This window comes from Takifugu rubripes, chromosome 4, assembly GCF_901000725.2.
Source record: "Takifugu rubripes chromosome 4, fTakRub1.2, whole genome shotgun sequence".
NCBI classification, from domain to species: domain Eukaryota; kingdom Metazoa; phylum Chordata; class Actinopteri; order Tetraodontiformes; family Tetraodontidae; genus Takifugu; species Takifugu rubripes.
In genome coordinates, this window is record NC_042288.1 from 5,556,420 (window position 1) to 5,617,367 (window position 60,948).

Sequence of the window (60,948 nt, forward strand, 5' to 3'; positions counted from 1 at the left end):
CACATTAAAGGACATGGACCTGTTTCTTTTCTTTCTGAAGCATGTTCTGTTTGGGCTTTCTCTCTAAGTAGATCCTTCCAGCACCCTCACCCGGCAATAAATGATTAGCAGCGGCAAAAAAGTGTTTGCTTTTTTATAAACAGGGTTCCTGCAGCATCTTAGCCGGAAACACTTCAGGGCCATACATCAACAGCATGGAACATGGAACCCTAAATATGATTTAAAGGAAGCTCACAAATAACATTTCTGTTTTCTTCTGTTCCATGGATGGATGGATGGATGGATGGATGGATGGATGGATGGATGGATGGATGGATGGATGGATGGATGGATGGATGGATGGATGGAGTTCATCATACTTCATATCCAACCCACAGACTTGGGCTCAGAGAGGCCGTCCTGATAAACCCCAAAGATGCTGAGATATTTTATTGATGTGTGCACAAGCATAATGATGCGCTTGATAAACTCTGTCTTTCTGCTTCATGAATGTTAAATGTCAAAAGTCTTTTCATGCACGCATTTGAAATGCCGAAGGAGAAATGGAGAAACGTGAGACGATGCTCTGTTATCATCTCCATCTGTTGTCTGCAGCAACTGAGCTTCAATATCGTGTTGATGGAGCTAAACGTTGCTGAGCAATGGCGCAACAGTGTCCCTCTTCCAGGCAATCCTGAGTTTATCATCATGGGAAATGATTTTAAATTAAATATACTGATTCAGAAATTGCTGCACCGATATTTGCTGCATTTGGACTCATTTGGCTTGAAGCCTTTCCTCCTCTAAAAACTGCTGACCTGAGCTTGTCGTTCCCTCCAAAGTCTTATTACCTGTAAAAGAGAAAAGAGAAAGGAGGAATCCATCATTGCAACTTGTTTGTCTTTTTCACTTTGTTCAGTTCTAAAGTTTAAAAGTTTTGGTCCACTGAGGTTTTCTCATTGGTGATTGTTCTTCTGCAGGAGAACTTATACTTGTGAAATAGTTTGTCCGGATTTACGGTGGCTGTTGGGGGGAGGATTAAGGAAGCCGCAGCAGATATCGACTGCTTCTCAGCCTAAATTCCCAGAGGAACAGGAGTCTGTCTGCAGCTGTCAAAGGCTTCACCACATGAGGCTTCACGCTGCTGCACCCCTCCCTCCACTGTGAGTGGGCAGACAGGACTCTCCAAAAGCATCTCCAAGCTGCATATAATTAAGCTTTTAATTAGAGAGTGGTGATGGCTTTCACAGAGGCGGGGGCTAGGCTAACGGTCAAGGAAGGGTACTCGTGTCACCAAACTAATAGCTTGTTAGGAAACTAGAGAAGGTGCTTTCATCTTGTTCAGAAGAGCAGAAAAGTCAGTTGGCCCCATTCTGGAAGAGCTGTTTGTTTCTAGGATGCACGTGTCTCAGCCTGGATCGATCAGTTTAAGAGGAAAACCTCTTGATTATATTATAGGATAATAATAAGAAGCAATGACAGATGTTGGGGAATTTAATGTATTTGCCTCTGTTTGCTCTCCATGGTGAAATCGCTGTCTGGTTTGCTGTAATCCAAGCACGCCGGCCTCTGTCTGGTGTCTACATTTGAATGTATGTTAGAATGTATGAAAGATTTTCTTAATTCCATGGTTTCTTTGATTCGACTTTGACGTGGAGGAAATTATCCAATCCGCAATCTGTTCACATCAAAATAGTTTCAGGGCGGGCACTCTGTAAACAGGGCAATGATTGTTTTCTTTAATATTTGAGCTGCTCCATTTTGTGAGACAGACAGCAGCGTAGCCATGGAAACTAACAGGAGTCTGAGTCATGTTTAGCAACCACAGGGAGGAGGTGGATTGCGGGTGAAGAGGGTCAAGTTGTTACCATCATGCACTGACATTTACAGAATGTTCCTGAGGTCCAAAAACAGTTGATACTTTATTTAATGACAAGAGACTTTAAACATCTGCAGTAGCTTTAAAATAAAAATATCCTGTCAGTTACTGCATGAGATGGATCGATGGACATTTTGATTTGGCCTTTTAGTTCATGAACTGACAGAGGTTTGACTTTTTTGTCCCCCGAGGGACACAAAACCCACTCAGGCATTGAGGAACCTCCAGAAATGCGACACTCGTGCTGAAAACCCATCTTTCCAGTTCAGTCCTGCAGAAACTGTGACACGATCCAACCCATCAGTGTATTTCCAGTCATGAACACAGGAATCACTGGTTTTTGTGCAGGAAGAGCCGAGCTTTTGTACTTTTCTTCAGTCCAGCCTTGAATCCAGTTTCAACTATCACTCCATTTATCATTTGAGAGAATAAGAGTATTCAGACCAGTGGTTGGTACTGGTTTTGTTAATGATCTGTAATTTGCATTAAATAGGAAGTGATTTGGTTTACGTTTGAACTCCACCCATCTACTTCCTGTCTTTGCTATGTTTCCCTCCATTTTATTGAAGTGCTTGATGTTTGTTCTGTTTTGATTGGTTAGGTATTTAAGCTAGTCTGCCTGAGCCATTACGTTGCCTGTAAGGATCATGTGCTTCACCAGGGCCTTTGTAAGCATACTACCTTTGTTTTTATCTTGGGATTTTTGAGTTCTGTTGAACTCCTGCTGACCCTTACACACTCCACACCTCACTACACTACAGCAGTTTACACAACAACTCACTAGCTTAGTAACCAATGTAGCTACTGTTTAAACCTGTCCTGCGCACTCATGCACTTTATCATCTGTATCTGTATACACGTAATTTATAATTTGCACATCTCCTCTATCTTATGTAAATAGCTAAATAGCTCCTGCACTTATAGTCCAAGGCATTTAATGTAAACACCATCTGTAAAATATGTTTATAGCACAACCCGGTAAACGATTGTAAAATAACCGCCATACTGTATTTATTAAGTTATTATCCTCACTTGCTGCTTCTTTTGCACTTCTGGTTAGATGCTAAACTGCATTTTGTTGCTCTGTACCTGTACATGTGCAATAACAATAAAGTTGAATCTAATCTAATCTAAATTATAATCGGAAGGATTTGTCTGCACTCTTGTGTTTTTCTGTTACATCTTGTTTTTTGCCACTTGATGGATGTTGTTGAAGACTTGCTAAAGCCATTAAATATTTGAGCTTTACTGCTTTGCCTGCATGTGGGTCTTTCTTCTCTGGAACCCTAACGGGTTTAAACTTTACACCTCCTTTTACATGTTAACTTCTATCACCTGTATACTCTCAGGTTTCTCTGGCATCTTAAATTATTCAGGTTCCTTTTCTGAAGACCTTTGCTTCATATCATTCACTTGGTCGGTCAGAAGATACTTGGCTGAATTCAGCAGCTCATTTATATTTGCATGCAAAATATCAGCTCATATATGGGGCAGTTTTGGAGGAAACATTCAGTCCCATGGCCAAGACATAAATTTATCTCTGTGGACTGTTTCCAGAAGCAGAAGGATGGGAATCTGGCTGATGCCCAGCTAATTCTTTATCTTAGAATCAACCTTTTGAGTCCAGTTAGCAGAGGGAAGACTGCCTGAAACGACTGTAATGGAGCTTTGTTGAGGATCCAGCCTGATAAATAAGAAGGAAAACTTCCTTCTCACTCTTGTTTGTTTGAGATAACAAGGCACAGTGGCGCTTTTACAGTTTTTGACCTTTTTAGAATGTAAGTACTTGTGACTCATCCAAACAGAGGTCAATCAAATTTCAATTTTGATGGTTTTCCATTTCAATTTGTCAAGACCCAGTTACTTGCTTCGTCTTTGTTTTAACCCTTCATCGTTTTCCTTTTGGAGCCACTGTCTCTTATTCAGACATTTTTCTGCTTTTTAAAATATTTATCACATATGGAAAGAGGCAAATAATCCAAACTGATATCAAGACTATGTACAACACACTTTTAATCTTGTCCCCCCACAGACTGGCTGACATGTCTTCTAATGAATGGCCCAATTAGCAAAACGATCACGTGGTAAAATAGCCTCATTAAAATTAGGAGCGCCACTTCTAATTTTAATAATGTAAATAATGTAAAAAAGAAATTAGGAACAGAGAAAATGAATAGATTAATGCATCAATTCTACGCGCTTACATTTGCGTGTGTGAGAGAGAATGAGGCAGAGAGAGAGAAAGAGAGAGACAGCAGAGTTTTGGTGCCCCCCTGTGTAGAACAATATAGTGTGGCATCACATTAAGCTGCTGTTGATTTCCATTCAATTCCATTTCGGTGAAATGAATTTAAAAAAATGTTTAAAAGACATTTGTTCCGGTTTTTCTACAGTGTTGCCGTGTGACATCAGAATAAAGATAATTTAAACCAGCTCAGACAAACACTGTACACACAGTACACGGGTAATGGGGGACCAAAGTAGGACAATTACTTTCATTCTAAAAAATTGAGATTGAATTTAGAAGATTTACAATCTTTGAAGTATCTGAAGAGCAGTTTATTAGGTCCGACAAAGGTCAGTGTTTTGTGCAGCAGAGGTGTCGCGCGCATGTGCGTGTGAACGTGTTCCAGGCTCAATGTTGAAGCTCCGCGTTGCATCTTCTCTCTGGCTGCAGCCACAGAGCGGCGGCGTCGGCGGCGGCGACAGCGCGCCTGCGCAGTGCATCCAGGGGCTCGGCGGCGTTCGGTGCTGAAGTGGGGCGGATGGCAGAAAAACAGCGGCCATGGATATTACACCGCGGGATTCCCGTTTACCATGTCGTTAAGGACGGATCGGGTCAGCCCAGCTCCCCTCTTGTCTCCGGAGGACACTGACAGCCCGGCACACCGGGGTAAGAGGCGAATTATTGGGGGAAAGACTGCTGACGGGCTCGTTAGCCGCCGTTAGCACGGGGCTAGCTGCGGCTCAGCTGCTCCGCTCGCTGCCGATAGCGGATTTTTTTAGTTGTCTGCTACAGTTAGCGCTGCAGTGAGGGCGCTGTTTGATTTCCGTTAATATAGCTCGCTGTCAGGGTCTCGGTGGTGCGTTTCACTTCCTCTATTACTGTGCGAAGTGTGAGCTGGGAGGGGAACTGCTCTGCCCGGGTCGGGGGACCTGCAGCGGCTGGGCTCGGTTGGTTCGCACAGCTGCAGGAGAGAACAGGCAGCGCAGCACAGCTTAGCCGGCAGAGCTAATGCTCCAGGTCCGAGCAGCCTCCATCCTACAGCTTCAGTGCTGCAGCCATTAATGAACTTTTGAAGGTGGCTCGGGCGCATTTATTTGACGTTTGTGTCCTTTGCTCGCATGCATTGGGAATGAAGCTTCGTGTGCACGTCCCAGGCTGCGGGTTTCCCATGGGTGTGTGCGTGTGCGTGTGTGAGTCAGAGCAGCTCAGGTAACGTTGCTTCGATTTCCTGAGAGACTTCCTGATTTCCACATTCAGCTGCTGGTCTCCCTTCGGAGCGACCGTCCAGAGCTGCTGCTCTGCGGCGGCTGTTTTGCCCGCAGAATGGTGTCAATATTCAGTATTTAAAGAATAACAGTGAACCTTTACCTTCCTCAGGTGTACACAGCAGCACATCACCTGACATTTACATGAACTCCGCGGGTTTAACACGGTAAACCATAATAGTTGATGACCTTTGACATTTCATGAAATGAACATTCACAACATTTGAAGAATTTTCATGTCTTTGTGCAATTTAAAAATGCACTTCTTTCACCAATGCAATTTTTTCCACATTAATATTCACGTTGCGATAATGACGCCCCATTTCTTGATGAAGTGTCACAACGGTCGCAGAGGTCAGTTCACAACTGTGGCCTAACTGGTGATAACTGGTGCTGAGGGAGATGTTCCAAAGTGGCCTAATGTAGCATGATATCACATTTATTAAAGAAGTGCTAATAAATCAATGACGCTGCATAACCTTCTGTCACTTCACTAACCAGAGTAATCTGGTTTAAGGAGTGCTTGACATCAGCCTTCACATTTCCAAAAACTTACTGGGAACCTGTCGGAGAACTGGGATCTTTCCTTATTAGCAGTCTAACCTTTACTGGGTGAGAATAAAAGCCTCTTACACACACAGAGTGTGAAGAAATGAGGATGTGGAAGATTTGGTCCTCTGATTAACTGCAGCTAGTCAACAGGTTTCCATTTGTAGGCATTCATGTAAAAAAAAAGTGCCATCTGTTTGAGCACGATAAATCCATTTAAAATTGTAATAATTATATCATGATGACGATGTTTAAAAGGACATTCGTCAAATCAATTATTTCCTCTATGATGTCTCCAGGCTGCCATAGGCTCCTCCCTACCGTGAGAACATTCTCACAACATACCTGAGTAAAAGTAGCATCCGGTGAAGAAAGCGATCAGTTCATTTCTAAAAATAAAAAGGATCATAAAAAGCACGTCAGTTGTGTGGAATCGGTGGGAACGGCTCCGTCTGCAGCGTCTATGTGAAGGTGGCGTCCACTACACAGCAGCAGGACAAACTTATTTCAGCTGCCTGATGTTGGATATCACCTCAGAACTAAAGGAGGAAGAAACCAAAACTGTTGAGCTCCAGAACAATAATTGTTTTTTTGTTTTTTGTTTTTTAAAAAAAAATAAAAGTGGAATCCTGTCATCCAGTTACACCTTTCCATCCACGACAGCCTTTTCGTTGCAGACAACTACATAAAGTCAGTCTGGAGACGATAGACGTACAAGAGAAACTTTTGTTTCTCAACAGATACAGATGCTGCTCACGAGGGCAGAGAGGTTGACAGCAGAGCGGTATTAAGACAGTGTCCCGTGTCATGTATGATGATAGTAGCTAAGTGTGGGCTCTTAGTCGTCGTTTGTGCTGCATTTCACACAAAACAAGAAGAGTTTCTACAGAGATAATTGCTGCTCTTCTTCCTGCCGTCTAGTGCACTCTTTACTGCTCATTGGCAATATGTCATTGGTAATATGTTAAAAATAAATGCAACGTTAATGACCAGCATCAAGAATTGTGTCATGATAGTTTGAGTGCTAAATTGTTTAACCTTTGACCCCACCTGTTAGCCTTTTAGCACAGAGTTAGCTCTGATTGACCCATGAAACTTAGTGTTGCACTCTACTGGACATTTACCTGAAATCATCTAAAACTTTGTCAAACCAAGTTTGCTTTTATTGGCTAAAGTTGGATTTAGAGGCTGCAAACAAACCATCCGTCCACTCAACAAACAGCTGTTTGATTTATGGTTGCGCGTGAGCCTTTCAGCTCCCTTTAAAATGGGTACAAAAATTGACCTCATGACAATTCAAGCTTGCAGGACACGCAGATTAAGTTGGATCCTTCCTCCTGGACGTGGCCCCGTGCGACCCAGTGTGCCCCAGTGTGTCTCAGGGTGTCGGATTTGGTAGCATCTGTTGGTGGTGTGACAGGTGACAGGAAGTGTTTAACTGTAATCCAACATCTAACATTTTATAGCAAGATATCGCAAGTTAGCTGCCGATCTGCATTCAATGTATCACTGAGCAACAAACCCAGCAGCTCACAGGGTTTAATGCTAACTGTGACACATGCTAACACCTGAGCACGTGAGCTCTGTGCCGAGCCTGGAAGAATCTAAAATCTCTGGCTCTGATTGACATGAAGGATGATGGGTCCCTGAGCTGTTTAGTCCATTTGTAAATGTGGAACAGGGCGACGAGGATGTGACGCCTGTCATTGACAGCCCAGTTCCAGGTTAGCGGGTGAATCCATAGTAGCTTCTTCTACGATTGAACAAGATAGTTGTTGGCTGCGTCGCATAACATTGCACAGGTTGTGCTTCAGCTCTTGTGTGCATCTGTGTTGATGAAAGTGTGATATTTCCACGCTCTTGTGGGCAAACCGATGCCATCCTGGTTGTAAAAAGCCTCCTTTTGTCTTTCAGATGCCGTACTTTAACCTGCTCCCTGCACACCTGAGCCCATAAATGACCCTTTTTTCTGGATCCCAGGAGTGTGAAGTAGGGAAATAGCAGACTTTCACAGTAGGTTTTTGTGTCCCTTTTTTGGTGCTCGCCGCCCAGGGATGGTGAGACCATCGATCTCTCCTCCTCGTGGTGAAAAGAAGTTCCTCGCTCTGCCTTCCATCCCCAGTGTCGAAGAGAGAGACAGTCGACCAGCCTTCGAACGTCCAGCAACCAATTACCTCATGCCATGGCTGCTCCGTCTGACCTGTTTTTAGGAACTCATTAATTAATGGTAAGCGTGACTCCGGCCCTGAGGGTTGTAAACAAAATTTTACATGAACTAGAATGCAGGAAGGAAGATATTCAAAACTGGCACAGAGAATAAAAATGTTTACCACCCTTAGTCTGACTGATTAGTTCTATACGTAGGAAGAGGTGGGTCATGTTAATCTACGTATTAAAGGTCCATCATGTCGAGATTTCTTGTGTTTGCAGGGTGAAGTTGATTTTGCTGCCTTCAGTTACAGAAGAAACAAAAGCTTTAGACTTTCGGTGTTTGTTTGGTCAGTGATCGCTTTCTTCTGGCGCAGCGCCGCCAAATGTAAACAGGTCGTCCAGCCACACCTCAACGTGCACACCTGGGCGCAAATATAGAGTATTTGTTTTAAGGCTTGTCAGAGGTCTGGTGCAGGTCTGGTGCCAACTCAAAAGCTGAATCCAAGTCTTATTTCTGATATTTTTCGTCTTCCAGCCATTTCAGGATTTCTGGTGCTTGTAAGCGCAGCACTAGTTTCACTGGAGCTGCAGTGGAAACGGTGACACCTGGTGGTGGACGATATGCAAAAGCCTCACTTCGCACAGCTAAGATCTTTAAACAAAGACACATCTGTCAAAGGTGTTTAGAGGCAGCGAGTGTGATGGAGAATCTGATGAAGGTGGATCAGAGAGATCTAAAAACCATCCATCCATCCATCCATTCTCTGCCGCTTATCCGGGGTCGGGTCGCGGGGGCAGCAGCCTAAGGAGAGAATCCCAGACTTCCCTCTCCCCAGCTACTTCCTCTAGCTCATCCGGAGGGATCCCCAGGCGTTCCCAGGCCAGTCGAGAGACATAGTCTCTCCAACGTGTCCTGGGTCTCCCCGGGGGTCTCTTACCGGAGGGACATGCCCTGAACACCTCACCAGGGAGGCGTCCAGGGGGCATCCTGACTAGATGCCCAAGCCACCCCATCTGGCTCCTCTCAACGCGGAGGAGCAGCGACTCTACTCCGAGCTCCTCCCGGATGGCAGAGCTTCTCACCCTATCTCTAAGGGAGAGCCCAGCCACCCTACGGAGGAAGCTCATTTCAGCCGCTTGTACCCGGGATCTTGTTCTTTCGGTCATGACCCAAAGCTCATGACCATAGGTGAGGGTAGGAACGAAGATCGACCGGTAAATCGAGAGCTTCGCCTTTCGGCTCAGCTCTCTCTTCACCACAACGGACCGGTGCAGAGCCCGCATTACTGTGGACGCCGCACCGATCCGCCTGTCGATCTCCCGCTCCATTCTTCCCCCACTCGTGAACAAGACCCCGAGGTACTTAAACTCCTCCACTTGGGGCAGGATCTCCTCCTTTACCCGGAGAAGGCACTCCACCTTTTTCCGGTTGAGAACCATGGCCTCGGATTTGGAGGTGCTGATTCTCATCCCAGCCGCTTCACAGGCGGCGGCGAACCGATCCAGTGATAGTTGGAGGTCACGGGCCGATGAAGCCAACAGGACCACATCATCCGCAAAAAGCAGAGACGCGATCCTGAGGTCACCAAACCGGATCCCCTCAACACCATGACTGCACCTAGAAATTCTGTCCATAAAAATTATGAACAGAATCGGTGACAAAGGGCAGCCCTGGCGGAGGCCAACCCTCACCGGAAACGAGTTCGACTTACTGCCAGCAATTCGGACCAAACTCTGGCACCGATCGTACAGGGAGCGGACAGCCCGTATCAACGGGCCCGACACCCCATACTCTCGGAGGACCCCCCACAGGACCCCCCGGGGGACACGGTCGAATGCTTTCTCCAAGTCCACAAAACACATGTGGACTGGTTGGGCAAACTCCCATGTACCCTCGAAGACCCTGCTGAGGGTGTAGAGCTGGTCCACTGTTCCACGCCCAGGACGAAAACCACATTGCTCCTCCTGAATCCGAGGTTCGACTATCCGGCGGACCCTCCTCTCCAGTACCCCTGAATAGACCTTGCCAGGGAGGCTGAGGAGTGTGATCCCCCTATAGTTGGAACACACCCTCCGGTCCCCCTTCTTAAAAAGAGGGACTACCACCCCGGTCTGCCAATCCAGCGGCACTGCCCCCGATGTCCACGCGATGTTGCAGAGTCGAGTCAACCACGACAGCCCTACAACATCCAGAGCCTTAAGGGACTCTGGGCGGATCTCATCCACCCCCGGGGCCTTGCCACCGAGGAGTTTTTTAACTACCTCGGCAACTTCAGCCCCGGAGATACGAGAGCCCATCTCCAGGTCCCCGGGCCCTACTTCCTCACTGGAAGGCGTGTTGGTGGGATTGAGGAGGTCCTCGAAGTATTCCTTCCACCGATCCACAACATCCCGAGTTGAGGTCAGCAGCACACCATCACCACTATACACAGTGTTGACAGTGCACTGCTTCCCCCTCCTCAGACGCCGGATGGTGGTCCAGAACCTTTTCGAGGCCGTCCGAAAGTCGTTCTCCATGGCCTCACCGAACTCTTCCCATGCCCGAGTCTTTGCCTCGGCAACCGCCGTAGCTGCACTCCGCTTGGCACGCCGGTACCCATCTGCTGCCTCAGGAGTCCCACAGGCCAGTAAGGCCCGATACGACTCCTTCTTCAGCTTGACGGCATCCCTCACCGCTGGTGTCCACCAGCGGGTTCGGGCATTGCCGCCACGACAGGCACCAACCACCTTGCGGCCACAGCACCGGTCAGCTGCCTCGACAATGGAGGCACGGAACATGGTCCACTCGGACTCAATGTCTAAAAACACCAAAGCTATTTTTAAAATGGGCAAATGTTCCTGTCTACCAGTTGGATAAATATATATGTTGCGTCTTTGTTGCAAATTAAAAATTTGGCTTTGTTCCTAAGAGAAAGAGGGAATCCTTTTGGAGTCCTGCTGGAGTTGTCTCATTTTGAAACCTCCTGCTGCCTACTTGAAGACTGTTTAATTCTTTTCTGTTCTCTGCATGTGCTCGTCACGCAGCCCTGGAGTGTGAGCGGAGTGGAGATGAGAAAAAGGCAGGCGGCACACATCGAGCCCCCCCCCCAGGCCCCTGGACAGCCTCGGCCCAACACTTGCTGTCTCTGCTGGTGTGGCTGCTGCAAGTGTCTCTGGTAAAGACAAAATAAACTCTGTATGTTATGCTGAGTCTGCCGTGCACCAGGAGCTCAAATGTGCTCAGCTCTTTATATTCCAGTGTTTAAAAAGTTGTTTCTCCATCACTGGGTTTAGGAAAACGCTGTTCACAGTCTGTTTTTTTGCTAGGTTTGCTGCTAAAATGGATTTCTTACCGATTCCCACCATATTTAATCTATTGCTAAGCAGTCATTGGCCAGCTGCTTGTATGATAAAACATCTTCAGCCCCAGTTTCTGCCCATTGAGGAGAAAAAAAATCACATGATTTCAAAAGCAAAAAGCCCAATATTTGAAGTAGCCCCTGAGCAAGGCAGCAGGCTGCACGAGCTGTGTGGCTCCTTTAATTGCCTGGTCATGGCTGCTCTCTTGCCAGGAGAGCGCGCTGAATGAAACATTGTTTTGGGCAGCGAGCGCAGAATGCGCCGCTTCTTTCACACCACTTCATGTGGAGTGGCAGCAGCTTGTGGACGGAGAGTCATCAGTTTTCAGGGCCCTGAGCTCCAGGACACGTCTGGAGTCGCGTGTTCGCGGCTGTTTGTGGGTTTTCTACACTGTCGGTGTGGACTTGAGCTCCATGACCGCTTTGGTAGGTTTCTCATCCTCGATCACAGAGCCTTTATCAGGACGGGGTGCATTCTATTTCGGTGCACATCACATGCGAAACAGCTGTGGAGACAAGCCCTTCTATTTTTCCGTATTGTGAGCAAGCCGGGGGCTCTTCTGCTGGCTTATCCCATTACTGCTACACAATGGAGACTTTGACGAGAGTGTAAGAGGAAGGAAAGATCCTCCACGGTGGGACAGAAATAGAGCGTCGAGTGTGTGTGGAGAGGCCAGCCTGTGTGTGTCCTCCACAGTGTTTACTAAAGCTTTATTGTTCACCAGCTTTAAATGTACATTCTTAGAGTTTACAGGGACCACAGTTAATGAGGTTGTGTGTTAATGAGTTGTAGTTAAAATATGAAGATGCTCAGTTCTCTTCACATTATTATTGCTGTGCAGCGGTTCTTCCTGCCTGTCTAGGGCAGTTTTTCTCAATAGGATCCATATTGGAGCTGTTAATGTTCAACATAATCAAGCCATATATCTAAATATTAGCTAAACTTGCTAGCGATGGTTGTGGCGTCAGTGATTTATTTACAGCTCCTGCCTGTAACTAATGTGCTCTTATTGTGTAATAAATTATTATTCCTCTTAATATTTTAGTTTTAATGCTGGTCTTGAAAAAAAATCCATGTCAATAGATTTTGAGTCTTTGCTGTAAATCAAATGTCAATAAAATGGGCACTGAATTCAGGCTTTTGTGACGGTTGATCCAGGAATGAGGACAGGATGGAGCGCAGTGAACGGCAGACCTGCACCAAGATGGACAGCATTGAGGCGGCAGAAGAACAGTAAGTCCGATTTTATGTGTGTGTGTCTGTGTGTCTTCGACACTTTTACATTATCTCGCCTCTCGACCTCTTAGACGCCCAAGTCTGGAGGAGGTGCTGTCGTGGTCGAGGAGCTTTGAGCTGATGCTGCGCTCTTTAGAGGGCCGAGAGGTGTTCCGGGAGTTCCTGCGCTCTGAATACAGCGAGGACAACCTGCTCTTCTGGTTGGCCTGCGAAGATCTGAAAAAAGAGACCGACTCCGCCTTGGTGGATGAGAAAGCCAGGATCATATATGAAGACTATGTGTCCATACTATCACCCAAAGAGGTACCTTCAAAAAAATTTTTACTTGCACATCGTTTAGCATCAGGAGAGTTGGGAGATTGGATCTGCGCTTCTGGATCAGTCTGGCAGAGTAGCTTGACTCTGACATGTGACCATCCTACACCTGTAACATCTGTATAGTATTGTGACCACAAAAATACTGTTAAAATAAAAAATAAAATCTCTCAAAAGCTCAAAGACCCTACTGGAAACGACACATTAACATTTAACACGTTAACATTTACAGGTTAGTTACGGTATATTCAGCACTCGCTGCGGCTGCTCCACCAAGAGGCCACAAAATGTTTTGTCCCTTCCAGGTTGCTTTCGATTGTTTAAGGCTTAACTCAGTCATATCTGTGTTTCTTTCCTGACCCAGGTGAGCCTGGACTCGCGGGTCAGAGAAGGAATAAACCAGACCCTGGCCGAGCCCAGCAACCTGATGTACGAGGAGGCCCAGTTCCAGATTTACACCCTGATGCACCGTGACTCCTTCCCCCGTTTCCTCAACTCCTCCCTTTACAGAGACCTCCTGGCCAACAGGAGACGCGCCTGCCTCGACCCCTAGACCCACACACACACCAACACCGCCACCCCACCTCCCCCTGCCCCTCATCGCCATCAGATGCCAACAAGACTACTTTAAATTCAAATACTACTATGGTGCCAGAAGTAGGGTTTGGAAAAATCTCTCCCTCTTTCTTGATTGGAAAAAAGACTGAGTGACTTCCAAGATAGTCGGTTGTTTTTCTATTTATATTTTTAAAGCAATTTCTATCCACTCCTCCACTGGAGCCAGGTCGACCTTTGCCGGTTGGCTGTTGGTCTAAGACCAATCACGATGCTGGCCAGTGATTGTTTTGCTAACACTTGGACTCCTCCGACAGCGGGAGAGAAACAGAGAGACAAAAAAAGACAAGCCAACTGTTCCTGTACTGTAATATTTCCACCTCGTTCATTCTGCCCTCACTGTCATGCTCTTCAGTCTCTCCTGTTTTATATTCTGTCCAGTTTCTCCCCTTTGTTGTTTTATTTAATTGCCATTGAAACATGAAATCCGTGGTAGTTGGTGGAAGATGCCCGTACGCACTGACTTTGCATGTAACTATCCTTCTACAGTAGCCGACAACGTTAGCCGCGGACTGCAACCTTTTGTGTTTTTACTACCAAGATGTGTGACAGGAATCTGTCTCTTCTGTGTTCAGAGAAGGGAAAAAACTCTACCTGTGCCGATCTAAAGCTTAGCGCAGTTTTGGTCCCGATGATGGCGTCTGCAGCAACGGCACCGAGTTTATCCATCCGTCCGTGTGTCCATCCATCTGTCTGCCTGTCCCGTCCAAGCGCTTTCCTTCTTTAGGATACTTTACTGGGAGAAGTAAGGGCTAGAATTGTGGTTGGGCAGCTACATGTTTAATTATTACATCATGAACTGTAAAGAGAAAAATCACAATGCCTTTACCTGTAAAAGGCGGCGCGAGTGCTGCTCGAATTTCTCTCGTGCGCGACTACGACGTGTCCAAGATTCCCGCTGCCCGCGTTTTATCGTCTTCAGTGCCGCCATCTCAGCCGGACAAGCACAGGGGCCCGAGGCGGGGGAGGGAAGTGGCGCCGGAGGGCGTCAAATCAAACCTGCGGATTTCGACATTCCTGCCAGTTAACCTGGTGTCGGTGGGAGAGAACGTGCCATTGCGGGAGGCGGGGCTTCGCTGGTCCCTGACCTCCATCTGTCAGGTTTTAGACCGGAGAGGGTCGTGACCTTCCTTTGATGATCACAATCGGACCGTAGAGTTGTCACCCAGGTGCCAAACACGACGCCACCGAATCTGTGAAGTTATACTGGCAGCATATGAAGCTGTGTGGGAGGGGAGCTTAGTTATCTCCTGCCCAGGTGTTTCCCACCGGAGCTGGCTGGGAGAAGGGTCAGCAGCGAGGCGTCGCTCTGTTAAACCTGCCCACCGCGAGCATGTGTGTGCTCGCCGTGCTCACCCAGGGCCGACCTTCGCGCAGTCGTTGGGTTTTTTCCTGATCTGACTTTAACAGCATGCGATGATAAACGTGTGTATGTGTATGAAGCCGTTACACACTCAGAGAAAACCCAGAAAAAATAAAAATGAAAGATTTGCCAAATGACCCTCTAATATTTTTGAATATATGAGGGCATTTAGTTTTTTTTAGTGTAAACATTTGAAGGAGACCTTTGTTCCTGGCCTGTGGATGTGCAGTAAGTAGAACGTGCATGAGTGCAGTGCAGTATATACTTCTTAAAAATAACAATAATAAGTGGGCCTCCAGTTTTATTGATTATATCACATGATGGGATAGAACACATGTTGATTGGGAGGCAAGCTCAGCCTGTAAGAGTCTGAGGAACCTCATTGATTAATGCAGTTCACATCATGTAACTACCTGAAGTTTGTGCCAATGTTGGTCTAAATTAAATGTAGTTGTAGACATTCTGGGATGTCTAGCAGACTATTTAAGTGCAATTGGATGTGGTTTATGTCGTGATGTGACCAGCAATGTTGGCTTGGTTTTGAATCGGTCGTGGTTTAAATCGCACCCGGAATATTTTCATGCATCCGTGATATTTTTTCCTTGGAACTTCATACAGCACCGATATTTGTCATCCGAACCCGGTGAAGCTGCCAGCTTGAAACCAAACTCTTATTGTTTTTTTAGGGCCGGTAACGAAGGCCGATGTGCCGCCAGTGTCGCCGTAGTGAAACTACACTGTACATTTGACCTTTGGCAATACGGCACTCACACGGACGTCTCAGGAGCCCTGAAGACTGGATGGATGACGCCATGCATGCATGCATTTGCTGAGTTCCACAGCCTAATTTTACCCTTCTCTCCAGTCTGTGGATCAGCTTTCATATTCAGGAAATGTGAATTTTAGATTTTTAGTAGAAGAAATGTGCAGTGAAAGCCCTCCTCTGTGCAGCACGGCTGCGTCTCCTCACGCTGAGTTCATGCAGACGTTCACACCAGAATGTTTCACCAAGAACCCCACAACCACGTCACGGTGCAACTAAAACGTTAAAAGTTTACATTTGTAAATGGAGGCGTGTTTTATCTGGTTTAGTACTGTAAGAGTGGGTGGCTCACTAGAGGCTGGCAGGAGACCCGGGTAACAGTGTTTTACAGGGAGGCGGCAGAAACCAGAACATCCTGCTCCCCGTCCTTTTAATTTATGGTTTCTTTGACACGGTGGAGAACACGCTTCACTTTTCTTTATTAAGTGCATTTGCAATGTGGATTTTTACCAGCAACCGTCTCCTGATCCTCAGTTTTAAAATTGGCGGAGGTCCCAGGTGCGCGGGTTTCTGAAACTAGCTGAGCATTTATAAAGGGTGGAGGTGTTGAGACGAGGCGGAGGAGCTCTGGCCTTACAGACGCGTTCACTTTCCCCCGTATCTTTGTCTACATTCACACAGATGCCGGGGGAAAACCCCTCAACGCATGTCTCTGTGGGGTGTCTCACTACCTCTCATGTGGGTTAATTTATTTCACATCTAGTCGTTCTTAGATCTACTTGAAGCCTAACACTGTAATCAAAAACGTGCACAGGAAAAAGACTGTACCAGACGGTTGAAGAGAGCTTGGCCTGGTCCACATTCTTTTTTGTTTCTATGTTTGTTTGTCTTTGTGTCGAGCTGAATTAGAGTTTTGCATCTCTGTAATGAATTCAGGAATCCACTGTTTTTAAGGGCTAATCCCATTTTTGCCTATGCAAAGCTGTTACTGTGGGTTAGTGGAGGGAGGGCGAGGAGCCGCACCTTTCACCTGTCCTCGATGGTCCATGGTTTACATCGCCCTTTGCTGATACTCTTCAGTCCTCTTCAGCAAAAATGTATGCCTATTTTTGTTTCTATATAAGTATTATATACCTATATACATCTATATAAAACACGTAATATACAGAGAAAATATTATATGCCTTTGTGATGGTAAAAAGAATCCTTGCTGAAACAAATAAATGTGTTGTCTGACACGTGGCTGTGTGCTGGCGTCTTGGTGAGGTGAAAATTCAAACCTACAGAACAACCATATCCAGAAGCCGACCGCAGTAGTTCTCAACTCAAAAACTCAATTATACTTAAAATTCCTGAAAGACTTTGTCAAGTTCAAGTTTGTTGGTCCATCCTTTTCTTTTTTTTTTGTCCTAAGTGGGTGAGGTGGTAACCTTTTGATGTGGGACGCGTGAAGGTCACTTGCTCTGTCCAGCTGTCCAGGCTGGCCGAAGTTTAGTCTCCATCCAAAACCTCCAAACCCGATCTGTTCTGACCGCCACTTCTCTTTGTAGCCGCATCCAGTCAGATTATCACTGTGTGATTTTGTTATTCTGGTTTTCTCCCACGATGCATCAGAGACGGGCGGCTTTACTGACCGACGGTGTGTGATATCTGCTGTTCTGTGCTTGTTGATACTTCTGTAACACGCGGCGGAGACCTGAACCCACTCGTCTGTTCCTCCTCCTCAAACGCTGTCGGCTTTGCGGTGTCTCTCCAGAGATGTTTGTATAAACTGAGTAATGGGATGAACGGAGCAGATGGAGCTGCTACACTTGGGTTTCAGCAGTTTTAGGCAATCACTCTCTTCTTTATTGATTTCGATGCCTAAGCCTCTCGGTTTTCTGCCATGCCTTTGTAGATAGATTACAGAGTTTTACTGTCACTTTAGGCGATTTAGAAAAAGTGACTCTTTTCTATTGAGCATGCTTTTTGCTAAATAAAATAAATAATTCAGTTATTTGCTATAAACAATACTGTATGAGTATGTATTCTAGTACTGCAGTATGCAGACAATAAAAGATATCAGACACTCATTTTTACTGAGAGAATCATATTTGTTCTCCTGGTTTCATCGTGTTGACAGTGATGTTTCATTGTGTCACCTGGATGTTGTTGGTTCTAACCTGTGTATGCATGATCAAACCCGTCTCAATTAGGGTGTTTTGATGCAAAAGGCTCCAAAACAAGTGCAACCTCTCAGATCTGAAGGGACATAGGGTCCAAGGAGGCGCCATCCCTGAGTGCGCTCGCCTTTTTTAACGAGTCAGTCATTAATCCCTGATTCATTTGTAGCGTAGTGCAGAGATGACATCACTGCCTTGACCGATCAGAGCAGAACTGACCTCTGTTCCATCTCCTCTCGTCCTCAGCAAGGAAATTGAACACTGAGCATTTTTTCTCAGCCAAAGAGTAAATTTAGAAGAAATTACACCCAATGTTCTGCTCTAACTGCATTTTTCAAACCTGCTGGGTGTAAAAAATACCATCTGCATAATTTAAAATCCACTTTTACTGTCGGGCTTGTTGGGAAAAAAAACACTGTTGACACTTGATCGGGAGGCAAAACCGGTGCTGAGATCCTGCCCAACCAATCAGGGCGAACATAACTGAAATAAAACCTGGCAAAAACTGGCTAGTTTGAGTTAAACACTGGGAGGGCTCATTCCTTTACCACAGCCTAGCACCAGAGAGCAACACAGGTGCTCTAGCCTGAGGAGTTGAGACTGAATGAACTGATGTTGCAGTCGGGAGTCAAAGAAAATGCACCAGTTTTATCTCCTTTGTCCTTAAGTTGCTGTTGCAGGTGCGTTTACAGGACTGTTCTGCTGAGTCGGCATCATTGAGCTTTGTAGAACATTCTGGATCTCCAGGTTCTGTCTTTGTCACTTCCTGGTAACTGTCAATTAAATAGTGCTGCTAGAGAAAGATATCTAAATGTACCACAATAAATACTTCATTGATTTTTCTCCCGACTCCATTTTTGTTCTTTGCTGACGACGATGAACACGGAGGCACATTTTATTTTGCTAACGCAGTAACGGGTTGCCTTCGGGGTGAATGTCACATAGGGAATTTAACCCTCAACAGCTACTGACCTGTTGGGAAAATACGTTTTTCATCAGCCTTAAAGGGATTTCTGTGTGGAGGCTCCAAACTCATTAAAGCAAAACCCAAAGAGCAGACTGGTGATAGAAAGATGCAGCTTTATTGAAAACATCTTTTTTTCATCCACCGACTCCGAGATCATTTTCAGACTTACATTCAAACGATTGCGTGAGACGACATGAGGAGAGGAGAAGAGGCAGACTGGTGTTTGAGGGTGATCGCTCTGTATGGGTGCATCCATGGATGTGTGTGTGTTTATGTGTCTGAGGTGTCCCTGTGCTCAGGAGTCTCTGCAGCTGCTGATCCAGAGTCCTGATCCTGGGTTTTCTCTAAACTCTGACTGCAGGGTCGATCGCCAGATTCTTTCATGGCTTCTTTCACCGTGGCGGCGGCATCGGAATAGGTGGCGTCGATGTTCTCATACAGCTCTGACGTCCACTGAGGGGCAGGAGAGAGGAGGTGTGACTCCAAACTTAACGTTGTTGCTTCACAAAGAACTTGAATCCCAGCAGCTGATAAATGATGAGTTCTGTTTGCTGCCTACCTGTGTGGCCCTGCTGCTGGACCGGTGCGAAGGTCCCACGGCGATGTTGACGCTGGACGAGGACTGTGTATCGGTGGTGTTTCCCCCCTCGGCTGCAGATAGCCCTGAGATCACCAGGCCACTGGAGAAGCTACGTTTCCCAAACAGCAAGCTAAGCGTGGATGAAGACGAGGACACCTGGGCAACGATAAGTCTCACATAAGAGCAAATCCCAACGTTTATGGGCTCAAGATGCAGAACAATATATGAGGATATGAGCTTTGAGACGAGGGTCCTGGTGGAGGTGCAGACCTGGCTGGAGCGCTGCTGCTGTTGCTGCGCCGTTTGGAGCTGTGAGCTGATCCCACTGGCTCCTGAGAGTCGGGGAACCTGATCAGAGAGAGAACGTCCCACTCATTGAGTATCGATCTCTTACAGTGGTAAAGCAGCACTGCTTGTGACTACCTGGGAGAAGATGGAGGCTATGGACGTGTTAAAGGACAGCTGACTGTTTGACAGACGCTGGACGAGTCCATGAGAGGCACCTGAGTCCAGTATGGGTCCTGACTGGCTGGTGACTGGGGGACGTTGACTCTGAGGCTGGACCGAGCGACTCCGGTACTCTCTCCTGGCTGCAATTAAAAGATTGGGTGTGGACGGAGCTTCATCTATAAAGTTCTGTAATATTGGTTAGTAGCACTTAATCTAACATAACTCAGCCTTAAACATGAGTTTTTAACCCTGACGGCATCAGATTCTCTATTCCCCCCCCTTGTACCTGTGTTGTGGTGTCTGCGTCTGTGTGGCGACGCTCGTGTCCTGTGCTGGTAGAGGCTCAGGCTGTTGGACATGACAGAAGACGGACGGTTGTGGCTCAATGAGGAGGAGCCGCCCGCACCGCAGTCCACGTCCTCCATGTTCACGCCACTGTTACAGCTGGTCAGGTTGTCCTTGCGCACTCTGTGCACGCACGCACACACACACAAAATCCTATTTATTTATTAATGGCCGTGTCAGTGCAAAGAACACAAGCTAACAAATTCACATGCAAGACACACACGCTCTCTCTCATAAACACACACTCACGGGAGCTGTTACATAACGTTTCTAGCATAAGTGAGATTCTGGAGGTTTTCTCCTTCTAAATTTGTTAAGTGTGTTCTGGCCATTAAGGCAGGGGCAGTTCATTGACTGCAGAATAAGATCTAATATGATCTGAATCACATGAAAATGCCAGCGAAATGTACAGATGTGAATCATGTTAAGATGATGCCTGATAGGATGTGTAATGTAGACAGAAGCAAGGACTGTCTGCAGGCTCCAACGTCCCTCCTGCATTTGTCTGATGCTGCATTAGTTTGACAGGTGGAGCCTCTCCCCAAGGTCAATATCTGTAAATCCTCTCGCTCGGAAGGCAATTGGATTTACAAATATTTCAGGCAGGAAATAAAAGTCCTGATTTTCAGCCAGCAGAAAAGACCAACTATTCTCAACTGACCGTAGCCATTTAGAGCACAGCCAGGAACGAATGACATCCAGACTTAAGGCCCCTCCTCCAATACTGCGTAGTGTGCGGTGCGTTCCCGCATACGACGTTGTCAGAGGTGACACGTACCTGAAAAACCATCAAATGACCATCAGGATGCAAATAGACAAAACTGGAATTATGAAGGACGCCACACATACATGGGGTAACCCAGTGGCTGGTCGCAGGATGAGTTGACCATGTTCCTCAGCGCTTGCTTTGAGTTCTGAATGCTTCCACGTTCCGGGTTTCGGTTCCGCAGGAACACCAGCTCCTGCTGCTGGCCTGCCCACAGGCCTCGCACACACTCCTTATTAATCTACACATCAGATTATCAGGTCTATTATCATTTTACAGCAGGAAAACAAAGAATTGTTGCCACTTTGAGGTGAAAAACTAGCGGAAGATTAGTTTAGATTAGCATAATACTAATAACATTAAGCAATAATGAATCATTTAAGCATTCTTCTGACCTTGATGACCTTGAAGCTGAGGTGACGTTTGTAGAGCATTATGATCTTATACTCGTCCGTGCCGTCGTCGATCACGTGCCTCAGCGTTAGCAGCGTGTCACGGCTGGACAGTACCGCCTTCCGCCAGGCGGGGTCGCTCTCGTGGCAGATCACCAGGCTGCTGCGGTAGTTGGTGATGGCCTCGTACAAGATAGACGCCTCCTCAGTCTCCTCCAGACAGGTAAAGTGGTCCTGTGAGGCCAGGGGCAAATCCTTAATGGAGCACATAAAGACAACTGTGGTCTCTAGATTTAAGACTAATATACGTCACCTGGTGCAGCTTGAGGCTCATTCTGACAGCAGGAGCCACCACCTTCTGCAGCAGGTCCAGGTCAGCGAAAACCCACTCGTCTTTGGTGGCAATGCGGAAGTCGCCCTTGAACAGGGTGTTGAAGCCATACAGAAAAGATTCCAAACTGTGTGGATTGTGGGAGAGAAAAAGAAAACATAAATGTAAACGAACCAGATTTGAAGTGCTACTGCCCCCTAGTGTTTTTACCTGAAACACTGGAAAGGACATTTCAAAGGACAGGTTTCATCTTTTCAAACATGATCTCATAAAAGAGAAGGTTAAAGTTCAAGAGTGCCAAAATCCCCACCCACAGGAAACATCTTGTGTTTCAGTGATCATCCAACGTGTCGGAGGTTAGACCACTTTACCTGTTGGACATGTTGTGGGAGGCCGTGCCGAGTGATCTCCTCCCCAGGACAGACAGAGCGTAACACAGCGTGACTAAAGGAGAGTCCTCGTCACTGTCCACAGGCTGGATACAAACACAGGACAAATGTGAAGAAACTGGACATCACAGGATAAATGAGATATTACCAACTATGCCTTTATGAATAAAATGCTGCTGTATGAAACGCTATTGAGACAAACTTTAACTCATTTCACAATAGTGGAATTATTCGGGAGCTACCGTCTCCATCTTCCCAGTGCAGTACTGGATCCATTCCAGGTAGACATTGCAGAAGCTAGCTCGCGTCACTCCCTGAAGGCAGTGCACGTAGTCTTCGTCAATCTTCACGCTGAAGACCTGAGGGTCGCGTTCGATGTGGTGCCACTTGGTGTAGGATTGCAGCGTTTCCTGGATGGTGGCATCCGCAAGCCAGGTGGACAGTTGAGGAGAGTTGATCAGGTAGTAGATGATGCACTGAGAGGGTGATGAGGAGACATTATAAATTAGGTTTTACACTTAAAAAGGATGTTAACAGGAAATGTAGACAAAGGATTCCCAGCCTAGATAGTTGCATTATGAGTAAACCTACCTTTAGGTAGTAGGTTATGAGCAGCTTCCTGAGATCGTACACTTGCAGCATGGTGGCTGCGTTGTTCTCACTGATGCTGTAACCCTCCAGCAGGTACTTGGTGGCCACCACCTCCCAGGCCAGCCAACGCAGGTTGAAAGCCGCATTGCAGGAGAGCATGTGGGGAAAGTGCCCTGGCTCACAGCAGCAGCACGCATCATCTTCCTCCACGCCCTCTGTGATGGCCTCCACCTCCCGCTGCTGGCAGTAGGTACCTTCAAGATGGAGCCGACCATCGGACAGTTAAGTCGCCGTCACATCAGAGAAGAGGGTGAAAGGCTCAAAAGCTGTACCTCTGAACTCCAGGCCTCTCAGTTGGAACGTCACCAGCCCATTGCCAATCTCAATGAGGTGGACCAGAGCATTGAGGTAGTCTGACGCCAGGATGAAACAGTCTCCTGAGCTGTAGTTCCCCCACCTGCCCAGCATGAGGTCACCACAGAGGGAGTGCTGCAAGGAGCGAGTCAGGTACTCATAAAAGATAGAGTTCAGGTTGCTGTCGTCGCAGCCTGAGCGGAGGAGAGCACAATGATTGAGAATAATGTCACATAAACTCTTCCATCAAATAAAAGGCAGCCTCTAAAGCTGTCATTTAGATTTTACCTGTCTCCTTGTCCACCTGGGACACAAGTCTACAGTTAGAGTTGTCAATGCGCTTTGTGCTGCAACAAAAGACAAACTTGTGAATTATTTCTAAATTTGCAACATGAAATTTAGGAATGTATAAAGATAACCCACTGAAACCTTGTTTTTTTTACCAATGATTCAGACCTTCTATTTAATCTTTTTTTGAACTCCTGATGGATTGAAACACTTACTTGTAGTTGCGCTCCCAAAACTTGATGGGTCGGGGATAGGAGGAAATAAAAATGGCGCTTCCCAGAAAGGGAGCCAACGGGGTGTAGAAGATGGTGGTGAGCAGAGTCTGGAGCAGCAGCATGGCTGAGTCTGGATACGGACGCACCGGTTAAGGCAAGAACGGAAGGCTCGGCTGCACACACACATGCATGCTGCAGCAAAGGATACGAGGCACGGCAAACGGCTGAGCGAAGGCATGGAAGGCGCTGCCCCAGGCGATCTGCCAGGGAGCGATGTAAACCAGGATGAAGTGGAGCTTCAGCAACAGCTCACGCATCTGAGACAGAATCCATGGATACGTGGATGAGGAAAGAGGTGGAGTCGATGTGCAAAGAACAACCAGAAAATGTTCTCTAACCTTGTGAAAGAGGATAGACATGATGAAGAAGTCCAGCAGGAAGCTCTCTGAGGCATGCGGGCAGTCGAAGTGGAAAAAGATGAGCGTGAAGAGAAGAGTGATGAACTGGAAGCTGGGGTCACAGAACGACGAGCGCAGGAGTTTCAGCCCGGCAACCGTCGTCAGGAGAACATCGCAGCTACAGAGAAACACAACAGTTTAGGCCGAGCTCAGGCCAGACGCAACGCTATCTGCAGGCTATGACCCTCACTAGATTCCCAGCTTCTTGCGGTGACTGAGGGCGAAGCCGTCATTGGTGAGCGCGCTCAACACGATGGCGGGATACACGACATACTTCTCAAAGCACAGCAGCCCAACGTGCAGACGCTCAAACCACATCAACACGGCATCCTCTGCAACAAAGAGACATATTTACACATTTAGGATTTGAATTCAGATTTCTGACATCTGGTTTTTTATGTGTTTCACTGACCTCTGGGCTCAAACTGATGGTACTCCTTGGTCTTGAGGACTGGATGAGAGATCCACAACCATGGGTGATGCTTCCGCAACTGAGGGATCAGGTAGTGGGTGACAAACCCCACCGTTGTGGCCAGAGCGTACAGCACGATGGTGACAAAAGGCTGTGGACACGTCGGGATAAACGTTAAAGACAAACACGTCAGTGTTTTTGTGGTACATAAGAGGAGAGAAACATTAGGTGATTCACCTTGAGAGAGAGAAATACGGTACTCGCAGTGATGGCAAAGGTCAGGATGTAGGCAACAGAGCACACAACTACATCTGAGAGCAGAATCTCCTTCTGCAGAACACCAGAGCAGCACAAGTATGATAATTCCTGCCTCACCATTTAAACAGTTTAACACAGGTGCATGTTTCACATTCAAGCTGTAAAAGTCTGCTTTTACTGTCTTAATATCTTGAGCTATATTCAATCAAAAGCTTGAAGAGAATTCTCACCATCGAGCTCTGCAGCTTCTCAGGCAGCGGATCTTTACAGTCCATATCTCCATCTTCCTCTTCCTCGCTCTCTGCCAATACGGGCATGATCTTTGATTTGACCAGAGACCTGCAGAAAGGTCAAACAAAAAAGAGAAAATCTCAGAACTCAGTAAACCAAACATGTATAAGATGTTGCATATATATGACGCTTCTACACACACACAAACACTTGATATTTATTTTGTTGTAATATGACAAAATCAACTTCATTAGAATATTTGGGAACATTGGTTTAAAAATCCACGTCTGCGGTCTTGCGACACCTATTGGTGAAAAATATGACTGCAAGAATGGTGGATCTACAGGCTAGCGCCGATGGAGTGGGCTCGCTTAAGGATTTACAAACTTTTATCTTTTAGCAGCATTTCAGTCATTTTAGACCTTTAAGTCATCCAGAAAAACACAGTTTGAAGTAAAAGTGTACAGTCTTACGCACAGCAGCACCGAGGGGTCGCTGCTCTGTCGGCTTAAGTGGTAGGAGAAGACTACCAACAGGCCACAGAACCCCGAGAACAGAGCAGGCGTGTGCTGCTCATCCCACGGCTCCTAGAACCACAGAGACACAGAAACCAGCTGGTCTGAGTAAAGAAGACCACATTCACTTGCAGCTCTTCATCCGGTACCTTAAGAGCTCCAAAGCAGAAACCGTAGAGCAGGGCCATGGCGATCAGGCTGCGAAGAAGGCTGTACACCGCAGAGATCAGACTCGTAGCAGCTGACGCATAAAATTAAGGTGAAAAATGTATTATTACACAAAGAAACAAAACAAAGCAGATGCTAAAAAAAATGTACAGTCTTTGCTTTGAGTCATTAATAAACAGAATCAAAATATGATCTTGCAGACCTAATTCTGATCAGATTAACAGCTGGGTGATACTAGTGATTATCATTATTATCTGTAGATGCCATGAATCTTCTAAAGACCATTTTTGCAAACCTGTCCCTCCAAGAAGGTGCATGTCAATCTGCTCCAGCAGGTAGATGGTGAAAGTGTTGATCTGAGGAAAAAGACCCACCAGGAAAGTGATGGGGAAGCAGTAGGTGAAACCTGCCCCATGCAGCAAAGACACAAACAAAAAACACACAGCTGGTTTGTAAGTTTACCCCTGCGTTTGGGAGAAACAAGCGTGCCCACATGTGTTCGGGCCTACCCACGAGCAGGTCCCGGATGAAGTGCAGCGTGTCATGGCAGACGATGGTGACTCCGTACAGGGTGGAGACAGGCAGATCATTCCTCCTCAGCAGTTGCTCCAACAGCCAGATCAGAGCGCAGAAGATGCAGAAGTAAGCTGCTCGACCGTAGGCCACCAGCTGGTTGTGACCCTATACACGCATTTACGTTCTCATTAAAGGTTCAAATAATTCAGTTTTAACAACAATATCTGATTATCATCTTCAACTTACATGTGTGGGAGAAGCTGCGTCCGGTTGGACACTCTGCAAAATGAATTCACAAGAGTGAATTTCAAATCAAATAAACTAAAAAGATTTACAGTTTCATCAGATTTAATAAAGCAACATTAATGCCAACTCATATCCTTTATAATGTATAAATGTGCACAGTTCTTCTGTTTAATACCACGTCTTTACCTTCAGTAAGGAATATTGGCAGCTGGCAATGACCAAGCAGAACTGGAATACCCAGAAATCTTTGAAGCAGCCGTGATTGAGGAGCACAAAACCCAGGAAGGACACTAGAAAGGCCATGAAGACCGCAAGTAGATTTTCCAGAACAGTTGGATTTCTACATAAAACACCCATGAAAACAGATTTAAGGGATGATTTTTTTTCTCTCCAAGACATTAATGGAGGAAAGTGAAAGGGTTTTAATCACCTGTCCAGGAGGGCAATCAGGGTGAGTCGGTCAAATAACACATTGATCCACTTCCCAGGATAAAGTCTGAGTTTGTAATAAATCTTCCTGCTTGGTTTCTCCTGGGTGGAAGTGTCCGAGGAATCATCCAAAGAGTCCTCCTCCTGAAGAGCGCCAACAAACGGTCACAAGCTGCCGACAGCAACTCAGAGTCTGAGAGGAGAGACGCTCACCTGGAAGATCTCGGGGTGTGTCCTGCGGGGGCGGAGCCTGTGTGCTGGAATGATGCGGCGCTGAAAGGGGCAGTCGGCGTGAGCGCCGGCAGCGGCATCCTGACCCTCGGAATTTGAAGACGTTGACAGCAGGTCGCTGAAGACAAACACACAACACTCGTTGCAAAAAAGACAAGTCAGAGAGGGGGAAAAACAAAGAAATATTTGACACCAGTACCACATGTTGCCAGTGATGAGCTCAGCTCCGAGAGGCAGGTTCAGGGCCCTCTCTGCATAGAGTTTACGCGGCCGGTCCCCTGGTGACACGATCAGAAACTGGATTATAATCTAGACAATCTTCTCACAAGATTTAAAAGACGCATCATCACGTTTCTTCAGGTGACCAGATTGTTTCTTACTGTGCACAGTATGGAAGGTGTAGGCCTCCTCTTTGTTTGTAGCTTCTGGTCTGCAGATGACCTGCAGCATGGAGCTCTCTGACTGCGAGGTTTGTGAGGGCAGAGAATCGTAGTCTGGGTCCTTCTCTCTGTCCGTCTGTGGACTACAGACAGACAACACAACCATAAGGCGAGGCCTTGAATGCAGGGATGCGTTCAGGTGCTGAAGATGTGCCTCATTATTAAGTGGAAGAGAGCAGAGACCTGTCAGGTGAGACTATTGGGATTTGTTTGGGTGCGGAGGCCTGTAACGTGTCGGTAAGGAGACTGGACGGTGGTTTGGGTCTCTCTGCTTTGGGCTCTGATATTGTTTCAGCAGGTCTGATAGTCACAGTCACATTTTCTGCAAATGGATCAAAACCAGAAATGTGTTTTAACAGTAGTACTACTAGTTAAGAGTTGGCAACAATCTGTGTTTTTATTACCTTTAAAACATATTTATGCTGCCTACTTGTAATCTGTTTAGAAAACTGATTAATTAACTGCTGGAAATGACATGTCGGGTGAAGCTGATACAACTAAATCCAACATCTTGAGAAGTTTATAAAAAATAAAAACATTCACCTCAGTAAAGGAACCAACCTGCTTGTTTTGATTCAGCTTCATTTTCCTCTTTGCACTCTGCCTCCTCCTCTTGCATGCTGGACCCTCCGGCCCGGGTACTGAGGGAGCCCAATAAGGAAACAAATTCCAAGAAGTTGGATTCATTTGGAGGTTGTCCCTCCTTTGCTTCCAGGTCTGACTTGGAGGTTGTCATGGTGGCCTGAAGACAGAAAGAAGTCTTCGAACGTGTCGAAGATTAAAGTGTGAAAAACAAAAAAACCTGTCAACATACGGTGTGATGGGAGTGATCGGACAGCAGCACAGCATCTTTCCCACTGTCCATGCTCAGCCCGCGGATGTGAGTCCTTCCTCCAGGCCCACAGCGGCCCAATGTAGGCGGCAGACGCAGAAAACCACGTAAATCCACATTTGGCACTGGGGCATCCACATTATCTGCATCTGAAGGGACGTCGATACCCGATGAGCTGTTGTCATTGGTCAGCTGAGGGCCGGCTGTGCTGTCACTGGTCCTCGGCCAATCAGCGTGTCTCCGGTCCGTGTCTAAGCATTCAGAACTGGCCGTCTCTCTGCACAGGTGGAACTCCTCACTTTGGCTGGTGGTCTGTCTCAGGGTGGAGTCGTCCTCTGAGCCTCCATCTCCCTCCTCCTGATCTAACATCTCCTCCTCAGGGGAGTCAAATGTGATGACAGGGATGTTGATGTGGCCCTCTCCTGCATCTTTCTGAGCATTGAAGTGTGAAACAGGTTAATGCAGAAGCTGTGTGTTTCTGCTCAGAAGTAAGAGTGGACCTTTGTTCTTACCTGCGTGTTTTCGAGGAGCCTCTGCTTTACGCTCTCCTCCAGCTGAGCAGCTGTCTGAGGGTCGCAGCTCATAGTGATGATGATTTTGACAGTATCACAGTCATTCAGGGCAGACGGAGCGGGCCCAGGACCAGAGTTGTCTACCAGAACCACTTCGATTTCATCCGAACAGTATGTTTCCTCTTCTTGGTCCACCTGTAGGATAAAGCAGAGGGACAATTGTTTCTCTGATTCAGTTTAAAATGCCGTGAAGCACTTCACACTTACTTGTTCGGTGATTTCTGGAATGGTGATAAAATTGTCCTGGCAGTTTTGAGGTGTCTCCATGGAATTATTGTTGGCATCTGGGGGCTCCTTTCGGCCCTCACTCTCCTCTTCAGCCTCATCATCGCTTCCCTTGGATAGAGGCAGGCTCTCGTCTGCCATTTCCTCACCTGCAGCATGGTCATCTTCACCCACTTTCTCCTCTACAACCCTCCTCTGCTCTCTCCCTGCTCTTCTTTCATGATCTGATGCTTCTTTGCCGTCTACCATCGTGCCTGTGTCCATTTTCTCTGCAGATTGGGGCTGACTGTCACCTTCTTGGGGGTTGGTCTGCTGAACCTGCAGCAGGAGGTCGGTTCGGTTGGAATTTGGGCCGGAGAGGTCATCTGGAGAAGTTCTCACAGGTTCTGCCTGACCAAGGATTGCGTCCTGTCCTGGAATAAGATGGAACCCAAATGACCCATCTTAAAGACTATTGCTGCACTCATAGCTGCAATTTCCCCTTTTTTTAAATTAACCTTTTTTTCCAATTAAACCCAGAGGAGGATCAGCAACACCTTCTGGAATCTTCTCCACCTCTGATGACTTTGAAGACTCCTGCATGGAAGACAATTAAGGGACAAGTTTGCAATCAGGGCATCAATTTAAGTCGTTGCTGTAGGTTTATGAAGGCAAGAACCATTTTGATGGTCACTCACCACCCCAATTAGCCCTGGGTTGGTTTCAGTCTGTTTAATGGTCACCTGGATCACAGGACTGGAGTGTTTCTGAGCCAGCATCATCATGGCAACACTGTCAGGAACCGTGCTGCTCTTCCTGAATCAGACCAGGAAAGAGACAAGTCATGCAGATCTTTCTGGCGTTTTTAAGCAAGAACTAAAAATATTTCTGTCTGGACCTTGTTTGGACTGGTTTAATCTCTATATGCACTTAAAAGGCTAAAAATAAATTATTTTAAAAATTCTATCCAAAAATTTACAGTTAGATTTTAATTTTTAGCTGATCAATCAAAGGCTTTAATGGAGGGGATGAACATCACTCAGAAAGGTTGGAGATTTGCATATTATTTAGATTGATATCCTCGTTATCTCATGTTCAAATGTGGCAGTGTGGTTTCACCTGACGCTGGCAGGCACACAGGAGTCTGAGGCATTACTTTTCTTGTCTGGACCTTTGCTGAGGTCAGAGAGGCTGTTGCAGACCACTGCCTCGCCTTCGTCAAACATGAGATGAAGCCGATAATTGGCCAGCTTGATGAGGATGAAGAAGATGGTGGTGAAGGTGCAGTAGATACTCAAAGCCATGGTGGTAGGGGGCAGAGCCTGTGGAAAGAGGTACAACTTTGTTCTTACACCAAGGTTTGATGATTGTTTTCTCCTTTTGATGCATAATTTACCTTTATCAAATACTCAGATTGTGATGTTCTTTGGTTGTAATTAATTGTGCAACCAGAGCAAAACTGACATTCAAGAAACTCATTTACTTTGTTGCAATGAGCTCAAATATGATCAGATGTACTTTTTTTATTGAACCCGGAACAAAAAGCTTTAAGGAAAAACGTCTGCATCTGCTGGTGATGTACATAAGTCATACTAGTTTGCGGCCTTGCAAAAGTTTTTTGCTTCCTTAGGACCATTCTTTAACTTCCTTGCTGTATTTCTGTTGCAGTGCAGCAGCGAGACTTGAAAAATAAATAATCTCTAAAAGGTTGACAGTGTTTTAAGGGAAATACAGTCCACTCATATCCGACATGTGCTCGGGGTTTCACCATTAAGGTTAGGGTGGAAACCCTTTACCATCTATTCATGAATCTCATCTATTTGACCACCAGCTTCTCTTTATTAATTCCATAATCGGATTGACAAATTTAAAATATCATGTAAATATCCTGGAACTGCCAATTGTTGGGAGACTACTTCAAACGCTATGCCATTAAAACACCAGGAACCCTCCTGGTTCTTCCTCTCCCACATGCAGGAGTAGCCATGCGTTCCATCACTGCATGAATACTGCGACACTCCTGTTTTCTCTACACTTCCCTCAGTGACACACAGACTATGGAGAGCATTATCATACAGAATACAGCACGTTTGCGCCAATAAGGGCACGCTGGCTGGTACCTACAGCTCCTGTAAGAAGAACCGCACACCCCATTTGCGGCCTAGAATGTTATGGTCTTTGTATATAATCCCGAACACTCACCAGATGGAGAGACAGAGGCATCATCAAGAAAAAGAGCCACAGATAGAGGTGACATGAATTGTTGAATTTGTTCTGATCCGGGTCGTGGTACCAACCCCCGGTCAGAGATGCCCAAACACCCTGACGCAGGGTCTGCACAACCTGCGAGCCCATCTCTTCCCCCGCTCTCCTCTCAGGTTGGACGGCCGGATGATGCCGCTGCTGCTAGGCTACAATGCGATGGTCTCCTCTAAAGCATGCTGCTGTCGCTACGCCTCCATGTTGGGGCTGCTCAGAATGTCTCCCCAGCCAGTTTCATGCCTCGTCGGTTTCTCTTGGCGCCGTCCTGTCGTCCACCTTTTTCCTTCCCAATGTCGATTCTGCCATTGCTGCAGCCGCTGTCCTCATATCTGCCCTGTGTTTCTCTCTCTCTCACAAACATCCCCCCCCCCAGATGCGCTTTCCCTTCCTACTCATCCTTTCTCCACCCCCCTCTCGTCTTATGCCTGAATGATTTACACGAGTGCTTCTGTCAGGGTATTATTTCTGGGACACAGTGCATGTGTGCAGATTCGTGGTTTTTTTTTTAAATTTGGTTTTACATTTTAAGCCATTACGGTTAACTAAGCTATTATTTGTGCACGTGGATACACACACTGCTAAACCAGCAATAATGTTTTCCCTTGTTGCCCTGCATGTGCGCTTTTCCAGGCATGGTTTCACTATTACCGTAATTTCCCTGAAGGCGCGCGCTGCTCTCCTCACACATTCCAATAGTAGCTCCTCCCCCCTCCCCCTGCTGTTGCGCCTATCACGTGTGCGGCAGCGCACCAATCAGAGGGCAGCAGAGTCAGCGGCGAGCAGTGGCACCGTCCCCGGATCCTGGCAGCAGCCACTGCCCGGTCCAGCTTCGCCTGCCGACGACGGCGATAGGGGGTTGTTTTGATGAAGTTGGTCGGATTTTATATTTTTTAATCGTAGGTTTTATTGGTGGACGCCCGCGGTGATTCGCAGGATGATTGCTGTCTTTTATACACGTCCTCGCGTCGGCTGTTTCTGTGGAGGAACAAACTTGGGAATTATCGATGTTGAAGCTTGAGCGGAGAAACTTTCCCAACTGGAGATAGTCGACCTATGCTAAGCTAACCCGCTGGCTAATACTGATGAAATTCTCTTTAAAAGTCCGCAACTCCGCGAATGCCCATTCGATTTCGGAGTATTGTCGTGAGATGAGATTCTTCGACAGATCTGAGTCTTTTAACGGACCGCGGTAGCAGTTTTGCACCGGCCGACGCAGGTGCACCTCCTGCGGCACCTGCGACAACTTGATCACTAGCATCACTGGAAGAAAGCTAACTTTAGCCTGCCCGCTTTAGCTGTTCTCTGCCGGAGCTTCGACTTTTTAAACTACTTTTTATCATCTATCAACCTAATTTTTATTATTATTTTCGGACGTGCAAGAGCTGTGCAACAACTGTGCCAACAGTAGCCTCGCTGGCTGGTTCCTGACCCAACGTGGAGAACGTTATGGGGCTTTAGACGTTCTCTCCCCGAAAGGACTTTGGACACTGCGGTGGAGCTCAGTCCGCTCGCCAGAGTTACGCACGTTTACGAAACCATGTGGACCTCAGAAAGTTACCCGTCTTTGTTTTGAAGTTTTTCTTTCTGATTTTGCTCCTGAAGCTCTGCATCCTATGGTGACGCTACGGCCACCGAGAAATGAATGTCTCGCAGGCCGCTTTCCCAAACGGTGAGGGGCGGTCGGGCAGCGGTGGATTAGGGGAACATGTTTGGGCAGATACGCCAGCGGTCCGTTCCTGGGCTCATTCTGCCCCGCTGTGCCCCACTCGGTCCCTCTGGACAGCCGCGTATGACTACGACGCAAGCGGCGAGGACGAGCTCAGCCTTAGACGCGGGGACGTGGTGGAGGTCCTCTCCAAGGATGCAGCGATCTCCGGCGACGAGGGATGGTGGACAGGTAAAATTCACCACCGAGTTGGGATTTTCCCCTCCAACTATGTCACCTACCAGCCCGCTATATACCGCCTCCCCACGACCACTGGCTCGGTGGGTGTTGCGGAGCGGGTCCCGGGCTCGCCCGTCCAGATCCCTTTCAGTGAACTGGTGCTAGAGGAAATCATCGGCGTGGGGGGATTTGGCAAAGTTTACAGGGGCACGTGGACAGACCAAGAGGTCGCCGTTAAGGCGGCCAGACAGGATCCAGACGAGGACATAACGGCCACCGCCAGCAGTGTTAAACAAGAAGCTAAACTTTTCTCCATGTTGCAACACCCCAATATCATCAAACTGGAAGGTGTGTGTTTGGAAGAGCCCAACCTGTGCCTAGTCATGGAGTACGCACGAGGCGGGACCCTGAATCGGGCGTTGACCGGAAGGCGCATACCTCCACACATCCTGGTCAACTGGGCCGTGCAGATCGCAAGAGGGATGCAGTACCTGCACGAGGAGGCGGTGGTATCCATCATCCACCGCGACCTGAAGTCTAGCAACAGTAAGTGTTGCGCTTGTGTGTGGAGGTAGCCCATTTACGACTGGATGGTGCTCCGCGGCACGTCTGGTTGCAAAGTTTCAACCCTTAATGCAGAATCTATTGAAACCACGCTTTAAAAATCCCTTAAAGTTTTGCTATTACTCATAACGTGTGACGTCAACATCACATGAGGATGTGAAATAAAGGCAGAGTTTGCTCAGCTGGGCTGCTCCCCCATCCTTTTAAAAAGACACACAAACTCCCCCCCCAGGCCCCTCTGCACTTCAGGCTGAAATGCTGTTTAAATAAAGTCAGTGATTTACCAAACACATCAGCAGACACACTCAGTCCACACTGTCGGGCCATGTGCTTGTCTAAGCAGAGCTAATACCAGAGGTCAGAGGGTAACATTAACTCAGATAGAGATGCCATTTAGCTCACGATTATGCTCATTCCCAATAGCATTCACTTATAAAGACTCATGGGAATTATCGTTATGTTTTGTCAGATGATAATGTTTATGTGAATTAACACTGATATTTGAAGATTCACCTCAGAATAACCTACTGGGATGGTGATCATGGTTTGTGGAGATGCTGTGATATCAGGCTAGTTTCTCTTTTTTTGGAGATTTAATAATTACTGGACGGTACAAAGCAGAAACAGTAGTCCATGAGTCATAGCCCCCCTTTAAACTCAGCTGTGTGCAATATGAGACCACCGTGTTTGTCCCTGACTTCATGCTGTATTGTGACTCTGGGGTTCTGCAGATTTTAAGCTGACTGTTAACTGTTCTTCAGGCTGTGAGAGGCTACACCCAAACAGCCTGCACACCGTAAACACATTTATTAACTATTAAAAGCCCATGTGGTCGGTCTAAAGAGCCTGACTGTTTCATTTAAGAAGCAAAACTTTCTGTAATTATAGGGCCACTTGAAAGTCGGGACATAAGCTCAGAGCCTCCAAACAGCAGTTATTGGATATTTGGACAAGGTGGACTTGTGCAAACAAAGTCCTCCGAGTGTTGTGACTTATTCTACAGGTTCTGTGTAACCTGCACACAAGCAGGATTTTAGAAAAGTTACAACCAAAGACCAACACTTTTAATTTTTGCTCTCCAGAAGACCAAAGAAGTTGCAGGAAATTGATCATAATCTGATCAAAAGAGTCATTTAAAGGGTTTTATCTGAATTAAGTAAGCAGCGTTGCGTGTTTACAGTCAGGCGAGTGAGTCCAGAGTACTCTACCCTGTTGACAAACGACCTCCAGCGGTGTCTTCTGTTTTTATCTGTGTAAAAATCCGAATTAATAATGCATCGGAGCAAATGTTTTCATCAGCTGTTGTGTCTTTGTTTTGTGTGTCACATGATGAAATGAAGAGAATTATCAGCTCAGGGACCAAGAAAATTGATGCGTCGCTGCAAATGTTTGTTAAGCTGCAATCTGTGCAGCATTATAAGCAACTAGCTAAACAGCTAAACTTACTAAACATGGCCGTCTTCACAGATGCTCAACCTGTCATTGATCAAGCTGCAGGGGAAACATGCTCAACACGGACAAACATACAGCTATTTGATCAATGATTAGCCTGAAAGTAATATGCTGGAAGTCAGCACAATTTGTCCAAACTCTTTTGTGTTTTCCAATCTAATCTGTAAAATCCCAGCCTGCAGAGAGGAATGTTGCTAATGAGGGATAAAAGCTTAACATACGTTTGCACAATGGACTGGTCAAGCAGTGGTTGCTAGGCTACTGTGGCCAGAAGAATGGCGAGGACTCGGAGGGTCTCAAAGCCCTCGTTTTGTTTTGTTCCGTTCATATTTAATCTCCCAGAGAGCAGCGGTACTGAGGGGGTTTCCCTTCTTAGTTTCCCTTACTTACCTTCCCTTCTTTGTTCCTCTTTGCTCCCACATGCACTTTATTATGCTCCATGTCTACCTTTTTGAGGCATTTTAAACTTTAAAAGATAACTGAAATTATAGCTATCATTGTTCCTATAGCTAAAGTGTGCGTCCACTTAAAAACTATACATTTGCTCATTTTGACTGAGTTTTTAAGCTCAACAAACAGCTCAACAAACACTTAACTCAGCGAATGCTGAGTTAAAACAACTTGCCTTTCATGGCAGAGTTTTGCAACAGTTTTCACCCCCAACAAAACCAGTGTCGTAGTTCTATACATAAATACACTGTGTTTTGTTGGATGCACGGGGGTTGGCTCTAAGCAGACAGTGTTTTCTGTCTTTCAGTTTGTCCAGCTCAGTGATCTCAGTATCTCTACCTGCTGTCACAGCAGCTAGTTTTCTGCTGGAAATCGAGTCAGAGCCTACAGCCTGTAGGCTAACTTCTGGAAACGTGTCCAGAAAACTGCAGACGGGATTCACATCCTCTCTGGGCCTTTAGGTTTTTACATTTGAACTCCTTCAGCCCGACACTAACATGCGTCTCAGGCTTAGCATCAGTTAACTGAAGATGAGTGAAGGAGCGCTCAGCTCCTGTCTGCTTCACAGTTTCACAGGATGGTGCGAGACGTATGACAGGAATGTATGTTCCAACACAACTGAAACTCCGTTTGAGGAACAAACAACAGAATTTTTCCTGTCAGTGCTGTTCTGATTCTCATGAAGAACGAGAGAATCATTTTTCCTGTAATTTGTTTGTTGTCTTGTTCTTTTCACAGAGGAAGAGTTAACAAAGCTCGACTTGGTCTTGCAGGGCAGCTTTTCTCAGGCTCTCCACAAATACCCCCGGTGACACACAGACAGTTACTGCTTGTCTTTTTTCCTGACAAGAGAATGGGCAGAGGGGAGAGAGGAGGAGTGGAGATGCTTTCACTCTGTTTTTTATGACCTCTCCCTGACTGCACCTATTGTTGCAGGGCAGGGTGAAAAGGAAAAAGGTTCACAGCTGAGAAGAGCTGCTCCTGAATCGGCCTGTGTGGATCCCAGGCTCTCTGATAAATGTTAATACTGTAAAACTGCACTCCTTAACCATCTGCCATGTTTTAATTGGACTCCTTATCACTTCATTCAGCAAACAAAGAAGAAGAGACTTGAGCAGGGTAGATGGATTTGGCCCCGATCCCTTTTCCACCCAGTACAAAGCCTGAGGTCGCCTTCATTTCAGTGGGGAGAGATCGAGCTGTTGTCTGTTTACTACAGGAAATCTCATAGAAGTGAACCGGACTGCATCAATTCCTCCTGTGACACTGTTATTAGTAAAACACACACTTGGTGCAGTAGGAATCACACGGGGAAAAATAGTCCATTTTATTTAAGCGGAAGCTTAAATCTGCAGCTCCACTGTGGTAAATCCCACAACTTTTCCAAAAATGCTTTAGAAATGTTAGTCTTTTGTGGTTATTTTTAGCTTTAAAAAAAGTTTACCCTCAGTTCTTTTTTCTTTATACCTTGAGGGAGAGAAAGCAACGGTAAGAAGCGTGGGACCATCTTTGAAGGCAGCTGCATCATGTCTGATCTTCCCACTGTTATACCGTGAAGGATGGGTCTGCCTGCAGATCCACTTTTGGAAAGGGGATTTAAAGGAAGGGGGGGTTGGACGGAGGGTGGGGTCTGCCCCAGAGCGATATTCATCTCCAGTTGCGCTGCACTGTTGTCTGCTTCAAAACTTCTTCTTTTCAAAAGAGTGAGAAATCCAGACTGGGTGAAGGCAACAGGGGCACACATAACACGTTAACCCTGATTTCTAAACTGTTATAAGTGTCACTGACATTAGGAGGTAGAGCTATATAAACGTAGTTAGCATTTCCATTAGCAGCATTCCAAATATGATAACCATCAGAAATCAGCACTCAGTATATGCTTCTATTCAAACTATTTACATAGTATCATAAATGTTCTGTAGATTACAAAATGAAAGAGAGGAAGGTCAAAAGGTCATGTGGAAAAATTAAAAAGAGGTGCATCATCTGTGAAATGGTAAACAAATGCAAAAAAATTATATGTGCTACAGCTTCCGGCTCATTGTACTGCAAAACAACCCTTTTCCAGTTTTTTCTCATTTATTGCTGTTATCTCAATTTTGTCTAAACTTATTCAGCCTGACACCCACACACACCCACACTTTGTTGCAACACCGTTTCATGTTGTAACATTTATAGCACAGAAGTAGGCAAATAGCTGTTTTATCAGAACAATTCTGAAGGATGGACCTGTCAGTATCATGTAGCCACCTAGAAAATATGTTTGTTTTTTTCATCCACTGTTTTCCCAGTTGATAGTAACCTGTGGGGAACCTGTAGAGTCTGCTGGGAGGAATCTGTGGAATCACTAAAAGGCAGCAGGAAGCAGCAGTGTATCAGCTTTATGGAACCTGTTTGTAATGGAATTCCTATTGTTGCTCTCTGTAGAGTATCTGCTGCCCCCAGGCCAGTAATGGCACCAGTACCCCTGTCATGGACCAACCACTGGAGTTACTGGGAATATAACAGCATAAAATATTGAGTTTGGAATTATAAATGTATTCTATAGTTAAAAAAGATAGAAAATAAAACAAAATGAATCTCTAAAGTTGCCTGTAACGTATCCCTGAGTTTCTGTACAGTAGTTTCTGCAGCAGGTGAATATACATTGCATTGAAATGCAGATTGATTTGCATTTGATATAATAATGATATCTGTTGTGATGTGTAGAGTATGTCAGGCCTAATTCGTACTGCAGGGATGATATACAGACCATAAGCGAGAGGAAAAGTGGTTTAGTTTAGCTTTAATTCTGTAAACACCAGTTTCTGTGGTCTTTGTGGTAATGCATTATCCTGTAGGGGTGTGTGTGTGTGTGTAGGAGTAAGTCCAAGGTCGTGAGTGATAAGGCAGTGATTGTTTATGTGCCAAAAATGAAGTGTTGCGAGTTTGAATCCACATAAAGCCTTGACTTTGTGTCTCAGCTGAACCTGAACCAACACAGCTGAAAGCATCTGTTTGCTTTGACCTGCAGTCATTTACTGTGTGTAAATAACCGAATGGGACAGTTTTTAATGTGAAGAGAACTTGGCCGATTGGTACAAAGTGATCTGGTGAATCTTTGCTGTTTCATCTGCTGTTTGTATTACAAATACTCTAAACCCGATGTTGTCTGCTTTGTCAAATGGACCTCCTACGTATTTTCAGGATTTTATTTGAGTTTCTAAACCACTCGAATGCACTGGAAGGTCTCCGTAGGTCGGTGGGCTGTGGCCGGGCTCTGGGGTCAGGTGTTGGGTTACAGGCTGGTGTGGAGGTTTCTGGTTGTCTTTAATGTATTAAACAGTTTTAGGACCGGAGGACAGGCTCTTTGTGGTGCTGTCAGCCTTCTGTTTCTATAGTAATAAATGACCTGCATACCTCTCTTGGCCCTGCTGACTATCAACTATCGTCCCTTTACTTTCATGTTTGTCTTTCCTCAACCCTTTTTCTGTATATCCTCTCTTTTCTTTCACTCTTCTGTTAAATACCCATCCATTATTGACACACTTTCAGCAGTTTTTTTTATTGATTTACCTCTTGTTTTCTCTAACGTGCAACCTTTCCTGTCTCTCTTCAGTTTTGTTACTTGAAAAGATTGAGAATGACGACATTGGCAGGAAGACCTTGAAGATCACAGATTTTGGGCTGGCCAGGGAGTGGCACAAAACCACCAAAATGTCAGCTGCAGGCACCTACTCCTGGATGGCTCCTGAAGTCATCAAGTCATCTCTCTTCTCCAAAGGCAGCGACATCTGGGGGTACAATGAAAGCCCAGAACAAAACATCCCATTTGTCATGTTTGCCTAAAAACACTTTTAAAATATATTGTTTCCTGTTTCTCTCTTTCCATTCCATTCCACCCTCCAGCTATGGTGTCCTGCTGTGGGAGTTGCTAACTGGGGAGGTGCCGTATCGTGGGATAGACGGTCTGGCTGTAGCTTATGGTGTGGCTGTCAATAAATTAACCCTACCAATCCCCTCCACCTGCCCCGAACCTTTTGCCAAGCTCATGGAGGGTAAAGTCACACAGATGCCAAAGTAAATGTTTGGTTCGGTCAATCTGTCAGAGGGGCTTCATGCTCTCATATGTGTCTCCAGAGTGTTGGGACCAGGACCCCCATGTGCGTCCATCTTTTTCCTGCATCCTGGAGCAGTTGTCAGCCATTGAGGAGGCGGTGATGGCCACCATGCCCCAGGACTCTTTCCACAGCATGCAGGACGACTGGCGTGTGGAGATCCAGGAAATGTTTGACGAGCTCAGGACCAAAGAGAAGGTAAGAGTGAGTGGGGGGCTGCAGAGGTTTGTCCTGTATGCAGCCTGTATGTTGTCCATGCTCCCACACATTTTCATACATGTAAAAGTTCAGCATTCACATGCAAACATTATTGATTTCTTCCTGGTTAATCACACATTTACCCAAACATTATTATTGAGGTACTTTAGCCCCCGTTAAGACTTTAATCTGCTGCTTGTAAAAGTCTCCCACTGCTGTCTTAACGAGAGGATTAATTAGAGTTTATACAATCGGTTGAATCAGTGCGTGAGGCAGAGACCGGTGCTCCCTGCTGAAAGATGTCCGCAAACTGATGTCTGTTTTATTTTAGGCTATAAAACATTTAGAATGTAAACTTAATGGAAAAATTAATAAATGAAACAGGATTTCTTGCATGCCAAGGTCCCACCCTTTTCTGTTTCTCAGTGAGTGGCTGAAGGAGCTTGACCGTAAAGCAGCTTTGCGGACGTCATCCAGTTCAGATCCTAATTACGATGCTGTGAACGTGAGAAAATTGAGGGGGGGGGGGTAAACTACAATTTGTCCTCTGAAGTACTAAAGATACTACAGGACACTGCTGACGGTCGATAGAATGTTTAGAGAGTGTTTATCATGTTTATGTTTACTATATGAATATCTGAGTTGACCCTGGATACATTTCACCAGCTGTATGTTATTAATGTTTAGACCCAGAAAACACCCCAGTTCTGGTACCTATGAGCAGGACCTTACCTGTGTTCAGGGCTTTGGTCAATATTTTCTGCAGTGGCATTATTGTAGAGTCAGCATCTGCTGTATTGTGGTTTGTCAACGCGATTGAATTATGTCTATGAACCTGCTTCTTCCAGGAGCTTCGTTCCAGAGAAGAGGAGCTGACACGCGCTGCCCTGCAGCAGAAGTCACAGGAGGAGCTGCTGAAGCGGCGGGAGCAGCAGCTGGCTGAGCGCGAGATCGACGTGCTGGAGCGGGAGCTCAACATCCTCATTTTTCAGCTCAACAAAGACAAGCCTAACGTGAAGAAGAGGAAAGGCAAATTCAAACGTTCGCGACTTAAACTCAAGGATGGAAACCGCATCAGCCTGCCCTCCGGTGAGAGATAGCACCTAAGCGCAATGAAGAGCTTCTGTACTGCTGAACCTGTCGTCAGGGAAACGTGTTTTAAAGTCTCTGACAGATCTGAGGTTGCCATCATTTTCTAACCCATCTGCACATTTCGCTCTGCAGACTTCCAGCATAAGATCACAGTTCAGGCTTCACCCTCCATGGACAAGAGACGAAGCCTCCACAGCAACAGCTCCTCTCCTCCCAGCAGTCCCACCCTCATTCCCCGCCTGAGAGCCATCCAGCGTATGTCTGCAGTTTTTCATATTGAAATATTTGGCATGTGAGGTCTGCCGTTCTCTTCCTCCTCTGTCAGTATATACTTCATCACATTGTCTGAGAATTTAAAAACTGGGAACGCTGGGACAATATTGTTTACAGTGATGAGCTGAGCCAAAGCCCCTGAACAGAAGCCGTCAGACAGTTGTTTGAACAGTAGAACTCTGTTAGTTGAGCACCAGTGACTCTGCAATAACTATGAATTCCTATGAAAGTATTTCCCAGTGGATCCCGACGTGATGCCTGACAAAGATGGTTGCAGACTTACGCTCTGGTGACTGGACGGATGCAGGGAGTCAAGTAATAATGCAACAACCTAAGAAATTTAATTGTGAGAGTTGGATCAAAAGAGAATAAATGTATCACCATAGTTATATTTAAGGCCATCAAAAGCCTTTAATGTTACCTCAACTTGAATCAACTGTTAACAAATAGGGCTTTACTGTATAGAAATGCAGGTTAAAGTTGAAGACCTTTGTTTCCTTTAGTCCATCAGATGCAATTTGAGATATAAGATTGAAGCCTGGTCTTGCTTCTTAGAAGTTCGGCACAGAGGCCTTAACCGATTTCCAATGTCAACATGAGCCTATTGTCTGACGGCAGCAACCCAGTGGTCCCGTAGTTGTGAGTGAGGAGCGCCCAGGCTCCCACACCCAAGTCTATTGGACCGTCTATTCACTGCTGAGAAAGAAATTTGTAGTTGATTTTTCAAAAAAGCCGTTTGAAATACATGTCGATTTTACTTTTCTCTGGGCAAAATACAATATAAACATGACATGCAGAATATTTGATCCAAATGTGCGCGTAATTAAGGCCAGACCAGTGACCTGATCAGTGAACAGGTCAGTCAACAGCTGGCACAACAGTAAAGGTGAGCTATGGCTACCCTGGTGCTGCTGGATGTCAGGTCGCACTAGAGACACTGGTGCTTTAAGGGACAACCATCAAGGCCCAGTGGGTTGTTTTGCAACAGTATTCACAGATTTTGGGCAAGACTTTGGGTTTGTCCATCCGTATTGCCAGGTTCTGACATCGTCCTGATCCTGACTCGTCTGCACCTCTGGGCTGCTCCACACCTGTGTTTCTGTTCGTGGGGTTGTTGATCTATAGGTTGTGACTTAACATTCCTCCAACAGACTCCGTTAATGTCAGTAAGACTTCATTTTTAACTTTTCCTAATGAAATGAAAATGTCTCTATTATCAGAGCAGACTGGTGGGCTTCCAACCTGTAGGGAACAGAAACCAGCTGAACGTGTTCTTATTCTGTCTGACCTAATGAAAGATTACAGCCGGACTCTCACAGATAATGCTGCCAATAATGCGACTCACTTGCAGCACACAAATCCTATCACTGCAGTGGTTTGAGATTGAGTTCTTCATTAACAGTCACTCAGGACGAGAGCAACCGCACGTGGGGCCGCAGCTCCCTCTACAGGCCAGAGGAGTTTGACGACGTGAAGAAAGGAATAAAGAAGAAGGGAAGGACCTGGGGACCCAGTTCAGTGCAGACTAAAGAGAGGCCCGCTGCTGTAGAGAGGTAGACTTTATCTCTAATCAGTCGCTGAGTAGAACTGACTCTTCTGAAGCTCAGTATCACGTTTTTATTTTCAGAGTTCGTCCTCTGTCGGACGGCAGTAACCCCTGGTCCACCAGCCTGGTAAAGTCACAGAAATCAGTTCCCCTCGCTGCCCTGTTTGCAGAACAAGGTGAAATTTTAAATCATTGCAACACTTTTAACCGGTAATTGTTGATATTTGATAAGAGGAGGCGTCATTTTAGATTTCCCCATTTTGTCTTTCAGCAAGTGCCGGTAAAGATGAGACTGTGTCCCAGGAAAGTCCTGACAGCAGCTCCAAGCCAAAGCAGCTCAAGTTCCCCAACCAGGTGTACATCGATCTACCTCTGTGGAGGGACGAGCCTCAGAGCCCCGGGGGAGCGGGAGACTGCGGGGTCGGCGCAGGAGGTCAGGGCGGCCAATCGGAGATAACAGACGACCCCTCGACCACCACGTCCACCTCATCGACCTCCACCACACCTCAGCACACCCCCACCAACAGCCTGAAGCGGACGTCGGCTCGACGGAAGACCGACTCGGTGCTGTACGGCTGCGGCTCTCTGCTGGCTTCAGTGGTGCTCGGGTACGACATCAGAGAGGCTCTGAAAAACCCAATCACCCCTGGAGACGACTGTGAGTCACCACGCGAGGAGAAAGAGAAGAAGAAGAAAGAAGGCCTGTTTCAGCGCGCCACTCGATTCCGCCGCAGCACCTCGCCGCCAGGCGGTCGCTCCCGCAAAGACGAGGCGTCGTCAAACCACCAGGGCTCCGCCCAGCCCGTTAATCTGATCTCCATGTCAGCCATCATAGAGTGTAACTCCACCAAGTGTCTCCTACAGTCTGAAGCCTGTCTTTCAGACAACGGCCCTGGGATGGTCAGCCCAGTCGTCCTCAGTCAACACACGGAGCCGGTCAGGGTCGGCTCAGGAGCCTGTACGGAGGGACTCAGCTCCAAGACAACCAGCGATGCCACAAGGACCACAATGCAAACCCAAAGTCAGATGCAGGAGCTGACCAACCACAACACAGGAACACGCCTGCGCAGGAAGAAATACCACAACAGTGAGTCATCTTGTGTCAAAACAAATGTTGGTTTTCTTCTCAGGTTTTGTGGTATTTTAACACTTTGGCACCTGTTTCCAGCCAATGGTCAGCCCACTCCAGCCACACAGAAGAAGCAGGACAAGGACAGAGCACCAGACAAGGTCTCAGGCGGGGAGGGGTTGTCCAGACCACGACCAGTGTCATTCCGGGCCAAGCCCCACGCCTGGGCCCTGTTGAGAGGTCGCAACAAGAGCTACTCGCTGGGCCACTACTCTGGAGAGAGAACGGCACAAAACCTGAGTATGGTTCTGTCCTCGGAGGGCTGCTCCCTCCTGGACATGGACACAGAGGGCCAGAAACGGGATTGCACGGTGCCACTCTGTCGCATTCAGAGTTCTCCTGCACGACCGTCAGTGTTTGAGCTGGAGAAGGAGTTCTTGTCTTGAAGATGAGCTCCATCTAAGAGTGTTGTAGAACATCCAGGCTGGACGGTGGCCTAAAACTCCTGGAGGGTTTAGAACCAGGCTGCCTTATTATCCTGTATAACGTAGAACCCGGGTTTGTTTTAGGTCTAGAACATAGTGTTTCCAGGGTTCTAGAGAGTAACTGAAGCATGATTCTGAAGCCCGAGCAGAGCCCCCATTGAACCCACCCCCATTCTGTCGGTGCAGCTAAACGTTGACCGCTGCTGCAGCTTTCACAACACAATACCTTCACCTTTTTATTTATATATATATTTTTATAGGTAATTTAATATGAAGAGACTCGATCTTACCTTAGTGACGGACAGGATGTTTATTCCATGTCAGTTATAAATGTGATCAAGCTTTTAGATTTTTTTTTAATCATGCATGCGAGAACCCTTAAAATGTTGAACAAAAAAATCCCTGTTGTAAATATTTCTTTATATGCATTCTCAGACCCCATTTACACAAAACGGATGCGGTGACGTTGGGGAAACCCTCCTCTCTGGAGCCCATTTTTGCTCCAGTTTTAGGCGTTCCAGTGGAAATGGAACAAATGCTTTGAGTTTTCACCCGAAAACGCTGTTGTGTGAATGGGGTCTTGCTTCTTTTGTATCACGTTGAAGTTGTTTTCTCAGTGTTGGCGACAGGACTAGATCAGAGTTATGGTGCTGGTGGGTTTCCTCCCCGGATGCCCTGAAGATGATGAGTCTTTACTCTTTTACACCCCCGAGGGGAAGGTCCTGCCACTTTACTGCCCAACCATTGGCCACAAGATAAATTTATCTTAAGAACAAATTACACTTTTCAACTTTCATTATGTTGGACTAAATTCCTTGTGTTGTTGTTATGTCATGGGTGTTTCTATCATTGGTTGGTTAAACCAAGCTGGATGATATCATATCTCAACCTTTAAAGCTGCACAATACTATAAAACTAAAATACCTCTGAATCCTGGCACTTCATTAGTTAATATGAAGGGCTAAAGGGCGTTTGAAGCGCACACATCTCTAAATCGTAAAGCATCACCTGGCTTTCAAAACTGCAATTTTACCTTTTTTCTAATTGGGAAAAAAAAAATCTGTAAATACCCTCTTTCACTGTACATTCCCTTTAAAATGTAATTGCAATTTGTCAGTTACAAAACCTCGTTGGCTCGTGATTAACAGATTTAGGTGCCTTGAACAAACATTCCACTTTCCTCCAGTTTGTGGTCGGGCATCTCTGTGGGACCAAACTCTTCCAGCACATAGGCCTTTTTTTTGTTTTCAGGACCAAAAACCAGAAAAGTCAAGTAGCTGCTATAGATGAATTGCAGCAGGGAAGACCTCCACCTCCACCCTCCCATCAAACTTCCTGTCATAGGGCCACTTCCTTTAAATCTCTGAACGCTTCTGTCATCACAACTGATTTTTATTTTTTGGTCATTATCACAGTATTTCTTTCTCCACATCCTTTTGATCAAGAATATCAAGTTTATTTACAATTTGAATAAAGCTGAAATCAAAACTGTGGATGACTGCAGATTTCTTCCTGCTGCTATTGGCTGACAATTTTATTGCGAACGAGACCCCCTAGTGGCCGGTGGCGGTAAATGTCAAGTTATTGGAATGAGGCAAAATCAGGTTATCTGGTTTATTTGTGGTACAAGTGCGCGTGACACGATATGTATATACTTCTGAATCCTATGAAGGGTTCCATTAACAATATAAGCATGCTGTCAGCAGATTTAAGCACTTTCAATTTAAGTGTTTTAATGACTGAACACCCGCGCACATGATGTTTAATAACGTGGAGAGGAAAATAAACAAAATAGTATCACATTGGAGATGAGAGGGGACCAGAGGAATGATTCCGAGGCCCCTTTGATCATATTACAAGTAACATTTTTGCGGGCATGTGCAGTTTCAGGAGGACAAACATCACATCAGAGCTTCAGTCACATTAAAGTGTGTAACTTTTTTCCAGCTGTCAGGGTAGCTGAGCAGAAAAGATCCAGTAAAGCCACATGGAACTGTGGGATAAGCAGACAGAAGATCAGTCTGATGTCATGTTTTAAAGCAGCTACACAGACATTCTGATGATTGTGGAGAAGCTTGTGCAGTTTCTCCCTGCGGGAGTTTCATTTCCCCTCCCTGTTTCTGTCTCATCACCTCGGGTCACACACCTCCATCACACACACAGCTGAAACTTGACTCCTCACTTTGAGGTCTTTTGTGGGGGCAAAGTTCTTTTTCACCCCCGACACTGACGCTCACAGCAGCGTTCGGGAGAAAGACAAAGAAACCTGGTCCGAGGAACCAGCTCAGGTCTCCACTATGCAAGACCATGGCGCGTACCTGCTTCATCAGAAGGTGGTGACACAAGTGGGGGGGCTGCGAGCGCTGATCTTGGCCTGGAGGAAGATCCTGGTCTGAGCCTGGATGCAGTACTTCTGCTTGTGTTTGAGGTGAAGGGTGAGTTTGCCGGGGCAGCAGTCCACGATGAAGAGCTCCTGAGGAGAAGAAGACAGTGTTTGAGTGTGTGTGTGTGTCTGTCTGTGTGTGTGTGTGTGTGTGTGTGTGTGTGTACCTCCTCTCCACTGGGGTGGATGAGGTAGATCTTGTACTGCAGGCGTCTGAACATCTTGCGGATGTGTGGTGTGGGAGGCTTCACGCGGACTATAATCCTTTTCTCTGTGACGTCCAGCCTCAGGACGGGGGGGCTGAGTTTGGCTGCAGTTGTGAGAGGAGCTCGTTAGTTTGCTGCATGTGCGTTTAGATCGTCTGAGCAGGAGGAGTCACTCACTGTCCCAGCGTGGGCTGAACCTCGGGGAGAGGGACCAGTCTGATCTGCTGGAGGTCTGGGAGGAGGAACGCACTCTGGCGTAGTACCACTCTCTGGGAGCAGAGGTCACGTTACTGAGGTCACACTGAAGCTTCAGAGTCCCCTGACAGCTGCTCACATCCAGCCACTGAGGGTCCCCATAACTACACACAAACGAGATGAAGAGAAGGGAATGGTCATAGCGTCTTTTCCATCCAACCACTGCAGGACTGACTCGTTCGCTGACAGATAGATGGACAGACGGGCGAACAGACGGGCGGGGGCATAAAAGTGTGTCAAATCTCACATTTTCCACTGGACGTAGTAAAGCAGTGAGGAGCTGTTGGCAGGTGGAGACCAGCAAAGGATGTTTTTATAGTCCACAGAGTCAAACCTCACGTTGGTCGGTGGAGCCAACATGGCCAGATCTGAGGAGAACATTGATCAGATCTGAGAATGTTGATCAGAACTGAAGAAACCAAACATTAATCACAATTGTGGAGAATGTTAAAAACTGATTCTACTAAAACATCTTCAACACATTTGAACCTGCTGAAACGCCTTAACGTGTTCTGCTGTTGGTTGTAATATTGAAGCTGCTTTGGTGAAGTGTTACCTTTCCTGGTGCCTCCCAGTGTTCCTAGTGTTCCGGGCAGCAGCAGCAGCAGCAGCAGCAGCAGGCGACTCATGGCTTTGATGTTATGGGTGTCAAAGGCCAACTGACATGGGGGTGACGGCACCGCTGCTTTTAAAGGGCCACCAAACTTCCTCTTTTAAATTCCCTTATGTCAAGATCATCTGGGCATTTTTACACAACAGCTTCTGACATTTGACCCCCCAGCACACACACACGCACACACACACTTAAGCAAACTGCATTATTTTAAAACAAGTTAGGATTTTTTTGGATCATGTTAACGTTCCAAAACCTTGACTGAAGAATTCAAATGAAACATCAAAGCAGAGCTGAGACTTTAGTGTTAATTGTGTAATTAACCAACAAACACGTCGTCCTAATTCAACTTTATGTTTTCAGACTGAATATTATTGCAATATACAGCTGAACTCGAGAAAAATGAGTTAAGCAGGTGAGAGGAAGCAGTTTGTTAAATATTAAAAATTTCAACCACCTAGAAAAGTGCAGATAAATATTGAGATGGAGCATCATCATCATCATCATCAGTTAATGAGCAGCTCAGTTATCAAGTCTTTCTGGAAAGTGAGAAGGTCCTCCAGCAATGAGGAAGGAAACATCTCTCTTACACACACACACACACACAAGCACACAGAGGTGGCTTCTCTCATCATGTTCCTGAGGAAGGAACCAGCACAGCAGCAGCATAAATGTCATGAAACATGAATGCCTTTGTTCCTGAAAGTCAGAATCACTTTTTGTGCAGGTGAGAAGCTGAACCGGACTAACTTCACTTCTTTGAAAGGTCGAATTGAAACGTGGTGACATTTAAAGTTCTTGAAACAGAAACACGACATCCTGGAGTAAATCCACATTTTATGCTTTATTTTAAAAAAAACAAGCTCGCTGGAGAAGGCACATATACAGGTCACTAATAATAAAAAAAACACAAATCTGAAAATTAACAGAATCTGAAGGAGTCAATCAAACATTTCACGTAAAGTTCCATGCTTCTCTGAGCATGGAACTGATGGACAGATACAGGTTTACAGCGATCATAACATCTCCAGTTATAAGTCATCTTTTTGTTGACCCTTGAAATAAAAAACAACTTCAGACAGAAACAGAGTGGACAGTAAAAATGTGGCACTGTGGACTAAGGTGCATTAAAGCGATTCATTTCAGTAGAAAATACGGTACAGAGTGCATTTGAAGACAACATGTTTCTTCACCCCCCCCCCCAACCCATTCATCTACTCATCTGTTTATTCTCTCTCTTTCTGCCTCAATCTTCCCATTTCACCTCATTCACACCCTATGGCTGACGGAGGGATGAAAAATGAATTCAGTCATTAGAAAGCAGGGATTATTTGGCTTCTATATCAGCAACAGCGACACTGGTTACAGATTAATGTGTTGTTTCTAATGCAGGACGGCAGCAGCTGAAGATCATCTCATGCTTCAACCTTTAGAAAAACTATTTTTGCAAAGCTCTTCGCAGTTCAGAGGTCAAATAACCCGTTTTAGCTCTATCTGAGAGGAGATGGGGCCAGCAAACGCATCATCACAGGAGTTTTGATTCAAGAGCATCTAAACGAGTATCAGTAGTTAGAATGAGTACATGAGGTCAAATGTTCAGTATTTCTCTAATTTTCCGCTGCAGGCCTCTTCAGGGACTCTTAGACCTGCGTAACCAGACAAACTCACAAATGTGACATTTGCTGTCATCTTGAGATGGGGATGGAATCCAAAACGTTTTGGTCAGAACCTTCCCCCATTCTGATTCGATGAGTGCAAACAAGCTTTAAAAGGGTAAAGAGCATCAACGGGCGGGATGCTTCTGAAGCTGCGCGGTGACATTTGCTAATTTTATATACTGTGTCCAACTAACACTGTTAATGCTTTTCTGACAGCAAGAGGAGGCTGGTCTATACTTATGGATGCTGCTTATGGATGATGGCAGGGTACACTGCGGCTCATCCAGGGCCTGAGCATTGGGGTTGAGAAACGACTATTTTATTTACTGTATTTTCACGACTATAAGGCGCACCTAAAACACTGAGACTTTCTCAAAAAAACGACGGTGCGCCTTATAATATGGTGCGCCTTGTGTGCGGACTGAGTTCCAAAATCTGCTGGTGGGTGCACTACGGTAAACGCTCAGCCAATCGATTAGCGGCACACCTACGCGTAAGGATCCCCTAAAATGGTGCCGGTCAAGCGAGACGCGTATGAGGCTTACTTTAAACTGCAGGCCATCGAATATGCAGCTGAAAATGGCAATCGAGCAATCTTATTGTTTTCGCTTTGAGGAGGCGGCATCTCTCCATACGCGCAAGGACAACTGTTGCGCCGCGGCTGCCAGCGGATTACCAGGAGAGGGTGGCCATCTTCCGCACCTACTGCCGCGACAAGATAACTGAGCCCAGCCACATCTATGAGGCAGCGGCGGGCAAGTTATGCCACCATATGTGGGTGGATTGTAGACGCATGGGCTATGATACCGTCTTCATGTATTGTAAGAGCTTTCACAAAATCAACGCCGAACCAGAACCGGTCGGTGAGTCCGATTCAGATGATTAAGAGGAATTCGGGATGTTGGACATTGAAATAGTGCAGTTGTTTAGTTCAGATACAGAAGATGAAAAGTTTGATGGTTTTGTGGCGGAAAAATGAATATTTTGTTCAATAAATGTGTCGAAACTCACTGTTTTACTTCCGTTGTCATTTTTACTGTGTTTCAGCATGCGCCTAATAATACGGTGTGCCTTATGTATGTTTTAAATACAGAAATAGCACCCATAACTGAGACTGCGCCTTTTGATACAGTGCGCCTTATGGTCGTGAAAATACGGTAAATGATATCCGTTAGATTTGTTTACTATCCATACACCCAATCCAATCGCAAAATTGACCCTGTTTAGTATTGCTTTTACTAAATTCCGCTCTCAGTGTCTGTAGCCCTCGGCCGGTTCACCTGGCGCCAGCTCCACCTTCACAGTTGGACGCCGTTCATAAGTAGATTCACCGAAGGCAGCTGCCTCCAACTCGCTGCCCTGCATGTAACTGGGTCCTCCAGCGTTTTCAACTGCTGCTGCTTCGCTCTCAGCTGACATCCCCAGGGGAAGTCGGAGATCAGGCTCAGTGGAGGAACTGACAGATGTCTCTTGTGCTTCAGTTTCATCAGACATTAGTAAATCTGGTGACTTGGGGTCCACTTCAGGCACTATGACAGGATCTTTGAACAGTTTCAGAGTCCATAGAGTCTTTTGATTCGGAAATATCTGTGAAACACAAATAGTTTTAGAACAGTGTCAAACCTGTAAAAGCCTTTTTCAGCAGCCTCAATGATCGATATTCACTTTCAACTGTCATCTGATCTAAATACATGTGGAGAGAAGCATTAATTTATTTTGTCTGGGTTCGTTTTTTATTGTGGTAATAAAAACACAGGTTTGACAGAGACTCGATGGAAGGCAGAGAAATGGCGCCCTCTGGTGGCCGCGACGCTCTAGTGTCGTGTCAATGGGGACGTTAAGTAGTGCAGGTAAAGGAAGCAAAAATAAAAACGCGTACCATAGATCTCGGTGAAAAGGACGAAGGTCTTGTCATTTTCTTGTACAGCATAAAGGCGATGAAAGCAACAGCAATCACACACACGAAGATGACCACGGCAACGACAATATAGATGTCCTCTAAAACAAACAGAAAACTTTAATGGTAATTGCAACGACAAGTCCGAAAATGTGTTCAGTTTTTACCAAAATACATCATGGAAAAAGGAAAAAAGTACTCCACTGTTTTTCTCATGTGTCTTTGTCGTTGTGCAGAACTCCTGCGATCCTCGAACAAACATCGTGCGCATCTCACCCTCGACCTGCAGGCAGTGTCGGTCCAGCCCAGGATCCACCGGCAGCTTCCCTTTACACACGTTGGTGTCACACTCAAACTGCTCATCCAGGTTCTACGAAGAACAAGAGCTGATTTAGACACAACTGAGAGGACCCTGATCAGACCAAAGCAACAGCCAACAGCTTGGTGGTGCCCTGCGTTCTACCAGCAATTACAGATGATCTCATGTCCCTCTTCAGTGACAGCTTTTTAATCTTAAATCATGTCATCGACCCCACAAAAGTGCCCTGAGTGCCCGAGAGTGCACGAACCTGATTGACCTTCACGCCGTATGAGAATTCAGGTATCTTTTGTTCATTACTTTTCTTGTTCCTGAACTTTAAGCGCCGTAAGCTGGGGCCGTACAGCAACCACGGATGCTTGAAGTCGAACAGGATGTTGCTGTCCGGGTCCACGTTGACATTAACCGTAGGGAAGTCCAGAAAGCCTGGTGAGGGAGAGATTGGTCGTCACACAACAGCCGCTGGAACACTTCGGCCACACAACACTGCTGCCGACGGTTGTCACCAACAAATCCTCACATTTCTGTTGCACCAGGGACTCTCTGGAGTAGCTGAATGTGATTCCATTATCAGGAGCAGGTTCGGACTCATTTTGTCCAACAACTGCGATCACACTCAGCATGTTATCGTCAGACGGATCAATGTTGAGGGAAATGTTAGCCTGAAGGGCCGGTGGATCTACCCACATGTCTTCCTTTGGGCTGCAACAGAGGTTTGTCAATTTCAGCTGTAATAACCACTTTATTACAAATGTGGAATGTTCACAGCTACAAGCAGGTTAAAAGCTACAGCCATATTCTGTAAGCAGTGCGGGTAAAGACCTTTCCAGACTGCGGATCTCCACCCTGAACCTGAGGCCTGGCACCAGCTCGTCGTAGCTCCATTGCAGGAGGTTTTTCAAGTTGTGACAGAAGAAGGTCACATTGGTCGGAGGCTCCACTGAGAACATGAAAAAGAAAATAGAGATATTTTCACATCGTACCACAATATTGTAACCATGACGACAAAATATGCTGGAAAAATATTGGAAAATTTAGTTTTCGACATTTGATGAACATTCAACACAAATCAAAGATGATAGTGCGCACGCCCGTAAATTGGTTCTGAACCAAGCAGTAAAACTCAGCCTCATATTTCAGATGAGGCTGCTTCCACAACGAAGTAATACATAACTGGCAGACCAGTTGTGCGGGCCGGTTTATTTTAGCCACAAAACGCCGTTGAAGCCTTCAGCTAACTGGAAAACAAATTTGCAGCGTCGTGTCAACACGAGCCAGCATTCACTAGGAGACGGTTGACTGAGACCTCCTCCTCTGAAGATGTCTGTGTGGACCTCCTTTCTTCTCTACATGGAAAGAGTTAAAAATATGACAATTAGTGACTCTTTTTGTTTACACTTAAGTGGATGAAACAGTTAAAACAACTGTCTGATGTTAATAGTTCTGTTACATGCTTGTAATGTTTATAAAGGCCCTTAATGAGAGGAATACTGGAGGCTTTAAGACATAACAACAAACTTGATGTTATTAGCACTAATATTAGTAGTAGTTAGTGTTGCCATGTGTACGATAATTCTTCCTGTTAAAATGTCTCAGCTCAAATCAGGCCCATCAAAGCCTAAATGATGGTTTGTTTCCCTTCGAGAACCAACAACGGCAATAACCTCCACTCTGGAAACCACAGAAGAAGAAACTGACACGCAAGCGAGAAAACAATCTGTACACTTAAAAGTGATAACCACAAGAGCAGACCTGTCACCACATGGTCTCTACATGCATGCATCAGGAAGAACCAGCGGTTATTCTCAGCAGAAATCCACGCTGACGCGGTCACAGGAGCCGCAACAGTGACACTACAGTGTTTTCAGACCGTTTCCTGGAAATTCCCGGCCTCTGTAGTGAATCAGCACACTTTGTGTTCTCCACTTTAACCTTTCACAAGCTGTGACCACACTGAGAACCTGTGAAAACCACAGGTTCTCATCTGTGATTTACAAATCTAATCTCAGGAAGGCTCCTGTGAGAAGGACGTGTTCTCCAACAGGTACACGTTCATGCATGGTGCAAGTCCTGATCCCTGCTCTCGGAGCTCCTCCACACGACGCAACATGATGACAAACACGGGTTGGTCACTGCAGTTTGCAGAAATGAGAACTGAGTCTCGCACGTCTTGAGCAAATCAGAAAATTACAAAGAGGAAATAAGGGTTGTCAAAGTCACATGTGACCAGAATGTAATCATTAATAAACGAAACTAAACTAAATGTTAGCTTGTAGGGCTTTGGTGCTGACTTTATTAATAATAGCAACCACTTATATTCTGATAATATAACAATCTATACTCGGTTCTTCGGCACAATGTTAACATGAAACGTCTTTGCAGCGTCATTTTGGAGGGTTGGCGACTTCACAATGTCAACTTTAAGATCCTGATCTTGTCCTTAAAATGTAATATTAACTCTGGGAAGAGTTTTGTATTACGGATCATGTTGCTTTTAGCTAACAGGATGCGATCCAGGCCAACTCTACATGACCATTCTGAACTAGTCTAGCAACCAATATAGTACACGGATTCTGAACTATGGAGCTCTTTATCCGATGTATTCCACGCGTGTGAACAATTCTGACGCCGTGAGAACAAACTGACATTCAGAATTTAGCAAACATGTTAGCTCCCGTTAGCATGCGCAATGCTAACTTACCATGGGTGTACGTCGGAAGGAACCATAAGAAAAGCAAGAATGCATTATACAAAATTGTCGGGCGCATTCTCAGGTGGTCAGCTATTACACGAGCTTAGTCCAGAAGCGTTGTTTCACGAACCAGGTCCAGTTTAGTGAACCATTAAATCCAAAACAGAAACGACAACAGGAGACCTAAACGGCTAAACTACAGACCCCTCTAATGGACACGCCAACTAGTCCTGTCGCGTTCACTGAAACCGTAAATTTAAACAACGATAGTTACTTCCACTAATTATCTACCTTATCTTGGAAAATTTAATAGCTTGAATTGGACTATCGTGATACATATATGATAAAGCTAAAGACTATAGAGCGGGTGAAGACGTATTGCAATATTCGGGGTGTTTTGTTTGGGTTTGTTTTTGTGATATTTGGAATTTTACAGCTTTCTCACAGTATCTCAATGCATCACTAGTTTCATTTAAGGACAAAATTCCCTGAAGTGCCAGAAACGTCGTTATTTACGGTAATGAAGACAGAGTTACATACTGTAAGTCTCAGGAGTCAAAGCTAATGATGAGAACATGAGAATCTGTCATTGTTTTTTTCAGGGTGACACACAAATGTGGTGTGAATATTGTCCACATCTGGAAGAATCCAGTTTTTAAGGAACAGGCACTGTTGTTTGTCAGGTCCCTGCAGTTATGTATATCCAAAAAAAATTGAAAATGAGACAAACAGGGTGAAACAAAATCCACCCACACCAAGTATTTTGGTTTGTAACCAACATGTTACACGTTTAAAGGTACGAGACATAACCCTAACCTTGTAGTTTTGTTTAAGAAATGCATAATCATGAGACATCGAAGGACTGCGATTTTTGCTCTATTTTCTTCTGACTGAACTCGTAGATGAGGATTGTTCACACATGAGATAAAATGCCCTAATGTTGACTATCGCTCAGTATTAGTAATCATGCTGAACTCCAGAAGTTCAGATCTATTATTTCTTAGATTTTTTGTGTTATTTATTTTGTACGTTTATTTGTTAATTTTACACATTTGTTTTCCAGCATTCCTACTTAATTTCACTGTTCCTTCATATTGTCACTTTTTTCAGAATCAAACATTCAACATATAAAAGGGCATTTGCAGAAAGAACTTTTTGTGGTTGTTCAGGAAATCAATAAGATCATTTGACCGTTTGCTTTTGACGAAATTTACAGGTCAGATGAAGAATTGAGTCCCCAAGACACACAGATTCCTTTTTTCATACCAACAACTCGGGAAATCTACAAGGTCAGCGGTTCATAAATCATATCCACCAACACGGATGTGGGAGCCAAATATTATATCTTAAATTAACACAGGAAGGGCACCGGATACAGACCTATTGTTGTGACTCCTACTCTGGCCCCACCTCCTCCTGGGCAATCAGCTCAACCACCACCACCTGGGCCCTCTCCTGCAGCTGCACCCAATCCGCCCAAACGACTCTGCACCCATAAAAGGCCCCTATGCACTCAGGCCAGTGCTTGATCTTACTGATGTTTTTGGCAATACGTCCCGTGGACCCAGCATCTCTCCAGGCTCCCCAGCGACTCCTCTGCAACCTTCCTAGCCCCTCTTCCTCTGACCTCTTCCTCTTCCCCTTCCCCTTCCTCGGACGGATTTCTCCTATCCTCTGGACACTTGGACTCCCCCACAGACTCTCGCCCCTGGATCTCGAACTTGGTTCGTCTGCCGCATCACGCACCAATAGTTTGTCTCGGCCTCTCTCATTTAGTTTCTTCCCTCCTGGTTTTTTTTGCTTCATTAAACCTTCAGAGTTTACTTTTAATTCCCGTGTCTGTCTGCCTTCTTTGGGGTTCCGCCACACTTGACCGCCAGTCCTCTCGAGCGTAACACCTATCAGGCAGTGCATTCATGTCACTGTGAACTGAAAATACTTTTTAGAATGGCCACATGTGTAGAAAGATCTAAGATTTACAAGATTTACTTGTTTGGGTTCTTTGAGGCATTCTCGCGTTTGCCAACGGTGAGAAAAGACTGTAATCATTAATTCTGCTGTAGAACCTAAATAACCCACTCTCTCGGAACCAAATTTCAAACTGATTAGTTTTATATCGTTCTTAATGCCAAATTTGATATGGTGAAACTCTTTGGACCGATAATAACTAATAATTCTGATATATGAGCTAAATCGCTTGTGAGCGACAGTTTACAGATATATCCACTAGATGGCAGCAGAGACGAGAGTGAGAGACAATTGTGAAACAAACTTTATCAGGATATTTTAAACGACAAATACCTACCGCGCCGAAAAAACACAAAGAATTATTTGTCTTTCACATTGGTAAAAAAAAAAGTCATATGTTCGTAAATAACGGAGGAGCTTAGATAAATTGTGAATTGTGGCACATATATTCTCAAAGGAAAATACTTCATCACAGTTTCCCTTCCTATAGCACTATATAGGGAAGGAAAAAACAAACAAACAAGAAATCTATGTTCACTTCAACTTATTTTTTTATTGTCAGATCCAATCAATCATCACTTGAATGAAATTACAGTGAACATACAAAGAAATACAGGTTTTGTTTCAAAAAGGCTATACAGAAAAGAGCAAATTAATTGTAGACTGTTTTAGAAATTACTGAGTGTACATAATCTAAAGGAGATTAAGTTTGGATTCCACGTCCCAGGAAAACCTACAGAATAACATGGGAACAGTCTGGGGTCTCTGGAGAGAAGCTGTTCCTCAGGCTGGTCCTGCTGCAGGGACAAAGAGTACATACAACTAGATTACCTAAGAAAAAAAACTCAGCAAATTTAATCTTTATGACAAATCATTTATTTAAATGAAAAAAAATAGATGTGATCCATATGATTGCCTTTGTGATAAACAAAGTGACACATTTTAAAGAACCATTTTCTTTGATGAAGTTGGGCTGTTTAAGATTTAAGAAGTAAATAAATCAAACTCGGATTTCAAATGGCAACATTTGACTTTGTGATTATAATATTTTTTTATTTACCAGGTAATATTCTCCAGTTTAAGTTAGATATTCCTCAGTGGTCTGACAAACTAATGTTTGCACTCAGTGTGCATGTGTTGGTTGTCAAACATCTTGCACCCAGCTGACTATTTGCGTGCGCACCGTGCCGTGATTGCAGGCCAATCCAGGCCGTGATTGCAGGCCAATCCAGGCCGTGATTGCAGGCCAATCCAGGCCGTGATTGCAGGCCAATCCAGGCCACGTTGACCCCACACCTGAGAGGTCAGCCCCGCCCCCAGCGGAGGAGTACTGGTGTGAGCGATGACCTCCGCTCTGGCCCAACTGGAGAAAAAGTGCAGCCAGTAAAAACAAATTAATTAAGTTGTGGCGACGGACGGATGAGAGGGAAAAAAGGCCGAGACTAAATTGGATTGATATTAGGAGGCCTCCCTCCGCACCGCCCGCACCCCCGACACCCCTCCAAATGCGCCTTTAAGCAACACTGCCGCCGTCTCCTCAGCAGCAGTTCAGCACTAAAACATTTTTACAATCAGACATTATTGTTGCGGGAGACGCGAGCATGTTCATTTTTTAAAAGGGCAAATCAGCCATAATTCAGTTTATAAACTGCTGCGCGCAGGGGAGAAATGCCGGGATGAATATTCATTAGAGTCGGCCACAACTGCCTCCATCAGTGATTCATTGGGCATATGTAAATATCACTCACTTTAATTGCCCCTAAACTGACTCAACAGAATGTTGTCATTAGCAAATTATTACTTATTTTGGGTGCTGATGGGCCGCGATGACGCGTCCGGCTCCAGCTATGATTACAATTACACTCTTTTTATTCACGGGAAGGCTGCTAGATAATGGATCTGCTGTCCCGCACGCTCGCGCGCACGCACACTGAACTCAACGCTGCACTCGTTTATATATATTTTAACGCCTTAAAAATTCCAAGAATCGACCCTTTATCATTTTTTAAACATATTCAGACATTTATTTAAATCCATTTGAAACAAAACAAAAATGCATAAATGTGGGAATACAGGCGGTGATTTAAAAATAAATAAATATTGACGTCAAATAAAATCCAACATTCTCATCAAGGTGTGAAAAAGATTAAATCATCATGATTCAGTTATTTCGAATGAAGTTAAAAATATTCTCACTCAACCTCCTTCACATAATTAGTTGACTCAAATTTAACGACAAATTACTTTCGGCACGAATGGTGAGTAAACAATTTGTTTAACTTTAAATGATGTCGTTTTAGTTTAATCAGACATCGCACATGAAGAAGAAATCCATGAACAGGTTTATTGTCTGATTTGCTATTGGTTGATTTATTATTCATTGATTGAATTTTGGTACAGTTTACAGACTTTTGTGAGTTTATTTCATAGCAGTAGTTTGAAACAGAGCTGCAAGATAGAGGTAGAGAGAGCAGGACAGGGACAAATAATTGTGTGTGTGTGTGTGTGTGTGTGTGTGCGTGTGTGTGTGTGTGTGTGTGTGTGTTTGAGGAGCTAATAAAGTTCTGTGATGGATGATGTTCTTTCTCCCAGAGGGACCAGCACCATGTAAATTGGCCCACATGATGCATTATGGATAAGGCAGTTGAGATTATAGCTTGTTAATGTGTCCCTCCCTCTTCCATCCCTCTCTTCATACATCTCTCCCTCTGGCTCTCTCGCTTGCTCCCTCTGCTCTGGCTCAGGCAGTGACATGGTCACCTCATTGTCGGGGCATGTGGGTCTTTTAGATGCAGATGGAGGAGAGATGTGCTGCAGCGTGTGTGTGTGTGTGTGTGTGTGTGTGTGTGTGTGTGTGTGTGTATGGGTGTGTGTGTGTGTGAGAGAGAGAGCGAGAGAGAGAGGGTGTGTGTTTAGGGGTTAGATTACTTACATTTTGTGGACAGAAACGTGTTCTCTTCCCCTCATTTATGGACAAAATCCTATTCGCCATAAGGTAAACTGGTAAATTATCATGTTGGGACTTGGTTTGTGGTTACAGTTAATGTGGTCTGTGGGGGATAAATCTGTGTGTGTGTGTGTGTGTGTGTGTGTGTGTGTGTGTGTGTGTGTGTGTGTGTGTGTGTGTGTGAGAGAGAGAGAGAGAGAGAGAGGGAGAGAAACAGAGACAATCTATGGACAGGGAGCAGAGATGTGGACATATGTCCCATCTCCCTAGTGAGACCCCCCCCCCACCCCCACCCCACCCCTTCCCTTGGACTCACCCATATTCCCCAGCCCCATCCCTCAGTCCATCTGTTGAAACCAGGGGTGAAAGAAAGGAAGAGAGGCCTGGTTAAATTCATATTTCACACGTTTGTTTTTAACCTTACTGACACCAGTTTGAGCAGAAGCTTGAGGACGTGACACTAACCCAGAGGTCACGGACCCAGATTACAGCCTGATTTATTCCATAAGTTTCTCTTGAAAATGCCTTTAACACAAGAACCGGCTGCACGTGATGCACATTACTCATCTGTTCTCATCTTAACTGTCTTCTGGGTTATTTCCCTGTATTCGGATGCTCCAAATACTTGATCGTTTCTGCTCCAAACTTTAGTTTTGTGAATATTCAGCGCCTGTGATGGATTTAACCTTTTCAGCACCAGACAGGAGTTTTGATTCAGATGGGACTCTTTGAAGAGGATTATAATAGGGTTATAAATGGTTGTAAGCTTAGCCAGCTCTGCTGTGTGTGTGAACGGGACTCTGTCCCGCGTGTGTGTGGGCGGCTGCCTCCACCCTTTACAACGGGTCACCTCTCCCCCATAAAAAGTTTTCACGGCTATGAAGTGGATTAGGAGAGAGGGGAGAGGAGATTACTGGCCCAGCTGGGAGAAAGATGGAAAAAGAGCATTAGCATTTACACCCCAGCGTTGCTCTGTGGTGTGTAGCCGACCCTCCTCCAGACCTCCGTTACCGCCAGGACATATGGACCAACAAGCGAATGCGCGCATCTCTTCAAGAGTCTTCAGAAGTGGCCTTTTTAGAAACAAAGTGGAGAGGAGAGGAGAGGAGAGGAGAGGAGAGGAGAGGAGAGGAGAGGAGAGGAGAGGAGAGGAGAGGAGAGGAGAGGAGAGGAGAGGAGAGGAGAGGAGAGGAGAGGAGAGGAGAGGAGAGGAGAGGAGAGGAGAGGAGAGTGCTGGGTTAGAGACAATGTTGTAATGGTCAGGATACTGTCAAACACTCAGATGTGTGAGGTGACACAACAGTAAAGATTTATTCCACACAACAGCTGTTTCTTACTCATGTTTAGTCTCTTTATCACATTTCATGCTGTTTTGGTCCATATGGTTCTTTTTTGTGTTTGTTTCTTTGTGTGTGAAAGGTGCCCATAAACCAACTTATTTCTTCTAATTTTCTCCAGAGTTGTTCTGAATCTACAGTGGGCTGGACGTTGTCCCCTGTCCTCACAGCAGCCATGGGTGATGGCTGCATCCTTCAGACGTGACAGACTGTCCTGGAGAATAAAGACCAGCAAACAATCAGGAATGAATCCAGCTGAAAAATGGAGACGACTGTT

The 60,948-nt window shown here is 45.7% G+C and overlaps 5 protein-coding genes across 7 annotated transcripts; 2 read left to right on the plus strand and 3 right to left on the minus strand.

Moving 5' to 3' along the window:
* The first annotated feature begins 4,563 nt into the window (after positions 1–4,563).
* rgs17 (regulator of G protein signaling 17) lies at positions 4,564–17,771 on the plus strand. Of its 2 annotated transcripts, XM_011603022.2 has the most exons (7): positions 4,564–4,751; positions 7,814–7,912; positions 8,022–8,126; positions 11,075–11,205; positions 12,548–12,622; positions 12,697–12,928; positions 13,305–17,771. In XM_011603022.2, exons 3-7 carry the CDS (start codon positions 8,124–8,126, stop codon positions 13,491–13,493), a joined length of 630 nt encoding a protein of 209 aa, XP_011601324.1. In that variant the 5' UTR covers positions 4,564–4,751; positions 7,814–7,912; positions 8,022–8,123; the 3' UTR covers positions 13,494–17,771. The 2 variants fall into 2 exon arrangements, with proteins under 2 accessions (XP_011601324.1, XP_003963838.2); XM_003963789.3 differs by having other exon boundaries at positions 7,814–8,126.
* Positions 17,772–18,905: 1,134 nt separating this feature from the next.
* Positions 18,906–31,660, minus strand: pcnx2 (pecanex 2). Of its 2 annotated transcripts, none has more exons than XM_029835661.1 (40): positions 31,226–31,660; positions 30,143–30,345; positions 29,722–29,839; positions 29,542–29,620; positions 29,027–29,457; positions 28,760–28,954; positions 28,230–28,679; positions 27,977–28,157; positions 27,599–27,737; positions 27,356–27,498; positions 27,175–27,253; positions 26,958–27,093; positions 26,746–26,888; positions 26,502–26,655; positions 26,316–26,348; positions 26,016–26,234; positions 25,849–25,909; positions 25,535–25,626; positions 25,348–25,457; positions 24,870–24,978; positions 24,619–24,711; positions 24,382–24,532; positions 24,160–24,301; positions 23,910–24,087; positions 23,720–23,828; positions 23,512–23,641; positions 23,297–23,355; positions 22,987–23,202; positions 22,655–22,908; positions 22,306–22,539; positions 22,046–22,149; positions 21,657–21,801; positions 21,347–21,577; positions 21,035–21,192; positions 20,847–20,963; positions 20,127–20,308; positions 19,814–19,980; positions 19,661–19,738; positions 19,370–19,546; positions 18,906–19,263 (listed from the first exon to the last, which is right to left on the minus strand). In XM_029835661.1, the coding sequence occupies exons 1-40, from the start codon at positions 31,376–31,378 to the stop codon at positions 19,081–19,083; spliced, it is 6,336 nt and encodes a 2,111-aa protein (XP_029691521.1). In that variant the 5' UTR covers positions 31,379–31,660; the 3' UTR covers positions 18,906–19,080. The 2 variants fall into 2 exon arrangements, with proteins under 2 accessions (XP_029691521.1, XP_003963837.2); XM_003963788.3 differs by having other exon boundaries at positions 25,849–25,959; positions 26,063–26,234; positions 31,226–31,659.
* Positions 31,661–32,067: 407 nt separating this feature from the next.
* Positions 32,068–45,887, plus strand: map3k21 (mitogen-activated protein kinase kinase kinase 21). The gene is made up of 10 exons (XM_011603020.2): positions 32,068–33,716; positions 39,235–39,415; positions 39,525–39,673; positions 39,756–39,931; positions 40,780–41,020; positions 41,156–41,278; positions 42,699–42,849; positions 42,924–43,018; positions 43,114–43,929; positions 44,011–45,887. The coding sequence occupies exons 1-10, from the start codon at positions 32,924–32,926 to the stop codon at positions 44,355–44,357; spliced, it is 3,072 nt and encodes a 1,023-aa protein (XP_011601322.2). The 5' UTR covers positions 32,068–32,923; the 3' UTR covers positions 44,358–45,887.
* Positions 45,888–45,995: 108 nt separating this feature from the next.
* On the minus strand, positions 45,996–47,958 carry il22ra2 (interleukin 22 receptor, alpha 2). Its single transcript, XM_011603021.2, has 6 exons — positions 47,797–47,958; positions 47,488–47,608; positions 47,163–47,344; positions 46,947–47,089; positions 46,715–46,869; positions 45,996–46,389 (listed from the first exon to the last, which is right to left on the minus strand). Exons 1-5 carry the CDS (start codon positions 47,867–47,869, stop codon positions 46,723–46,725), a joined length of 666 nt encoding a protein of 221 aa, XP_011601323.2. The 5' UTR covers positions 47,870–47,958; the 3' UTR covers positions 45,996–46,389; positions 46,715–46,722.
* A 2,640-nt stretch (positions 47,959–50,598) lies between these two features.
* ifngr1l (interferon gamma receptor 1-like) lies at positions 50,599–54,651 on the minus strand. The gene is given in 7 exon segments (NM_001360834.1): positions 50,599–51,098; positions 51,391–51,509; positions 51,613–51,778; positions 51,978–52,153; positions 52,248–52,429; positions 52,550–52,667; positions 54,429–54,651. Coding segments are annotated over 7 exon segments (1,164 nt in total). The 5' UTR covers positions 54,496–54,651; the 3' UTR covers positions 50,599–50,762.
* Positions 54,652–60,948: the final 6,297 nt, after the last annotated feature.

Bases quoted from the DNA above. Each gene is read 5' to 3' on its own strand.
- rgs17 (XM_003963789.3), top strand. The intron at 12,623-12,696 runs GTAAGTCCGATT...TCGACCTCTTAG, and splicing joins ATTGAGGCGGCAGAAGAACA to ACGCCCAAGTCTGGAGGAGG. The intron at 12,929-13,304 runs GTACCTTCAAAA...TTCCTGACCCAG, and splicing joins CCATACTATCACCCAAAGAG to GTGAGCCTGGACTCGCGGGT.
- pcnx2 (XM_003963788.3), bottom strand. From the start codon at position 31,378: ATGGGCTCGCAGGTTGTGCAGACCCTGCGTCAGGGTGTTTGGGCATCT. The intron at 24,979-25,347 runs GTGCGTAAGACT...ACCTTTCTGCAG, and splicing joins AGCGACCCCTCGGTGCTGCT to GTCTCTGGTCAAATCAAAGA. The intron at 23,829-23,909 runs GTTAGAGAACAT...ATTCTGTCTCAG, and splicing joins TGTCTATCCTCTTTCACAAG to ATGCGTGAGCTGTTGCTGAA.
- map3k21 (XM_011603020.2), top strand. From the start codon at position 32,924: ATGAATGTCTCGCAGGCCGCTTTCCCAAACGGTGAGGGGCGGTCGGGC. The intron at 42,850-42,923 runs GTAGACTTTATC...TTTTATTTTCAG, and splicing joins AGGCCCGCTGCTGTAGAGAG to AGTTCGTCCTCTGTCGGACG. The intron at 43,019-43,113 runs GTGAAATTTTAA...TTTGTCTTTCAG, and splicing joins TGCCCTGTTTGCAGAACAAG to CAAGTGCCGGTAAAGATGAG.
- il22ra2 (XM_011603021.2), bottom strand. From the start codon at position 47,869: ATGAGTCGCCTGCTGCTGCTGCTGCTGCTGCTGCTGCCCGGAACACTA. The intron at 47,345-47,487 runs GTGAGATTTGAC...GTTTGTGTGTAG, and splicing joins TACTACGTCCAGTGGAAAAT to TTATGGGGACCCTCAGTGGC. The intron at 46,870-46,946 runs GTACACACACAC...TCTTCTCCTCAG, and splicing joins TCCACCCCAGTGGAGAGGAG to GAGCTCTTCATCGTGGACTG.